This window comes from Cornus florida, unplaced genomic scaffold (assembly GCF_030987335.1).
Source record: "Cornus florida cultivar Cherokee Brave unplaced genomic scaffold, ASM3098733v1 CherokeeBrave_3.0.0_Hap2_Chr11, whole genome shotgun sequence".
NCBI lineage: Eukaryota > Viridiplantae > Streptophyta > Magnoliopsida > Cornales > Cornaceae > Cornus > Cornus florida.
Window position 1 is genome coordinate 77594815 of NW_026775581.1, and position 72089 is coordinate 77666903.

At 36.7% G+C, this 72089-nt stretch overlaps 2 protein-coding genes and 1 pseudogene across 5 annotated transcripts in view; 2 read left to right on the plus strand and 1 right to left on the minus strand.

The window, feature by feature from the left end:
- The first annotated feature begins 4161 nt into the window (after positions 1-4161).
- Positions 4162-8024, plus strand: LOC132284366 (small ribosomal subunit protein uS17-like; annotated as a pseudogene).
- A 2535-nt stretch (positions 8025-10559) lies between these two features.
- On the plus strand, positions 10560-60628 carry LOC132282660 (uncharacterized). 4 transcript variants are annotated; one of them, XM_059784398.1, is made up of 20 exons: positions 10560-10659; positions 10818-11091; positions 26726-27404; positions 27504-27592; positions 27733-27831; positions 35228-35930; positions 36098-37210; positions 37310-37430; positions 41807-43641; positions 46070-46211; positions 46374-46497; positions 46780-46863; positions 56447-56911; positions 57212-57307; positions 58067-58228; positions 58320-58496; positions 58739-58852; positions 58936-59118; positions 59542-59586; positions 60260-60628. In XM_059784398.1, the coding sequence occupies exons 2-20, from the start codon at positions 10990-10992 to the stop codon at positions 60392-60394; spliced, it is 6468 nt and encodes a 2155-aa protein (XP_059640381.1). In that variant the 5' UTR covers positions 10560-10659; positions 10818-10989; the 3' UTR covers positions 60395-60628. The 4 variants fall into 4 exon arrangements, with proteins under 4 accessions (XP_059640381.1, XP_059640383.1, XP_059640384.1 ...); XM_059784399.1 differs by lacking the exons at positions 10560-10659; positions 10818-11091 and adding an exon at positions 23455-26598; XM_059784400.1 differs by lacking the exon at positions 46780-46863 and having other exon boundaries at positions 10560-11091.
- A 10649-nt stretch (positions 60629-71277) lies between these two features.
- The window catches only part of LOC132283189 (hydroxyproline O-arabinosyltransferase 1), an 11408-nt gene continuing 10596 nt past the window's right edge, over positions 71278-72089 (minus strand). Inside the window, exon 8 of the mRNA XM_059785115.1 lies at positions 71278-71719. Coding sequence (XP_059641098.1) covers positions 71660-71719 — 60 coding nt within the window. The 3' untranslated portion in view covers positions 71278-71659. The remainder of the gene's footprint in view (positions 71720-72089) is intronic.

Here is a 72089-nt window from a genome sequence, read left to right on the forward strand (position 1 = left end):
CCTTTTTCGTTTTGGAGAGTTAAAATTTGTAGAGAAAATTGTATCCCATCATACCTGCTATTTTAAAGTTGAAGATAGATATGGTAACTCCTTCTAGGTAAGTTGATCTTTGTCCAATAAGGAATTGGATTTGAAGAATACTTGTCTAATAAGGAATTGGGTTTTGAAGACTTTTATAAATAGAGATGGGTATGAGGGGTTTACAGAGAGAGAGAGAAGAGAGAAAAGATGTAGGGGGTTTAAAGGTGAGCGTTATGAAGAGAGGGGAGAATATGTGTAATTCCCGAGTGTATACATATGGCCTCAAAAGAGATGATGAGTCAGTGAGTGGGGTTTTGACATGTGGTTGTATATTCTCTTCCTTGATTCATAATAGTAAAATTTCTCTCTCCCATTGACGTAATCCTAGAGTTGGGTAAATCATGTAAAATATTGTGTTGTGCGTGGATGTGTGTGATTGTTATATCTATATATGTTTGTGTTAATGTGATGTGATGATGCTTCCGTTGTGTGTGATGAAAGAGGGATTTAACTTTCAATAGCAGTCGACCGTTAAGTGGGTTGGAGGAAGTTAATTTTCCCCAACGGATAGCAGATCACCCCGGCGGAGGCCCCTATTTGGCTGATACATCCCTAATTCTCTCTATTAATGACAATAGAATAGGACATTGTACATATGCAATCCATTACCTTAACCCATTGCTCACAAAAACCTAATCTTAGCATCATAATACACAAAACTCCCATTCAACTCGATCGTACACTTTGGCCATGTCAAGCTTGAGAGCTAAAAACTTTGAGTTCTTTTTCTTTGCTGATTGAAGTGTGTGAATAAGTTATTGGCCCAAAATAATATTATCATGAATGAAACTATCAGAAACAAAGGTTGTTTGGCTCTCAGAGATGATCGTTGGAAGAAACTTATTTAGGCCATTGTCAAAGACTTAGGTAAAGTTCTGTGTATAACATTACGTAAAACAATGGAACGAAAGTGTGATACTTGTGTGTAGGGCTACAACTTGGGCGGGTTAACCCAGCCCAGCCCAACCCCAACCCAGAAATTTTAAAATCTGGATATACAATTCACAAATCGGGTTCAAAACCCAGACATATTCGGGTTGGGCTCGGGCTCAACCCGAACCTAACCCAAAACCCAAAACCCAAAATTAAATTTTTTTTTTTTTTTTTTCTCTTTCTCTCTCTGCCGCCGTCCCCAACATGAAAAATGGACTCATCCAGCGATGTTGCTTCTTTCCGGTGATGGCGCCTGCCTCCCCGCCGGAGATATGGGTTTCCTCTCCCTCGCTCCGGCGATTTCGCCTGAGGACGGCCGTCTCAGAGATGATATTATCTGTTGGTTTAATCACAGCCATTGGTTGAATCATGGCTTCATTGACTTCAGGTAGCTTGTTGTTGGTGGGTTTGATCTGTGTAGAGATGGGTGGTTTCGGAATGGGTGTCTCGGAGAGCACTTCTTTTACGGTTTCTTCTTCGGGTGGCAGCGGAGGAGGAACTCTGCAGTTGGCATCAGATTCCGGCGAGTGGTGGTGGTGATTTGGAGGAACCACATCTGGGTTTTTAAATAAATAAATAAAATTAACACTGAGATCTAAAAATATATGGGTTTTGAACTTCTGATTCTTGCAGACAGATCTGAAAATATATAGGATTTGAACTTCTGATTCTTGTAGATTTTGTAGTTTGCAGTTGCACAGAGAGAGAGAGAGAGTTGAGAATCAGACCTGCGATTGTGGAGGCTGAAATGATTTGCCCTAAAATTTTGTTGTTTTTTAATAATTATATAATCAAATATATATATCTATATAATATATAGAAATTTCCAAAAAAAAAAATTATTAATTTTAAAAACTCAACCCGTTAATCCGACTCGACCGGCCCAAAAATATTCGGGCTGGGTTTTACTATAACCCATGTTAAATATAATTTGGGCTGGCCCAACCCAACCCAATTCGGGTTGAGGTTGGATTGGGTCTGGGCTGAATTGGGCCTGCCCAACTTGTAGCTCTACTTGTGTGTGATTTTGGATTTTAGATTTTGGGAATAAGAGCAATATTGGTCTAGTTCAAAGGCTTCATAGTACGACCATCCCGGATAAAAGAATTGAGAACTAAGGTTAGATAATTTTTCTATTAGCAAAATTGAATCCTAGTTACAAAAAGTACGTGAATAACATAAAATAACTCTTGACTTGACTTGTAGTAACACTTTGTATAAAACTCACTTTTAATATAATATTGGACATTTGGACATGACTTATGCAAAACAAATATCAATCAAATATGCAATCTTAAAAAAGTGAGGTCCAGTGTGTTACTACCAAATGGAAGGCCCGTCCAATTTCTATTTTTATTTTTTACCAAATACTTCATGTTTTTCTTCTGATATTTTAAAAGCGTTTTGCTTTAAATTCCTAACAAATTTTGTTTTCAAACAAATTATTATTAGTGAAATAATAAATTGAAGATCCGGAAGAGAAATATTTTATTATAAAAAATTTAATTTGCAAAAAAGGAGTATTTCAATTTGGATGTACACTCCCTTTTGTAACAACTAACCAGCTTTTATTTAAATAAATTCAATTAAACGCTATGCTTTTATTTCCTTGTTTGATTATAAATCTCATAAATTGAGTTCAAACTTTAACCGACTTTCTTTAAATCAAGATAAATTACATTCATTTTTTCCAAGGTTTAATAAGTAAAGTACACATTTTTGCCCAATAACATGTCTAACCTTTTATTTTCGACAAATTTGTTGACCAAATTTTATAAAATAACATTTTTGCCCTTATTTTATATAAAACGCAATATAATATATTATTATAATACAAGGGCCTCAAAACTTTTCACACTTAAAAGTCACTCTTAAACCGTCAGCAATCGGGTTTAACCTTTAAGAAAAGTAAAAGTAATAATCGATTTATTCATGTATAATTTGTCCAAATTTAACAAAATATTAGTGTAATTTACCCTTAAATCAATCACACAAGATAAAAGAAAAAAATATGAAAAAAGAAAAGAAAACAAAAAAAACAACAAATCTTCATAATTAAGTTCGCAACCGCCCAGCAAAAAATTATTTTCTATCAAACTAACTCAGACAGTAAAGGCACCTTGCATTGGATAAGGAGACTGAATTAAAACTCTCATTTCTGAAGGGAAGATTGGGTGGTCTTCGAGCCTCAGAAACAAGGGCGGATCTGTCTATGTTTAGGTGGGCTCAAGCCCACTCCAATTTTTTTTTATTTTTATTTTTATTTTTTTTACTATAAGTTATTTTAGTCCAATTAAAAAAAAAATTTTATTATTAATATTAGCTCAATCCATTATCAATTTCTGAATCCACTCTTGCTCATATTTGCTTTAACTTAAAAAAAAAAAATAAAATAAATAAATAAATAAAAAACTATTTACTGAAAATAATAATAATAAAACAAAAAAACATGTTCCTTTTTACTCTGGCATTTTGGCTCACCTATAAATATAAAAGTAATTGCTTTATTTTTGGCTCACATATAAAACTAATTGCTTTTTTCAGACGACAATCATTAATGTGGTGTGACACAAAACGATCAAGTATTGCTTGTTGAGGATCACAGACGGAGCCAACTTGGGCCCGACGGGTCTCAAGCTTGCTCGTCAATATATATATATATATATATATATATATATATATATATATATATATTATTTTATATGTGTGTGTAATTTTTTAATAAAATGCAAAACCACCCCGCGAATAATGTATGAAGTGGGGGGTTTATTAAAAAATTATGGCATTTTATTAAAAAAATTACAAATATTAAAGTGAAAAAAAAATATGAAAAAACAATAGATGTAAGATGACAAAGAACTGTTGACGACAATATATATATATATATAAATTAGGGTTTTGTATATAACATACCCAATTAAATTACGATTCATGGATCTAAATATGATCCAAGGTTATATGATAAGGATTTCAAGTCCAAAATATAAAATTTTTTGTCATTATTGCATCAGTTGCATTTAAAAAAAAATAATAATAATAATAAAAGGGACATTTTGTAGAAAATAAAAGTTCAGAGGGGTTTTTCTACTAAAGGTGAAAGTTGTGAGGGTTTTGTTTAGTTTTCCCTTATTTTATATTTAAACTTCTCAGAGCGACCGTAGTAGCTGAAATTGGGGTTTTTGCCGAGTCTCCTTTGCATATTCTTCTTACAGAGCACAGCTATCAACAATGGCGGAACAGGTGTCCATAATCTCTCTCTATTTTTTACTTTCTCTCTCTACTTTCAATACTCCATTCTCATAGTTGTCTTTGTATTTTGCAGACCGAGAAGGCGTTCTTGAAGCAGCCCAAGGTGTTTCTCTGGTAGAAAATATACACCATTAACTTAGTAAATGCAATTGATTTATGAATTCTTGGGCCTGTTTATGATTCCATTAATAAACTTTTGCAGCTCGAAGAAATCAGGAAAGGGAAAGAGGCCAGGAAAGGGTGGGAATCGGTTCTGGAAGAGCGTTGGTTTGGGGTTCAAGACTCCCAGAGACGCCATTGAAGGTTTACTTCACTTATATTACTCGAGAAATGATTAATAAATGATTCATTTTGATCAATTCTCTCTAGTGATAGTACGTTGTCATTGTGTCTTATCATTAATTAATCATAATTGGGTTGATTTGATTATGTTTAGTTGGTCATTGTTTTTATTCATTTTCAATTACAATTATGCATATGATTTTTGTTTGGTTCTTCTTTATGATGATTCAATTATTTAAATGCATATAAGAGTTGACAAAGTAGTAATCGGTAATTCATTTGTTGGCTGGACTAACATTAGACGCCTATGATTTGAATTATTTTGTTCAAGAAAGATAAAACTTATTCGGATAGAGATTTATTGAGTTTTATGGTTAATGTGACAAATATTACAATTTTTTTCATTCAATTAATCTATATATATATATATTACTTATAAAAAAGAAATATCATTTTTTGGGGGAAAACCCTCAACAAAGCCTATCATAATTACTTTAGTTTTGATAAATTTCTTCATCTCTTGGAAACCACAAGCATGGAGATATTAGGACTCAAAATTCACTTATATGTTTTTTTTTTTGGGTAAATAATTTCACTTCCATGTTCTGTCTGTTATTTTTATGCAAGGTCTGTTTGATAGCAGGATTAAGTACTTAAAAATTAAACAAATTAATCGGTTTTCCATTTAAGAGTGTTTGATAACCCGTTCCAAGTCTCACTCAAAAAAGTAAGTGAATACAAAGATGCTTAGATGTTTTTTGGTAAACTGAAAATTAAGTTTTGAAAATTTTTAAGAACTAATTTAAGTATTGGAATTTTGAGTTCTAATTGTATATTTATATATATTTTTAAAAAATATTTTTATTGTCTGTTTGTATTTTTAATATTCAGTGTTCAATATAAGTGAAAATTTCATCACTTAAAAATTTTACCCCATTCTAAGTGGAATATAATTGTGTAAGTAATATCCAACTTGTGTTATCAAATGTACCTAATTGATAAATACTTAATTTATTCAGAATTAATTACCGAGTTGAGGTATCAAACAACAATTTAGTGATGTAGTGTTTAAATTATCTAACCGGACTATCTTGCCCTCAAATAAACTCTATGTCCCAAGTTATCTGATGCATTGCCCTCTTTTCAACATTCTCTTTCATAAACCTCTTGGCAACACCGCTCTCTCTCTCAAGAAATCTCTCATGCAACTCTTTTAATGCTCGCTATTCTTCTCCCCATGGTAACAATGTCACAGTGCTTTGTGATTCCATCAACTTCAGTTTGAAGGTAGTGTTTATACATTATCATTCTCTTTGATGGGGATTAAAAATCTATCAACCGTATTGCTAAAGTAAATGTCTGATGAGATATTTACATCATCTTATCCTACTGTCCCTGATTACCAAACCCTGCATTATACTCTCTCCAATCCATCAAAATCTCAATATGACCATTCTATGCATTTGAAGGATCCAACTTTGAAAAGGTATTTATTGCAGTCCAAGCAAAAAAGAAGTGGAGTGAAAATATCATTTCTCTATAATCAGGAGGATTTAAATAAGTAGGATTAAATTTGACTCTATGAAATGTAATTTGAGTAGAACTAGAAATACAAGTAGGTATGTGCGGAATATTGAGGGCCAAGAGATACCAAAATACGATTTGTTCGCAAATTGGCTTGATGATGGTGTTAATCATGGAAATAAAGCAGGATGGGTTAAATAAAAGGAGTGTTTTTGGCATATTGTTTTATTGTCTACCTCTACAACTATTGGACCAGCCAAATTTTACTAGACAGAATATTAGGTGTAGAAAAAATGTGAATGTTGAGATGGATGTTTGCAAGACAGAAAAGGATAAACTTAGGAACAAACACATTTGGGAGATGGTTCAAGTAACACTTACTGGACTGTAGATAAAAGAATTATCAAGAAGGTTTGGTTATGTGTACCAAAAGCCAATAATTGCATAAGTTAGGAAAGTGACATGATCCTTATCGAGGGCAAGGGCGAGAAAGACCAAAAGTACCATGTTTTGAGACATTAGATAGAGCGAAATAACGAAACAGGATTATGCAGTCGCCACCTTATTTGGGTAAATGTTTTGTTGATTTGAGAAATTCAAAATCTAATATACTCAGACAGTACCAAATATGTTTTTCAAACAGCCAAAAGGTGTTTAGGAAATACGGAAAGTTCTTGGATGATAATTTCTAACAGGAGTTTTATTCTCATGATAAGAATTGAAATAATCAAAACCGAGTGAAAGCATTCTACAATTTTGAATGGAGCTATGTATAGTTCCTACACTAAACAATTTGGTTACTAGGGATGTTATTTTTTAGGAGAATGAAATTGTAGAGGCTAAAATTCTAATAATATATAAAGTTATTAACAATGAATTAGATTATTGTTGTCAGCTAATTAGGAAAATTATCTATTTTTTTTTGCTTGTTAGTTGGATTTTTGGAAGTTCTTTGACTTTTAGGAGTCCCAGAGTTTCATGGTTCAACAAGCCTCATTGTGTGTATAAATAGTGTGGAAAAAAATTGGTTATAGACGAGTGACAACTGATGAGTAAATACCATTTAGTTATTCATTAGTCATTTTTTCTTGTATGGTGCTTTTTTTTTGGTCGATTGTATCCATGAATGTCCTAATTTATTGTAAATGATAGAGGTTTAGAACTCTAAAATAAGTTCCCACGTTGAGCATTGGTTGGTATTCTAGATTAAGGGCAACCTTCTAAGAAATATTGCATTTTTGTGATCTCCAGGCACTTACATTGATAAGAAATGCCCATTCACTGGCAATGTTTCAATCAGAGGTCGTATACTTGCTGGTACTTGCCACAGTGCCAAGATGATGAGAACTATCACTGTCTGACGCAACTATCTTCATTTCGTCAAGAAATACCAAAGGCAAGAACTTTTCACTTTCGTTAACAGCAGCTGTCTCATTTCCCTCTCTTAGATGAGTATTGATTTTTGTGATAATTTTAGGCATGAGAAGAGGCATTCAAACATTCCAGCTCATATATCCCCATGCTTCCGTGCGAAAGAGGGAGACCATATTATTATTGGCCAGTGCAGGTGAGACCCAAAGCTCGGTGGTCCTCCACGATTATCTTGTAACCTATACTGAAATTGTTTTTAACTGTGAGTAATTTTGTTCCACTTCATAGGCCATTGTCAAAGACAGTAAGGTTCAACGTGTTGAAAGTTGTTCCAGCTGGTTCTTCTGGTGGAGGAAAGAAGGCATTTACGGCAATTTGAGTTTAGTATCTCAATTTCCTTAGTGTCTACTTAGAACATGACATTAGATTATGGCCATGTGAGATTAGTTTCTCAATTTAGCGTCGCATCAGTTTGTGTTACTCCTCTTAGATGACAATTTCATTTTGATTTTGCTCCTAAAGGCTTAAGATTTTGTATGATCTATTTTTGATTTCCATCAAAATGACTGCTTGGATTTCCAATTCCCGTGAGTGATTTAGCTTTTGAGTATGGATGGTTGGAAATTGTTGTCATAGGATTGGTTATTCATCAACTGTAAAGTATGTCTCTTGCTTGTTTTTTGGCCACGCAAATCCAATCGCTCGGTGTTCAAACTAGTTAGTAATTGATAAAGATAGAGCAGTGTTTAAATAAGTCTCTCCTCTCTCAGAGTGTTTAAACAAGTCTCTGTTCTCTCTCTATCTCACACAGACACACACACACACACACAGAGTATCTTGAGTTCAGGGCAACTAGAGAATTCTTGTCTATGCCTATTTGGGATGAGGTTATTGGTTCTCTCTCTCTCTCTCACACACACACACACACACACACACCATCTTGGGGAAAATATTTTTTTGTGTTTTCTGGTGTTTGGTTGTGAAGAAAAAATAAATAAATAAAATTTAACAAAAATAATTTATTCATCAATTTTCGACAAGTTATTTTACATGATCCATCCAACGGACTCGTCCTTAACCTTGATTTAGACTTTTGGATAAAAGAAAATATTTTACCTTTATGTCGAGACAAAATAACATACCGGCATGAAATAGATAATGATCTAGACAATTGAAAATAATATAAAGTTATATTTGGGAGCATTTAATTTGGAAACTTAGTTGTTGCTTGATAAAACTGAAAATTAAGTAAGAAAAAATTTAAGAGTTGAATTTTAAGTGGCTAAAATTTTTAAATGGTAATTAAAAAATAAATAATTTTTTATATGTTTTTTTAATTCTCAGTGATGTTCATGTCACTTTAAATTTTACTCCATTTTAGGTGGGGATTATAATCTTGATATTTAAATTGCACTGTTAAACATACTTAATTAAAGTAAATATCTAATTCATTTAAAATTAAGTGTTGAATTGAGTTATCAAATAATACCTTAACTAAATTTTCTTCATTTTAATTTCAAAAATAAAAATGAAGTTTTATTTCACAAAGGAGTTAGTTTTTGCCAAAGAAACCGTTGTTGAAAGTTGAAACACTGTCGATATAGCAAGCTTGGATAACTTTGGATCAACCATACGTAAGAACTTCAACAATCTCGTACTTGGGACCAACTTGAACAATTCACTTTATTAATGTTGAGTCGATCTCCAAGTATCGTGTTTCATGATCGATTTTTGGTAAGTACAAGTAATTCCTTGAAGGGGATGTGTGATTACCAACTAGAAAGAAAAAAAAAATGTAGAGTCCATTCCGTATGAACCTAGCATTTCGAGAAGAAAACACAAATTATGTGGACATTATTTAGTAGCCTAGTTGGTTGAGCGTCTAGCTTCTCCAATGAGTATGTCCATGTTCGAATTCCTAAAAGAAAAAAAAAAGAAAAAAGAAAGAAAGAGAGAATGAAATCATATGCAACAAAGTAGGTCTTTAATACTTGACTATAATTCTGTGCCTTGCTGGTATCAGTCACCTGTAATAAAAAATAGTGAAAGGATGACACACTTTCACCTATTGACCAATTTTTATATGTTATCTTCAGGATATAAAGGCAAATGCGTTTTGGTACTGTTAACAGTGAAAAAAATACGTTTGATAAAAAAAAAAAAATTTATTTTTTACAGTGTCAAAACATTTCGTAAATAGTGATAAAAAATCAAAACAACAAAATTTAATATTTTTACATTTTTCAGCACTGTAACAATAGGTACTGTAGCAATAAACAGTAAAACCATTTTTATTTTTTTAAATTTCAAAAACATTTTTAAACTAATCATCATATTTTTCAAACTTGCTATATTTTTTTTACTAAATATGTTTTCATATTTATTCTTTCAAAAATTTTATACCAAATGGATGCTATCAAACATACTTTTTATTACTATTCAAAATATTATACAATAAAATACTTATTTTGTTTCGAATTAAAAGAAAAACGCAAAAGCAAAATACATACCAAACATATGTGATTCATTTGGAATTTGTTTCAACTAGTTGAGAACATGGGCCAAAATTCTTATCCTTGAATAGCTGCAATCAAGCATCACTATCCAAGACAAGGATTTTCTTATACTCAACTTGGAAACATGTCTCCCACTATCCAAACAAGGATCATTTGTGGGACCCACTTCCCTCTCCTCCATTCCTACCCATGCCAATATCAATAGCCAGGTGTTAATATGCACTTCAAGATACCAAATTGTCTCAAAGTTAGTTTTTTTCATCCAATAAATACAAACCACGTGCAAAATAATAAATTTCATTCGTCGATTCCAATCTCTACAGTGTTCTGAGAATCACTTGATCTCTAATCAACCTCTTTCTCACGTGCACAAAAGTGCCTTGTGAGTTGTGATGGTACATTGTCTGTGACTATACTGACTTTACCAAAGCACACCAGCTGTAAACACAATCAACGGCTGAAAACACTTCTTCAGATCAATATCGCCAATCAATACATCGAACGGTTCATATTTCTCTAATCCATTACACGCGTCAAGCGCTCAGTGTTTGGTCTGCTCGCCTCGAAGTACACCAACAGATTCTCCCTTTCATCATTGTCTCTCTCTGCAGCTCTCCGCTCTCTCTCAAAGTTTTCTGTGTCTTGTCTTGAAGTTTCGCTCTCACTATACAGTATCGATTAACCATCGACTTTCTCTCTTTAGGTTTCCTCAGCTCTCTATCTATAGTCTATAATACTTCTACTCTGCAACTCTCTCTCTCTCTCTCTATATATATTATATCTACATGTTTTCTGTTTTGCTCTCGTCTTAACTCATTTTTTTTTTCTGTCATTCTCTCTCGACTAATTTGGATAATCTAGGGTTTCTACCTAATCAGATTCGTTCTCGTTCATCTGATCTCTCGCGATTCTGAACTCTGTGAGATGCCCTCTCGATAATCATCAATTGCTTCGAATCGCTGATGAGACTCTGCTATTCGATGATTTCTGTGATTTTGTTCGAGAAAGGGTAGGGGTTTATTGCTTTTCGGATATGGACAACTCTTGGCAGCCAAAATGCAGCTCGGCATGGCAGTCCTCGGCGCCACCAATGGCTTCGTCATCACAGCTTCAGTCGCAGGAGTCTCGGAATCAGGTAATTTGATGATTGTATTTGCTGCTTTTTTTGTTCTTTGGAGCCGTTGATGATGGCATGCATGTATTGTTGTTTGCGGTGGAGCTTGTGAGTCCTTTGATGTTCTGGTGAAATAGCGACATTGTGATATTGGAATGTGGGTCTTGTTTGTTGTATTGTGATATCTGTTGTTTGACGTATCTGCAAGCTGAATTTCTTTATTTGGATTCTGCTAGAGTCTGAAGAACTCATTAAAAGAAAAATCAAAATTTGGGAGGAGGGTTGGCTCTGATCTCCAGAGATGCAATTTTTTTGCAATCCCTGTTATTTTTTGCTTTTCCTTTTCATACCTTCTGCATTGAGCTTGCTTCTTTACTTCAGGGCAGAGAGAATCAGCGATGGGTAAATTCCCAGCTCGAAAATTTTAGATGTTTGAGTCAGATTTAAACCCGCATTGTGGGTGGTAATTTTTAATGCATCTCAAGTGTGGGCAGTGATTGTTTTGGCTTTGTTCCTATGATCGTTTTGGAAAGACAAGTCATATATAAAACTAAACGATTTTGTTAAATTGAATCATAGTGGTTCAAATCATGCTATGAGGTTAGAGAGAAAATGCTATGCTGACAACATATATGCAGGTTCATAATCGTAAATGGATACAGTGTCTTTATTATTATTATTTATTTTTATAAGTATGTATTAGAAAGCGCTCAAAAGGGCAACACATCCCAAGGAACTACAAAATGACAAAAGAAAAAGGGCCTAAAGACTCACAGAGCTCCAAAAATCAACTATCTCATCTAAAGATTTACAATATCTCCCCATGACCCAACAAAAAAGAGAGCAAACTATGAAAAATTTAAAACCTTAAAAGGAGATTCCTCTCTGTCAAAGGATCTCCTATTCCGTTCCTTCCAAATGCACCACCAAACACAAGTGGGAGCCACTCTCTAAAAAAATCGGGCGTGAGGCCCACATGGCAACCTCTTGAAGCATCAATCAATCCTCTCGTAGACCTAGGCATAACACACTCAATGCCAAACAATCCAAGGATAAGACTCCAACAGTCGTGAGCCACACGACAATGCAATAAAAAGTGATCAATTGACTCCCCATTCCGTTTGCACATACCACACCAATTCATAGTAACCTCTCTTCTCTTTCTCAGAATATCTAGCGTCAAGATCTTACCCCAAACTACCGTCGAAACAAAAAAGGCCACTTTGAGAGGAACCTCCGAACGCCACACCGCCTTCCAGGGGAAGTCGGTCCCTGAAAAGTTCTAACATCAAATCTAACCTGGGAAGAGGAACTCAAATGAGATAATCACCATTCAGCTACTGCCTGTATAATAGTTTCAAAAAAGCAGAAGCATCATCCACTTCCCAATACTGAAAATGTCGCAGAATTCGCACATCCCAAGTAAACCTCCCATTATCAACACGGCAACAGTCAGCAACCACGATGTGTCTATTGGCAGCAATCCTGAAGAGCACGGGAAAGGAACAAGCCAAAGGACGGTCTCCACACCAAAAGTCCTCCCAAAAATTGATACTCCTACCGTCTCGAACTCTAAATCCGATGTGTTTAGAAAATTCATCCCAACCCTTCCGTATGAATTTTTAAACGCCAACAACTCCAGCACAAGTAACTGCTCGAGAGGACCACCTGCCTCTCTCCTCTCTAAAGTGGCACGAAATAACTCTTGTCCATAATTTTTGTTGCTCGCTACCAAATCTCCACAATCATTTACCAAGGAGAACCATGTTAAAGGGCAACAACCTCCTAACACCCAAACCTCCCAACTGAAGTGGTCTACACACCTGCTTCCAGAGAACAAGATGATACTTCTGTTCTTATTCCTACTAATCTAACTAATACCCAAAACCAAAATAAAATTATGTGGATGGAACAAAATTGTCAATATTATGAATGTGATGACAATCAATAGCAAATAAAGCTACAAAAAAAGACTAAAATGTGGTTATAGCATGTAATAGTAAACATTTAAACATGTATAAGAGAGATTTGGCAGTCTGATAGAATGAATTAGGTTGTACGACTCCACATATATGTCTATAGCCTTTGTTTTTTTTTTTCTTCTCCAATAAGGAGTATATCATTAAATGGCGCTCAATTGGGGAGCGATGATGTCCCGTGTCGTTAAGGCCTTTTTCTTGAAAAAGGCCGTTAGAGATAACGTCCTATGTCGTTAAGGTTATTGTGTTTGCTGATCTTAGAATCTTGTAGAAGTTAAACCATTGCTTTAGTAACACCTCTTTTAGTTGGTTGTAATGTACCATGGGCCTCCAATCCATTGCCCCATTTTCTACATTCAATTATGTTTAACGAAGCTTTTTCTTTATGAAAACACTGAAGTTTCCGGTATTTTGGCTTGATTCAGGTCAATTGAAAGGGCTTCTATTAGTATGCCATAATCAAGGTGGTTTGAGTTGGTGGACCATTTTTATTTATTTTTTAATTAGTGGTTTCTTAAAATTCAAGATAGTATCAAGTTGTCTTAGGTTTTTACATTGGAATAATCAAAATTTACTGAATATCTTGAGCATTGTTCTTAAATGCGTGCCTAGGCTCAAGGCGCAGGTCTAGCGCCTGTCGTCATCCCAGGCTCACTAATGTTTACTAGGCACGCACCTCTGTTGCGCCTCGTCCTGTTTGTGAGGCGTGCCTCACTAATTTTTTTTTAAAAACCATGATTATTTTATTCCTTAAGCCAAAAAGGATACTTTTGGCAACTTAATAAACAAATAAGAAAGCCCAAGCGTACAAGATAAGAAACTTTTGTTTAAAAGAATAAACAAATAAGAAAGTCCAAGAGTCAAAGTGTCAACCGAACTGAGAGAGAGTGAGACAGTGAGACAAACGACGAAACCACGTCAGTTCTTTCTTCTTCTTCTCTTTCTTCTCCTCTACTCCTCTCTTCTCCTCTACTCCTCTACATTTCTTTCTCTTCGTCTTTTTTTTTTTGGGCTCTGTTTTTGCTCTTCTTTTCTTGTTAAAAGTTTTTTTTTTTTTTTTTTTTTTGTTAACATATTTATTTCTTTTTGTGCTCTGTTTTGCCATTCAAAAAAACAAATTCTGCTTTGCCTTTCAAGAAAACAAATTTGTGCTCTATTTTATGATTGTTGGATGCTTGTTATTGATGGATTTTCTTTTTTATATTTGATATTTATTTTTATAGTATTGATATGACTTATGAGATATGAATGTTTTTATGGTAGTTTAAATTTTCAATTGTGCGCCTTGCGCCTAGGTTCCAAAGAACCTCTAGCGCCTTGGTGCGCCTTGGGCCTTTAATAACACTGATCTTGAGGTTGGAGTATTCAATTACACAAGTGAGTGGGATGTGCGTTTTATGTGTCACTTTCAGGGTTGGGAGTTGGATGATGTCTCTGGTTTGCTGGAGCTTTTATATAGGCAGGAGTTGGATTGTGGAGGGTTGGCTCTCTTGGTTGGATTCTCTCATTTGGGTGTCCTCTCCCCAGGGTAGATTTGATGTCTGCTCTCTGTTTTGCTGTCTTTCCAGTTTTTCAGGGGGTTGACTTCTCGTGGAAGGCGGTTTGGCGTTCGAAGGCTCCTCTCGAAGTGGCTTTCTTTCTTTGGACAATAGTTTGGGGCAAGATCATAACGCTTGATAACTTGAGAAGAAGCAGACATGTTACTGTTAATTGGTGCTGCATTTGCAAAAGGGTTGGGGAGTCAGTTGATCATCTTCTTTTGCATTGCCCCGTGGCTCATGACTGATGGCGCCTTATTTTTGGCTTGTTTGGTGTTTAGTGGATCATGCCTAGGTCTGCGAGAGGTTTGATTGATGCTTGGAGAGGATGCCTTGTGGGGCCCCTCGACCATGATTTTTGGAAGGCGGCACCCTTTTGCATTTGGTGGTGCATTTGGAAGGAGCGGAATAGTAGATCTTTTGATGGATTGGATTGGGCGCTAAGTTTCTTATTGTTAGCTCTCTTTTTTTGTTGGGTTAAGGGGAGAAATTGTAAACCTATCAAGGAGATAGTTGATTTTTTGGGCTCATTGAGCTCTTAGGTCCTTTTGGCTTCGGCCTTTGTGTAGCTCTTGGGATTCCCCTTTTGAACGCCTTCTAATACATTTTTACTAACGAAAAAAAAAAAAAAAATTACAAGTGAGTGAACTACGTGAGGAACAAAGGAGAAAAGTGCCTTCTAAATTTTAAGATATGAGGGAATGTAATGAAAGATGCAGAAATGAAAGCCCTAAAAGAAGCATTCAAGAAGACCATCTTCGTGAATTTGTTGGAACATAAAAGCCCTTTTCAAGAGGTGGTTTTCCTTTGCGTGCAAATGAAAGAGTATATTTATATTGGAACAATCAAGGTTTAGTGAATATCTTGAAGACGAAGTAGCTAGTTACAAATGAGTGAATGGATAAGGAACAAAGGAGGCAACCGCCTTCCTACTTGTAAGATGTAAGGGAATACCATGAAAGATGAGAAATCAAAGCCCTGAAAGAAACATGCTAGAAGACCGTAACCTTAAATCCAGATTTGGTTTTCCTTTGTGTGCAAATAAAAGATTAGATTTGTTTAGCCAATTTCCTTGTTGCCTCAAAAACTTGGAAAGAGGCGTACCCTAATGAAACAATCATGGAAATGCATTCTTAACAAAGGGCCAGCAAGACTAGGCGCTACTGATATGACTTGATCTATGGTATTCCTAACTATGGCCTCAACATTAGGGCATGCTTTCTTGTAAAACCCTACTTTCAAGCCAGCAACACAGAATCATAACCTGCACTATATCGTACTATATTATGATTTTAAAAAATAGCCATATAACTAAACCAATTCATACAATTCTTAAGGGCCTGAGTGGTGTAATGGTAAAAGCTTATGTTGACATGAAGACGCAAGTTCAAGTATGAGAGGAGCAACTTTGTACAGAATAATACTAAAAATTAGATATACAGCAACACGATTTCCTATATCCACTTATCTTTCAGGAGTATATTTATGCACTTGCTTATGATCATGGTTTAAATAGATCGATTTTGTTGGAAAATGCAGGTTACGACAATAAATCCAGCTTACTAATTGTAAAACGTTTAATTACTCAAATTATCAACAGAACCATTTGCTTATTTCTGCTAATGATTCAAAGGGAAGAAACAAGAGCAAGACATTCGTGCTACTCAAATGAGAATGAAGAGATGGACTATAGGCATAAATAGTAGACACATGTAATAATCAACATGTTAGAGAAAGTTCACAAGTGACATCTGTTAGTTATAAAATAAGAGAAATTATGTTTAAATGGTATGGATATATACAATGTAGACCATAAAATGTACCATAAATAGAACGATATTTGTCCAAATAACAGTTAAGAGGTAAAGAGAGAGATCAAAATTAACTTGAGATAAAGTAATTAAAGGACTTCCAATGGGCCAGTGGCCCTGCGGTACCAAACCCCTACTTCTCAAAGGGAGGTCAGGGGTTCAAGCCTCAGTGTAGGAATGAGTGTGTGAGTACCAACGAAAAAAAAAAAAAAAGTAATTAAAGGACCTTAAGAAATTAGACATAATTGGAGACAAAACTTATAATAGAAGAGAATGGAATATAATCATTTTTGTGGCTGACCTCATTTGAATGTGAACAAGGCTAGGGTGATGGTGATGGTGATTATGTGTGGCCCAACCGGTAAATAAAGATTTGAAAATTGTCTCCAAATTGATAAATTTTTTTTTGAAAAGTATTTCCAAATAGACAATTGAATTTCATAATGGAATAATGTGTGATCCATGGATTTACATGCCTTTTTGATATGTGATCTGTTGATTTACATGGCCTCAACCTAATTGTGCTTTAATGCGAATAGAAGTGAGAAAGAGACTATTTTACTCCTAGTCCTGGATGACATATGTCACAATAACGTGACAACACGAAACAAACGCACCCACCATATTGGTTCCTCTGTGGTATCCCATTATGCCACAGAGGAAGCTTCTCGCCTCAACGGCTTGTCCACCCCTATAGTCAAACCTGCCTATCCTATTAATAAACAACACTAACAGAGAAGTATTGGGAGAAATCTGATATATATTCAATGTGTTACAAGAGGGTATATATAGACTTTACAAGAGAGTATCTCTCAGTTAGGTCCTCTATCTAAGGAAACAAATAACAAGTTGAGATATTCATGGTCAATAACTAGTTGAGATATTCATGGTCAACTACTTGATTTGAGGAAGCAAGTAACAACAACTTTGAATAAAAGAAATCTACGTACAACTAGCAAGTGATGTGGTGGAACTGATATTCTGATACTCCCCCTCAAGATGGAGCATGGATGTCGAGAACGCCCATCTTGCGAATGAGTCTTAAGAAAGCATCCTTTCCACTTGGCTTGGTGAATATATCAGCAACTTGAGACGACGAGGGGATGTATCGAGGAGACAATGATTTGTTTTGAATCTTTTCACGCACGAAATGACAGTTGATTTTGATGTGCTTTGTGCGTTCATGAAACACTGGATTGTGAGAGATGTAAATAGCCGCTTGATTGTCACAAAACATGGTCATCGGAGATGTATGTGAAATGCCCAAATCTGCAAGAAGATACTTTAACCATTGAAGTTCACATGCAAGGGTTGCCATTGATCTGTATTCGGCTTCTGCAGAAGATTTAGATACAGTTGGTCGTTTCTTTGTTTTCCATGAGATAGGGCTAGAACCAAGGAAAGTGCAATAACCACTAGTAGATCGGCGAGTGGTGGAGCTGCCGCCCCAGTCAGAATCGCAAAAACCTGTGATGTGGAGAGAGCTAGAAGTTGATAATAGTATACCTTTGTTGAGAGAACCTTTGAGGTAACGAAGCATCCATGTGTGTAGTACGTGGGGATTGCATGAATTGGCTGAGTTGGTTGACGGCATAGGTGATATCCGGTCGTGTGACAGTAAGATAAAGAAGACGACCCACAAGGTGACAATAAATTGTAGGGTCTGGTAATAATGTGCCAGCCTCTGTAGCGAGATTGAGATGTTGTTCCATAGGGAACTCAGAAATCCGACCACCTGTGGTTCCTATATCTAATAAAATGTCGGTGGTATATTTGCGTTGGGTAAGGAAGAGGCCTTTCTTAGAGTGGGCTACTTCGATGCCAAGGAAATATTTTAATCTCCCCAAGTCTTTAATGTAGAACTTCTGTTCTAGAAATTGTTTCAATTTCTGAATAATGTGAGGGGATTATTTCCTGTGATAAGAATGTCATCGACATAAACGAGCATAAATGTGGAATTAGAACCATTAATCTGAGTAAATAAAGAATAGTCAGATTTAGATTGAGTGAACTCTGCATTGATTAATGTTGTAGAGAATTTGGCAAACCATTGCCGAGAAGCCTGTTTGAGTCCATACAAGGATTTATTGAGTCTACATACCAATTGCTCCCCTTGTTTGGTGAATCTTGGTGGTAAAGTTATGTAAACCGTCTCATCTAAGTCTCATCTAAATCCCCTTGTAGGAATGCATTATGGACGTCCAATTGATGAATGGACCACAATTTCATGGTAATCTTGGAAAGAAGCAAGCGAACAGTGACTAATTTAGCCACAGGAGCAAAGGTATCATCATAATCTTGGCCCTTAATCTGATTGTATCCTTTAGCGACCAAACGGGCCTTGTAACGTTCAATGGAACCATCTGAATGATACTTGATCTTAAAAACCCATTTACAGCTTATAGGCTTGTGATGTAAGGGTAAAGGAGCAAGATTCCAGGTATGATTTTTTTCTAATGCTGCAATTTCGGTAGACATTGCATCTCTCCATTGTGGAATTTTGACAGCTTGAGAGAATGATTTTGGTTCAACTGTAGAAGACACTGTAGATAAAAAAGCTCTGTGGGACAAAGAAAAATTAGTGTCGGAAACATAAAAAGTTATAGGATATCGAGTAGAACTTGTAGTTACCTGAGAGTCTGATTGAATGAGATTAGCCGAATGAGGGATAGTGGGGCCAATGAAAATCTTTGAGATGGGGTGGTGGGTGTCTCTCTCTGGATGGCTGAGATAAGTTAGGAACAATGGGTGGTGGTGTTGAAGTTGACTCTGGATTTTCATTGGGTAAGATTGTGGGTTGTGTGGAAGGATGACGACGATGATATACTTGTAATGGTGGAACCTGATAGGGTTGGTTTGCAATAGGGGACTTTGGTATGACTTGGGCAAATGAATTGGAATCTATATGATTAGTAGCTAAATCTGAAACTGCTAGTGGAGAAGGTGCATAATTGAATGTGCCATTGTCAAGAACAGGTAAAGGGTAAACTTGCAAGTTTAATGGAGAGGTCGAGATATCTTGATAAGGAAAAGTGGTCTCATGAAAGATCACATCACGAGATGTGTAAATTTGCTTAGAAACAATATCGAAAATGTGATACCCTTTTTGAGCATGGGGATATCCAACAAAAATACCCGGTTTGCCTCTTTGATCAAATTTATTTTTGATGTTGGTATTACGGCCAAAACATAAGCAACCGAAAATTCGAAGGTTGGTATAACTTGGCGATGTGTGGAACATTATTTCATGTGGTGACTTACCACCTAACAAAGGGGTGGGAATTTTGTTAATTATATAGGCTGCAGTTAAAACAAACTCACACCAAAAAGATAATGGAAGATGGGCCTGGAAACGGATGGCACGTGCAACATTGAGTATGTGACGGTGTTTTCTCTCCACTACACCATTTTGTTGTGGTGTAGCAACTCAAGTGCGTTGATGGATGACTCCGTGGGTGGTAAAAAATTGTTGCATGGTGTGTGATAAGAATTCAGTTCCATTATCAGATCGAAGAATTTGAATATCATTGAAGTGTTCATCTATATCACCAACTTTAGAAATGAGGGAATGAATTTTTGAACTAAATTGAGTACGAACCATGGCAAAAAATGATTGTAAGATTTTTGCAGTTTCAGATTTAACATGCATTAAATATATCCATGTAGCATGACTATAGTCATCAACTATAGTTAAAAAAAAATCTAGCATTAGAATGAGATGGTAGAGAAAATGGCCCCCAGATGTCACAATGAATTATTTGAAATGGTCTACTAGTCTTGATTAAGCTATTTGGAAAACATAAACGAGTTTGCTTAGCTTGCGGGCAGATAATGCAAGTGTTATTATTTGGACAACGAATAAAAGGGAATTGCTTACCTAGCATTTGCAAACGATCAGTAGACGCATGTCCTAATCGACGATGCCATAAATTATTGGTGGTAGAATTTTGAACAGAGCAAACAGAGGCTAATTGAAGGTAACAAAGTCCTTCATGTAGGCGTCTTGATCCAATCTTCCTCTTCGATAACCGGTCCTGAAAAATACAAGAATCGTTAGTGAATGAGATAGAGATGGGTTGGGACTGGACCAATTCACTAACAGAAATCAAATTAAATTGAAAGGTGGGTTCAAAGAGGACATTATCAAGACGCATCGATCGTGAGAGAATGACACTACCAATGTGGGTAATTAAATGATCCGTTCCATCTGGAAGCTTAAGAGTGGAATGCTTGGAACAAATAGTATAGGTTGGAAAAAATGTAATGAGGAACTGACATGATTAGCAGCGCTAGAATTGATGATCCATATAGAATTAGATGAGCATGAAAGAGATAAACCTGTCAAATTTGCTTGTGGTGTGGGGCTACTTGACTCAAGCATGCTCAAGATCTTGTTATATTGTTCGGTGGAGAAAATAGGGGGGTGTGGCTGAATAGTGAGATGTGTCTGCTGAAACTGCATTAGCTTGGATGTTTTTGTTGGGGTATCCATGAAGCTTGTAACATGTACCCCTATGATGTCCCAATCGGTCGCAATGATCGCAAAATGGGCATGGTTTCCCACCACGCTGTTCTTGGTGTGAATTGTTGTTGTGGTCCCTAGAGAATGTGCCATTGTTCTGTGGCTGAAAATTTTGTTGAGTTGTCTTTGCACCCGAAGCTCAGTTGTTAGTTCTATTCTCATTGAATCGAGCACTCAAGGCCGCGGCTTCAGGAACGGGATTGGACAATGCATGTATTTCATGCTACTTCTCTTCTTGCCTGACGAGAGGGTAAATTTTGGCAACACTAGGAAAAGGATCCATCAGTAAAATTTGACTACGGATGGTTGAAAAACAATCACGAAGACCTTGCAAAAATTCCATTGCACGGTCTTCTTGAAGCCGAGTTGCAGTGGCAGATCCATGGCCACAAGTGCAAACGGAAACAGTTGATAAGGAGTTTAATTCATGCCATAGGGATTTAAGTAAAGTAAAATAGACGGATACCGTAGTGTTGTCTTGCTTGAGCGAGGAGATTGATTGCTTGAGTTGGTAGATTTTTGGTGCATTAGTCTGTGAGAATCGATCTCGTAGGTCCTTCCAAATGTCACGAGCAGTATCCGCATAGAGAATACTCCCACGTATCTCCGGTGTAATTGAATTGAGAATCCATGAGGCAACAAGATCGTCAAATCTAGACCACTTGGATTTTTCATTTGGATTAGTAGGGATTTTGATTGAGCCATCTACAAAACCTATTTTATTTTTGGCTCAAAGGGTCCTCGAAATAGATCGTAACCAGATACTGTAGTTGTCACTGGACAACATTGGAGAAACAAGGATAGCTGTGGGGCTATCCGAGTGATGGACAATGAAAGGATCATTTGACCCTTGAAGTTCAGAATTTTGAATGTCTGTTGGATCAACCATTGTGAATGAATTGAAGAATTAAGAAAAGACAGATTGATAGAAAATTCAGAGTTGTGAGCAGAGGTGCTCTGATACCATAATAAACAACACTAACAGAGAAGTATTGGGAGAAATATGATATATATTCAATGTGTTACAAGAGGGTATATATAGACTTTACAAGAGAGTATCTCTCAGTTAGGTCCTCTATCTAAGGAAACAAATAGCAAGTTGAGATATTCATGGTCAACTACTTGATTTGAGGAAGCAAGTAACAGCAACTTTGAATGAAAGAAATCTATGTACAGCTAGCAAGTGATGTGGTGGAGCTGATATTCTGATACCTATAATGCAATTCCACCCCTACTTCATCCAAATTGTAGTCTTAGTGCATGTGGAAGCATCCCGTTGGCTCAATGTAGAGGTAGGCATGATAACTTGACAAGATCGTTGCATTGACATAAGCACTATCTTGTTTCTCCTCAACCTCAAATATTGTTCTGTTGCCAGGGAAAAAAAAATAATTCTCAAGCTTTAGTTCAAAGCAAAATCGACTTGAAAAATGGGGCTATAAATAGGCCGATTGCTGTTGCTATTGAGGCGAGCAGTATTGATTGTTCATCAATTCCAGTCCAATTCCATTGTGGGCCTGTTTCTCTCCTAATTCCACTAATGATCCCTAGATTCTCCTAAAAAATACATTTCTCCACTAGGAGTCTCATTCGAAAAGGTCCTAAAGTATACTCTTAAAGGCTAACACTTGCCTTGAGATGGAAAGTTGATTACTGAAGAGGATTTGTGTTGAGAAGGAAAGTGGATAAAATATGATAAATCCTTGCAAATTTGATATTCTTTCCCAAACAAGTTTGTTTTTTAGACTAATCTCAATGCTACGCTAAGGGTAAAGTGCTGTTCTTTCAGGGCTGAGATAGATTCAGAAAGTGGATATATTATGATAAATCCTTGCAAATTTGACTTTCTTTCCCAAATTAGTTTTTTTTTTCCCCTTTCTTTTTGATAAGTATCAATAGAAAGCCTTCAAAAGGGGAAGGCATCCCACAAAAAGCTACAAGAAGCCAAATGGGGTCCTCTAAACTCTCAATATGTCCAAAAAAATCAATTTCTCTCCCATGGATTTACAAATTTTCCAAAATTCCCAATGGTATTACATTTTCCTTTCGTCCTTGCTCAATGATGGAGTTGGGATTTTATTGTAGTGAGGGTTGATTTTGAATAATAATAAGATAAAAGAATTCCATAAAACTAGAGAGATGTGGAAATTTTGATAGGGAAATGATTTTTGCACTCCACAAAGAACTCTCGCACGACACATTTTCCCCCTCATAAATAAATGAACTGAAAAAAATGTCCTTCAAAAGCACTCTCACATATCATGGTTGTTTTTTGAAGTACTCTTAAATCCACTTTTTGAGAGGTAATTATGTCATATCCTTTTTTAATAAATAATGGAATTTGAATGTTTCATCCTTATTAAGGGGGACAAAGCAATATGGGGACAATTTTATAATTATTTCAATAAAAAATAAATTAAATTGGGTAGGTGCAACTGCCCCACCGATCATAAGGTGGCTAACTGTCATCGTCTTGATGATTTTGCCGTGATATGGGATGCTCAGTTTGGCAGACTCATTCATGATTGGGAATTGGAAGAGGTCTTAGCCTTCTTTGATTTGATTTATTAGTAGCCAATGGATAGGGCGGGCAATGATGCGTGGTGCTGGGTGCGGGCCAGGTGTGGTGTGGTGCCTTTTCGGTTAGATCTTATTACTTAGCTCTTTAGGGAGATCAGAAGGACGTTTTGCCATGGTAAGCGATGGGAAAAGCTAAAACCCCTTTAAGGTGGCATTTTATATGGGCGCAAAGTAGGTCTGGGAGGATCTTGATCATAATAGACAATTTGAAGAAGCTGTGCAATAATGCAATTCTTCAACTTGCACTGTCCAGTGGTGAGAGGTGTTTGGGCTATGTTCTTGGCAGTGTTTGGGATGCAGTGATTGTTGCCGGCTTCTGCTTCAGAAACTCTTGAGAGTTGAGTCTTAAAGGGGATGTACAGTGGGTAGACAAACTCAAGATACTTTGAGAGTTGGTCCACTATATATTTGGCGGGGTTTATGTTGGGAGAGAAATAGGAGATCTTTTGAAGTTGTAGTACCATCTATACTTATAAAAGAAAAAAGATGGTGTAGTAGCATCAATATGGGTACTGAAGCACTCTATTTTAAGTTCTTTATTTTTTTGGGGTTAAAGGGCATATATGTACATTTGTAGAGGAATTTGTTGATTTTTTTTAATAGCTTGAGGTTATAGTGATGTTTTCTTTTGTGTAGTTATTTTTTGGGTGTTCTCCGTTTTGACCCTTTTTTAATACTTAACCAAAAAAAAAAGAGATTTAATTATTAGGTTAGTCTAGTACTTCAATATGTAATCGTACCCGATACCAATACCTCGACACATGGTGACATAACCATCGCTTGAGAAGCCACATTAATCATCTAAACAAGGCCCTGACCTTAGGACTCCTTGGTAACCTCGAGTTCCACTCTTGATCTGTTTGTTGAACTTCCACCGTAGTTGATACACTTGGATCGTTGGATGTTTTCCTGATTACATGAAATACTTCCTTTATCTTAATTATTATAGAAATTTACATTTAGTGAACTCCATTGGGGAAGTTATTCTCCTATAATGAAAAAAACGAGGGAACTTGTGCTGTGGGCATGCTTGCCAAAGCACTATGATAGTATGGTGTATTGAAAGTAGACTGAGACGCTAGAACCATTATGTAATATTAGAAAGGATATTATAAAATCTTGCAATTACTGCTTACTGGTAAGAGAATAGGGTACTATTCTGATTTAAATGGAGAAGGGAAAAAAAAAAAAAAAAAAAAAAAATCAAATTCATGTCGCTTAGGGAAATTGTACCTGTGCTGGACCTGGTGATGATCACGGTTTTGATTTTGCATATGAAATTAAACCTTGGGACGGATGTAAAGCGAAGCAGTCATTCTAGATACAATTTTTAAATATTGGATTTTCCGTTTTTTAAATCGTGTATCTCCGTCACTTGTAGTGATTTGAGGAAGCGACCATTCGTTATTCAGACCTGCTTTGTGTAAGACTGGGGGGCAACTCTTTCTTGGGATAAATGACGTAATTTAGTACCCAATTGCCAATTCCAAAATAAGTAGAGAAAAGAAGAGTGCTATTTTTTTCATTGGTAATTCCTCCTTTTTTCCTAGCGTCCAATCAAAAAAAAAAAGTTCGCTAACGTTACACCACTTAGATGTTGAAATGGTAAAGATGTCATAGTTGTTATCGCAGCCACCGTTCTGATAATGCTGGATGGGGGTGTAAACAACATAACCTTTGGGAATTAGGATTCTGAAGTCATAATATCTTTTCTTTTTTCTTTTCCTCGTCTTTTTGGAGTTTTATTTTTGTCTCATGTCTCCTCAGACAACGGTGATACACATGTTTTAACTCTATAATGATATAATCTCATAATTTTTCTTTTTATTTAGTGATTTTTAGTGAGCATGTAGAGATGATTCTGTCTAGGTTTTTAAAATGGTTTTCTGTCACTGTTGGTGGGGAACACTGCTTTGTTTAGATTTTCAGTACTTCTACAAGCCTAAAATGCAGTAGGATGTACTGGTTATTATTATTATTTTAATGATACATTTACATTTATGATAATTGTTTGTTAATCCAAAAACTTTAAATTTAGGTCTTACCTAGAAAACTTGATTTCCAACCTTGATCTAAGTCGATTAAGGTTGGAAATGAAGACCTAAACCCAATTAAGAATAACGAGTGAAGAGAATTGATCTTAAGTTTCTCATCTTAACATCAATTAAATTGTCAAGGCTTTTTTGAACCTGTAGTTTTATCTTAGCAGCTCAAGTTTTAGTTGTTAAGTCGAACGGCATATCTAAGTTGGAAATCTTTTTAGAAATTTATATAATGAATAACATCTTAACTTTTAAAATTCCAATACTGATGCAATAACAGCACCACACATGAACACTCGTCCACTGTTGTCACAGCATGTAATGTGGTCAGGACCTCTGGCTGTCGCGCTTTGAATTTGCCTGACCTTTGAAACCATGGTAACCACGAGGATGACTAGTGGTGGTGGTGATATTGGCAATTTTGTATTGTTGTGGTTGTGAAGGTAAACTTTTCTGCTGTGAGCCTGTGACTGAGCTTTTCCCTAAATGAGCATCTGGGTATAAAGTTGGAGAAATATTAGTGAGAGAGGGAGAAGGTGTTATTTAAAGGGTAAAAAGGGACCCTCTGGGACCATTGTGTCACATGTTCTTATTATCAAGTATTCAAGTGACAAGATCGATGAATAAAAATAAGATAATAGGGCGTGAGAACAAAGTTGAATGGATTTGTGCATGGCAAAGCTGGAAAACAAATAATAGGGCTGTGGTGCTGATTTTCAATAACCATTTCATGAGTTTTTGTAGTGCAAATTTTAAACTCGTTCCTGGATATGATCAAATGGTTACTATCTGCCTTGAAGTCTATCCTGACATAGTATCTGGGATAATTTTGGAAAAGAGGACCTAGTAGCAAGCGAAAATTTGCAAAGAAAAAAGATTAAAATCATAGTTATTTTCAAATTTCTTCTTATTGTTACTTTTTCAAGACAAGATAGGAGATGCGAGTGAAAATGTGACTGCAATTTACGAGGAAGAGGAAAGGAACATTAGCATGGCAGAACTTGGGAATGGTTTCTTCTGTTCCTGGCCATGCTTGGAAGCAAAAAGTTACAGAGTGTGAGATGATATTTCCAGAAGTCCTCTCTTTCTTATTTTTTATTTTCATTCATTTATAGGATTGAGATCTATATCAGCTATATTTTTCTGGTCTTAATGTGTTTGGATCCTTTTCTTCTCCATATAGATTTTGAATGGAGGTTGCTACTTACATGTTGCACAAGAGCCAAGTTCAGCAGCCCGTGGAATGATACCAGAATTTATGTTTCCAAAGACTTCAACCTTAAGTTCATATAACTTAGGCAATGCTGAGCTGGGAAGTTCATTTTTATCTCTCCTTTCTGGTCCACCATCATTAGTGCAAGGCGATTTACAGCAATTGTCAATTCCGAAGCCATTCAATGCCTCCACAATTCCTGTTAAGAGCAACGGTGTCGTGGTCAGTGCTGCTGGAAGTAGTGTTTCATTTGCACCTCCTGGGCTATTATCAGAAAATCCTAGGAACCAAAATCCAAAAATGGGAGGAAATCTTTGTCCAATTGTTTCATCCAGGGCGAGGGCAAGTTCAAATCACTGCAGCGCTTCTGGGTTGCAGGATGTACATCAGGCTGCAAACTTAAATCTTCAGAGTTCGGAACTTGCTAAGGTGGTCATCCATGGCACACTTCCTGTCAATGAGAAAGTAAATGATATTTCTTCTGTGAGTGGGGGATGGCTTACTACTACAACCCTTCCTAATGTTGGGAAGTTTCATGGCACGAATATTCAGGCATCACAAAAAGTTCCATTACAAAGTCACTCTTCTGTTTCTCATCATTCATCTACTAATACAAGTGATTGCCCTCGTGTGTTTTGTTTGGGTGCAAGTGAGTGCTCAAGGTTTCCTCCCTGTTGTTGCTTTGGTGAACTCTTTTTGCATGATATGTACTGCAGTCTAATAGCTGATCTCTTATTAATCTGAAAAGGTGGCGATCTGCTTCTCAGCAATACAGGACTTCTGGGCATTGTTTGCTCTTGTCATGGTTGGCACATGTCGATTTCCAAGTTTTGTGAGGTAATTTCTGGTGATTTGCTTTATTTTGATACTATGATTATTTCATCAAATAATTATATATCTTGTGGCACTTAAGCACAGCTGCACTGCTGTAAATGTATGTTTGTGTTTAAACAGTTCTAATTGCAATTATTTTGCAGCATTCAGGATTATGTAATGTTAACCCTGGGGATGCTGTTCGTTTGGACAGTGGCGAGACCATAGCTTATTGGCGGAAGCTTTACTTCCACAAATTTGGGGTATGTTATCTTTATTTTCTGTTTCATGGAATACTTCTGCATCTCATGCTTTATTAGGATTCTGATATAGTCATTTGTGCATAGGCACAGAAAATATTATCCCTATAGACTCACGCTAGTGTCATTTAAAGAGGCATGGCGTTTTTTCTTCTTCTTTCACCCCTTCCTCTCCTGAAAAGAACTCATGTACACTTCCTATTGATTGCTGTTACCTGCATGTGCCTATACATGCATGCATATATATTACTCTCTACGTGCGTGTGCACACACCCCCATATTACTTTCTACCCAACGACCTAACTATTATAATTTTTATTTTATTTTTAATATTTCTTTGTTGATCCCACAAGACTGACATGTCTGCATAACATGTATCATCTCAAATAGGAGTACTTCAATGTCGTCACAAGAAAGCATGTTCAGATATCATCTGATAGCTATGAATATATTCCGATCTTTTCAGCAAAAACATGCCTATTTGTAGTGCAAATAGGCATGAGAAGGCTAGTTTGAGTATAAAGAGCAATTGTGGAATGTTAGGTCAGTATTCAGTCCACCCACCTGTTTATCCCAAACAACTTTTGCGGCCACTTTCCAATAGGACTGATAGACTATGTGATTGTTACCAAAGAAGGTTCTGATTAGGTCACAGTGTGAGCAGTAAACTATACGCCGGGGGGGCAGATATTGATTTTAAATTTTAGTTAGTTGCTCAATTTTCTCTGATTGAATTGGGAGTAGAGACATGGATTTTTACTTGGAAAATTCTAAACAGGGAAAAACTATGGGACCTAGTCCAATCATGAACAATCCACTATGAGAAAAGGGTCACAAGTAGGTTCAAGTTTGATTTTTCCCACGCTGAAGAACCTAGTTACCTCTTGGTACAAGCCGTAACCAAACTCATACTCCGAGTGTTCAGGCCCCTGATCTCTCCATTAACGGTCTTTGCTTCACGTAATCTGCTTCTTCATGGCTCAAATCTTCTACTCGGTATTCTGATTACTTGAATTGCTTTTTCTTGGTAATCTAATGTGGTTCTCCTTGTCGAATACTGAATCACATATGATGAATTGTAAAAGGAAATCCTAGATTGAGTAAAACGGAATTTCTCTCTCTCTAGGATATTTGCTCTTTAGATGATTAGAGGCATATCTCTACCCTAGACCGACTATAATTTGTATCTGTAGCCAATGTAGGTAGTTCATATGTTTTAGTTAGCTGAATGCTTGTAGAATTTGATTTTGAGATATTTTCCAAAAATAAAACTTTCGTAGGGTTTGATCGACACCTAAAATGTCAAAGAAAAATTCCTAACTATATTCTGATCGATCTACTAATTATTCAAAGCTTACTGGAAGACCTTCAATGCATTGTCCTATTGTTTGATGTTCACTCTGTTTCATTAAAAAGTTAGTAATGAGTTCTTTTCAAAAATCATAATTTAAAGAACCAATTTAGCAAAAAAAAAATTTATTTTTGAGCCTCGCCAAGATTAAAATTAGGTCATCTAAGGTTTTTATAATGTCATTTACATGTGCCCTAGATATGTGATAGAGATTGTGATAGGAAAAAAAATGTTTATTTTGTTCCACGTTCTTCGCTAATCTTTTTCAACATTGTCTTTCACAGTTGTACTGTTCATGACTCTTGACACTAACGCATTAAACCAAAATTTTTACAACAGTTCGCTTGACAAGACGGCAGATGGCTAAAGCAGTCTTAGAAAATGAAAGTACTCAAGGGCAAGTCCAAAGATACAAGAAAGAAAGAGAGTAAGAAAGTGTCAAACACATTACTCATTTACCTAACAGTCTCTTCCTTTAGCAATTTCGAAACAAAACTCATACAATACAAACATTAAAATGATTGACTTAACTGAAAAATCCAATCACTCTTATATGTACATAAAAAGAAATAAAGAAAGACCCAGTAACGGTCACGAACAACTTGATCTTGATCAACTTCAGATTATGCTTTTCTATGATCTTTGGGACACAAAACATTCCCAAGCAAAATACGGTCTAATAAAAATGTAAACTCCACTATATCCCAACTTTGCTATATAAAACACTCACCTCTACCCCCAATATGCCATCTCATTTATTCACACTTTATCCTCCCTTTTGTTCTACCCCCAATATGCCATCTCATTTATTCACACTTTATCCTCCTTTTTGTTATGGAGTAGACGAAAATATTAAGTGAAACTTTTGGGGGAGAGATTAAAAACAAAGGAATCAAAAAATTTAAACAATTTAATTTAATTTAATTTTTTTTTTTAATTTTTAATTTTTTACTCCATCCTCATCATTGAATAACATAATGACACTGCTAACAACACATTACTCCACAAAGTATTATAGATCAAAGTGTCTAGCTACACTATATCGATGAAGAAAGTCTCAATAAGTTTAACTTTTTAACCATTAGTAAGATGTCTAACTTTGTTGCCTTATGTGTGAAAGTGATGAACTAAATCATTAAGTATATTGATTTGAGTATCGACAATGTTCATGTTATTTAGTAATCAGTCATGAAGATTTCTAGACAAAAAAAATAAAAAAATAAAAAAAATAAAAATAACATGGGCCTTTGAATTTATTTCATATATCATTCAGTATATATATTTTACTTATCCAAACCTTGAAGGCTTCCACACTACTCACCAGCTCTTTCCAAAGACAATATTAGTCATTTATATATATATATAATTTTACTTTTGTCTTGGAGCTTCAAACAAATCCCATAGGTAGCCTTTCCAGAGTTTCTTATGCATCGACACTTTTCTTTTGTATATTTATTTTCTTGTGATATTATTATTATGATTATTATTTTCTTTTTCTTTTTTTTTTTGGTCTTTTGTCATGTAGGTAGTCATCTCAAATTCCCCAATTATCAAGATAACATTCACATGTTTCAGATCAAATCTAAATAGTGAGTACTCTTTGGTGTTCTCATGTGTACACAAATGAACTCCATTGAGTCAAGAACTAATGGAAGAGAAGTAAATCAACTAAATATCAGCTTATCTCCAATGACAATTTCAACACTTGTTTTCATATTATTAAATAATAAATGTCTCTTGTATGTTGCAATCTTAGGCTGCGTTTACTAACGAGAAACATTTCTTGTTTTCTGTTGTCAACCTCTAAAAAGGCAAAACGAAAACAAAAATCGCGTTCAATAAAATGTTTTTATTTTTTTATAACAGAAAACGTTTTCAATTTTTGTGAAGAAAAGAGAAAACATCAAAATGATGTTTCTTATGTTTTCGACACTGTAGTAGAGAAACGTTTTCACTAATGTTAGTGCACAGGCACTATTCATTTCAAGTAAAATTCATAATATTTGTGTTATATACTATGTTGCATATTAAATGTTAACAAAAATATATATTTTTAATATAGAATAAATTAAATAGTATATATTACTTTTTATTTGATAAAAATATATTTTAATATATAATATATTAAATAATAATGTAAATGATTTTTTGTGACAAAATAAATTTTGATATAGAATATAATGTTATTAAACTATTAAGCAGTAGATATTTTCTATTATTATATATCATATCTATATTATATTATATGTAAATACTAAATTATAATTAATTTACAATATTATAACACAATATATATTTTATTACATATAAGATATATTATTTAATATTTTTTATTCATAATAAATTATCATATGCTAAATATATTATATATCACATGATAAATGTATACATCATGCATACACATGTATTTATATACATAATTGGTGGGAATGTTTTTGTCATGGTATATCTAATTTTGTACTTATGATGTATTGAGTATTTTTAAGATTTATAATTTTAAATTAGATTTTCTAGATTTATGGCTTTTTGATATTAATGGAAGCAAGTGTCGTGCCTGAGTGGTTGGGTTGTTCCCTGTGTCCGAGAGTTCGTGTCTTTTTGATATTAATGGAAGCAAGTGTCGTGCCTGAGTGGTTGGGTTGTTCCCTGTGTCCGAGAGTTCGTGTTCAAATCATCTACCCTTCCCTCTAATCACTAACTCCTTAAATTCTTGCCATGAAAAAAATAAAAAATTTAAAGAATATTATGTACATTTTGTAACAAATATGTTGTATTACTAAACACAATTATTGTTTTATGTTTTCAAATTTGTGGCAACAACAAGTGTTAATAAACAACATTTCTGTTTTCTATTTTCACTTAAGAAAACAAAATCATGTTTCTGCTTTCTTAAGATGCAAAAACAAAAACGAAAACGTTACTAAACGTGCCCTTAGTTTCATCATGTTTTGTTTTGTTTTTCCCCAGGAAATTTCTTAGTTTCATCAGTTTACACAACTTGAAAGAATCACATATGCATGGAACTAAAAAGTAAAAATGAACACATACTAAATATTATAATGTATGCTACCATATATAGGGAGGTTATTCACCCTGTTCTTTTTGATAAATGAACTTCTTTCTTTGTCTTGTTCTTAATATAAATGTCAAAAATATTCCTAATACTTGATCTTCAAATATTTTTTATTTATGAGTTAGGGACACTAATGTCATTTCAATTTAAAAGTTGAGTGCATTTATCAAAAAGGGCAGTGCAATATTGCCTTCCCTATATATATATATATATATATAAATAAAATTAAATTCAATTATCACAAGAAAAAACACCAATAGCCTTCCTAAGGTATTCAAACGTAGTTGGGTATAATGGTTTTGTCATGATATCTGCTAATTTATTATCAATGTTAAGGTTTTCAAGACTCATTATGTCTTCTTCAACTTGTTCATGAATAAAATGATGTCTTGTGTCTATATTCTTAGTTCTGCAGTCCACTAGCATATAATTCATCCATAGAAGTTGTGTACAACAACTCCCCGCTGCTCTGTTGTGTACTTCGCTTCTGCAAGGACATGGAAACAAAATCTTGTTTCTTACTAGACCAAGCTACCAAGTTTTGCCTTGATAGAAACAACCATCAGATGTGCTTATTCAATCATCTACACTACCTGCCAAACCTTGCTTATTTCTAAAGTTTTCTTCTGTTCAGCATATTCATAAGCTCTTTATCAGATTTGGAGCCAAAAATAATATCTACATATGTTTGGGCAACTAAGGGATTGTCTTCAAATTTCTTAATAAATACTGTCTTATCAGCTCCTCTCTCTTAGAATTTTGTTATAAGAATTTTTTTTTTTTGATAAATAAAATTTTATTAAAAAACGCTCAAAAAGGGGAGCGGATCCCAATAAAAATACAAAAGACCACAAAGGCCTCAAGCCTTTAAGGAGGCCAAAAAGTCAACAATCTCCTCCAACGATCTATGATCTCTCCCTGAAACCCAACAAGAAAGAGTGGAAAGAATCGAGAATTTAAGCACCAGAATCAACATCGTCTTTCCTTCAAAATATCTCCTATTCCTTTCAAGCCAAATACACAACCACACACAAAGCGGCGTAGCCCTCCACACATCCTGACTATGAACCCCCACAGAGCAACCTCTCCACGCCTCAATCAACCCTCTAGCGGATCCTGGCATAACCCAAGAAAACCTAACTAAGCCAAGCATCAAATCCCAACACTCTCTAGCCAAAGAGCAATGAATGAGAAGGTGATCCACTGATTCCTCATCACGATGATACATATAACAACGATTGACCACCACCTGGCTTCTCCTTTTCAAATTATCCTGGGTTAAGATCATAACCAGAACCGAAGTCCACACAAAGAAAGCCACCTTGAGAGGAGCCTTAGAACGCCAAACAGACTTCCAAGGAAAACGAACTCTAGGATCAAACGAGAGACACTAGAAGAAAGACCTCACCTCAAAACACCCTTGGGAGTTTGCAACCCAAGACCAACAATCCGAATTCTCCTCCACAATCCTCTGGCGATACAACAGCTCCAAGAAACGAATGGCCTCCTTGATCTCCCAATCCTGAAAGAGACGCCTAAATTGAACATCCCAAACCAGTCTCCCATTATCAAGATGATAACAGTTAACCACCAAGGCCTGTCTATCCGAAGCAATCCTGTAGAGCTGAGGAAAAGCGAGAGCGAGAGGAACATCTCCACACCACACATCATCCCAAAAACAAATCCTCCTCCCATCTCTAAGACGAAACCGAATGTGTTTGGAAAATTCATCCCAACCCTTTCGAATAAATTTCCAGACCCCCACCCCCCAAGGATCCCTTACTTCCAGAGAACTCCACCCTCCTCTGATCTCCCCAAAACGACAAGCCACAACCCTCCTCCAAAGCCAATGTCTCTCCACAACCATTTCCCAAGGAGGGCCTTATTAAAAGGCACCAATCTACGGAGACCCAACCCACCATTCTGAATTGGCCTGCAAACCTGTTCCCATCGCACCAAATGAAACTTAAACTCTTCACCTCTACCCCCCCACAGAAAATTACGCTGCAACCTCTCAATCCTCTCCGCAATTAAATAGTGAGTTTCTTATACCAAGCTCTAGGAGCTTGTTTCAAGCCATATAGTACTCTCTTAAGCCTATACACATAATTAGGATATTCAGGGCCTACAAAATCTTTGGGTTGTTCCACAAAAACCTTTAATGTAGTATACTGTTTAGAAATATGGTCTGAACATCCATTTGGTATAACCTGAACTTTCCGTGACAAGTTATGACTGTAGTATTCTAATTGACTCTAGTCTTCCTACAACTTCGAACGTATCATTAAAATCTATATCTTCTATTTATGTGTATCCTGAGCAACTAGTCTAGTTTTGTTCTTGCCACTACACCACATTCATCTAACTTGTTCTTGAATAGCCACTTGATTTGTATGACATTTATGTCTTTAAGCCTAGGAACTATTGTCCAAGCATCATTCCTAGTGAATGTTGATGTTCCTCTCGCAGTGCATTAATTCAATCACTATATTTTTCCCTAGTTAATTATACCACTATTTCCCAAGGCTTCTTCAACATTTTTAGGTTCTGTTCAACATTTTTTTTTTCCAGTATCAATTTCACCAATTACTGTCAGTTGGGTGATCTCTATACTTTGTTAGAGGCATTTGGTCTCTTTTTAGGTTCCTTAGATGGAGTAATTTGAATGTCATCATCTATACCTTGATTTTGTCTCATCCATTATTTTTTTATTTCTTAAATTATATACATGACAAGCCCTACTTTCTGAAGCATAGTCTAGAAGATGTCCTTCCTCATCTTCTTCTCGTGTGTTTTTTTTTTTTTTTTTTTTTGGTGGTTGTTGTTGTTCTTTTAAATGTGTATGGTGGGTGACAGTGGCTGGTTTGTTCAGTAATTACGCATTCTTTCTCTTTGGAATTAAAAATTGTATTTCTTATTGGCATGTGTTTGAAGCACCGACGACTCTGGATGGTGATGTTTTTATGGTGCTTTAGATTAGGGTTCCAGACGATCATAGCGGATGGGATTGGCCTGAAGGATTCTCAGCAACTGCTGGTTTGGTGAAAACCAGAACAACTTTGCCCAACATGTCCAGAAATTCAGACCTGTCTAATCTGATTGGTTCATCCGGAGCATCGGTTAGGTCTGGATGGTCTTGGAATGATGCATGTCCAAAGAACCCTTATACTGGTCAGAAATTGGTTAATGAGGTTTCCCAAAATGAAAAGCTGAAAAATGCTCAGGATGGTTTCAATTTTCTCCACAAGGGCTTTATTGGCACTTCAAAGAGCAATTTGCACCCAATGGCTGATAACCAGAATATGGAGTGCCCTGTGTCTAGGTATTCGACGGCGTCAAAGTTAGTTGGTTTAACAGGACCAGATAATGGTTCTCAGTCCATTTCCGCTTACATTGATTCAATCTCTAAAAGTAAAAGTTTATTCGTTTCCAGCACAAATTTGCTGAACTTAACAACCCTTGGTGTAGATTCTTCTAACAGCAGATTTAACTATTCAAAGGAGGGTGATATTGTGGACAGAGAGGCAGTTCCCTCAAACTTTGAGTTGAGACTTGGGCAACCTTCTCAGCCGATTCAGACTCGGGGAAATCCAGTTTTACCTGCCTTTGGATCTCACCTGTTTTGCACAGTTGGTGATCCCCAGAAATCACTCTTAGCGGAGCAGCTGATGCATAATAGTGCGTGAATAATGTGCTCTTAGCTCTTTTTATTTTTATTTTTTATTTTGTCATATACGGTCTCTCATCGTAGATCTGTTCCTTTTACACTCTCTTTCTCTCTCCATCTTTATAATATAATGCAATCCACTGTTTAAATTATTACTCTTGGACTTTTTTTAATGCAGCTAGCAATTCAGTGGTAATGGAGAGACGCAGACAGTTTATTCGATGTGCTGCTGACACTTCTAATTCCAGTGCGAGAAGAGAACAAAGCCTATTGAACACTGTGAACAATGCATCTGGTGTGAGTAATGCAGTAGATGCTGCTAAAATAGAACATCTCAAAGGTGATACGGCTAAGGTTTCAGGAATTTCTATGTTGCTTCCGCACTTGAATACTCCTCTTGAAGGAAAGTTGCACTTCAAAAACACTAACAATGTGGTCAATAGTAGTGAGGATGTTATGCCTATGACACATTGTGAGTCTCGTACTCTTAACTGTGATCCAATTAAATTTCCTTGGAATAGAGGGGGTGAAATAGAAAGGAAGTTGATCATTAATGAACTTGGCCTTCACAAACGTATGGACAAGGGAAAAGCAGTGGGAGATATAGCCGATGACTGTCATGTTGCAACTGAATCAAGCTTTGGATTTCCAAGTAAGCATATTGAAAGTTCAAGCTCTTTTGGTGCAGTTGGCAACGGAACCGGTAATCATACTTGTTCAGTGGTACATGACAAGGGATCTCACCAGTACCAGTTCCCTGGCATGCTTCCTTATGCATGTGATGCCAGAAACGCCTTAAACTATTCTGGGAAAAAATCTTGCCTCGGAAATAATGGCCACGTTGATCGTGTTTTTCTTAGATCCATCAGCTCATCCATGGATTCTGGACTAATTGTGCCTTCACAAGAAGTTCCAATGGGGGTTTCCACAACAACATCGATATCTGTACCTCGTCCTACGTCAGCACTACTGAATAAGGAGGGCAGTGGTATAAGCCCCTATTTATTGGATGATAACTTGAGAAATCTTGCATTTAGGCATATACTGGAGTCATCTAACCAAAACCATTCCTTTGCCCCTTTTGGAACCAACCAAGAAAAAGGGAGATTCATCAACTCCTGTGGTGTGAAGATACAAGGTTCTATTGTCCATCCGACAATGTCAAATGAACAAAGGCATGGACCTGATACCACTAGTAAACAGGATGCTTGTGAACTTGCTATGAAATCACTCCAATCTGGTGTTACTTGTTGGATGAGTCATGATAGTGAAAATTTTGCTCCCGTGGCAGGTACATACACTGCTTGTGTCATGAAATATATTATTTATTCTCTGCTGCTGAAGGCTTGAATTACTGTAATAGTGTTTGTAATTAATTTTACCCATGAAGGTCTGAATAAATGGTGCGATTTCTCAACATTCTCGCAAGCAAATTCTGTGCATCCTAAAGGACTGGAAACACAATATGAAATCTCTCGCAGTCCTCATCCAAACAATCAGTCTTCATCGAGGTGAATTTAGATGACTTAACATTTTCAAATGGAAAACGTAATTTTTAAAGATTTTTTCATTTTATTTGTTAATGGTTGATCCCATGGTTGTCGGTTTTGTTTTGTGGTACATCATTTGATGTTTGATATACTCATTTCTATATAGCCTGAAGTGATTTTGTTTGTAGAGTGTAGAAAAGTTTTAATAGCAGTACTACCGTGAATTTTAATGTTGGTTGTTTTATTTCTTGGGACAACTCATTTGGAGAAACATGTTACTATAAATTTGGGAGTTATGTTTATATGTCACTTAGGGGCCATCTCTTGGTGCTTGAAAGAAGTGTGACGTTACAGGTTCGATTTGGAGGGCAACCACTTTGTGCTACAAAGATTTAGTTCGCCTCCTGTCTTCCTCTCCCAACACCCGGCACAATTAGTTCAATTTATTCATCATAACAATTTGACTGTGAAATAGAGCAGAAATGTGTTTTTCAGAAAATAATTTCTTTAATTCAGTAGCAAAGACGTTGATTACCTCAACTTGAGACATATTTTCATCGTGGTATTGATCTTTCACCTTCAAATTTCCCAATTTTTCAATAGAATTAACGAAAAAATTGTTCTAATTTTTCAACCACCCTCTCTCTCTCTGTGTCTGTGACCTTATCGAGCTCCATATTTTTGTTGGTCTAAGTTTATTTGTTTTGTACTTCGGTGCGATTGATTTGATTTGATTTTTTCTTGTTGGGTTAATGACCATTTGATTTGATGATTTATTAGTGAGGACTGCTGGTGCAACGCACTCAGCATGGGACCCTAGGGAGTATTGGTTTGACGGGTGAGGTTCTTGGGTGTCACTGCCAGGGACGTAGGGAGTTCATGCCCAAGAGGCAGGACCTGCACCCGCCCCCCCCCCCCCCCCCCCCGGGGCCGGATTTTCTCCCTCACTAATGTTGTATATACATTTCCTTATAATCTTCTTCTTCTTCTTTATTTTTTTGTTTTTGTTTTTTTATCATTGGCAAGAAACACCCTCCCACCCACTCACACACCCACTTTGCCCCTTTGGGGACTCGAAACCCTCACCATCCCCTTTGGGAGGTTGGGGATATACCACTAGGCCACGAGGCTCTTGGTTCCTTATAATGGATATATGTTTTTTTGGAAATGTGTAAAATACCCCCCCTGAATTTTCTCCCTCCCTTATATTCTATATATGTTTCCTTTTTTTTTTTTTTCCCTAAATGGTTTCCTTATATTTTATATATGTAATTTATTAATTTACCTCATCCCAAAAATTTCTCTCTCTCTCTCTCTCTCTCTATATATATATATATATCCACCTCTCTCTCTATCTCTCGTGGTCACTATGGCTTGAGGAAGCCATGGTGGCACTCTTTGGCCTATCATGGAGAAAGGAAGAGGTCTCCCTGGAGTGAAGCAAGCCCTGGAAGCCTCACGTTTTATGCAAGACTTACCATATCACAATTGCATTGAATGCTTTGTCCTCTCCTTTGATTTAATTAGGTAGGCATTTTGCATTGAGCCCTCCAAGTAGTCTCATCCCCATCTCACTAGGGACCAACGAATAGTCAGACGGTCTTTACCGCAGATTAGCCTAGTGCAAACGGAGTTAATGGTTCATTTACAACACACAACCACCCTAGTAACAAAGCATTAAAGCTCCAATCAACCTCATCTTCACTCCAAGGGAAAGTACAAGAGTTGTTGCCATTCTCTTCATCGTGGCCCCCTCAGTGGGCCCCCCATGGGATAGTTTGGACTTCCACTTAGGCTTTTACTCACTGCTGCTCCATATTGTTAAAGTGATTCCTCATTCTCTAGAAACTCACATCAACACCTAATTTCTTTCTTCTCCCCTTATTGCTGCCCATATAAATCCCTTAGTCTATCTAGCTTCACCCTTTTCACCTGTCTTCTCTTCCCCTTCTTCTAGCTTCATCCCTTCTTCTGTCTTTTCGTTCCTTGCTTTCTTTCTGATTGTAATTTCAAAGCATTTTCGGTGCTTCATCAAGTGGTATCAGAGCAATCTTTATTTTTAGAAATTCATCTAGACATGCTCAAGTTTGTTAGACCTTTCCACATCATTCATAAATCAGGATTAGTTGATTTCCCAACAAATATTAGTCCAATTTTCCATGTGGGGTATATGTTTCCCTACCGAGGAATCTTTGAGCCTCCTATTCTGTTAGCCTGTTTTCATTCCTACTGGTGGAGCTGCTTTTTTTTTTAGCATCAACTCTAGTTCTTCCAGTATAGAGGTTTGATCTATTATTTTCTTCCCCATTAGAGTGGTTTTTCATTACCAAAAATATTCAGTGTATCTTTTATTCGATGGGGTCCAACCTCATATTTTTTGTGAAGTACTGATGATGACTTTTGCCATTTTGACCTAGGCTTCTGAAAGCATTTCTGCGTTTTACTCTTCGGAAGAGAGTTTCTTCCACTTGGGGAGAATTCATGGAGATCGAGATATGACTCACATGCATGAGCCACACGTGATTCGCTCTACTTTTGAAGAAGGGACAGGGTTATATAAAATTAGGGATTTGGTAATAATTAGGGTTGAATTTTTATTATTTTGGTAAGTTAATATATATATATATATATATATATATATATATATATATTTAGTGTTTGCTTATGATTTTTCCTATAAATAAGGCTCCTGTAGTTGGGTTTCAAAACGTTTCATCGAATTGATTATTTAATATTGAGAGTTTTGAGTTTTTTCTCCTATTTATTATTATTTTTTTTCTACCTTTGTCCCCAGTTTATCTGACCTCTCTCCCTTCCTCTGTTTATTTGTCTTTTATTGGAAGTGATAAAACACAACTCAAACCCGACACGAATTTAGTGGGTTTCTGTTGGCCATAATCATGGTTTTGTAATAATCATGTAAACCCAATAGCCCGTTTTGTTAATCATGCTATGTGTTCTGATTTGGAGTCTCAACCTGTTTAACCCTGTTTGATTTGTTTGTTTAATCGTGTCATAAATGTGCCGGGTCAACCCGAATCAACATTTGACATATTAGTTGTGAAGCATCTGAACTTGTTCTTTGCATTGTAGGGTTTCAGATTTTCTTAACAATTATAATTTTTCTTCTGCTTTAACTTTTTTTTTGTTACAAATGTATAGGCTCCCAACTATGTCATTCCAAAAGGTAAGGATGATGATGATGATATCTCATAAATTGTATCTTAAGATGCACTTTATTTTTAATAAAATTCAAAAAATAGGAAAAATGTGCCAAATAAAATTTTACAATTTTTAGAATGAAAAGCATTGATAAGATGGTAGATAGGAAAGATCTATATATATCATATGTATATATATATTAATATATTAAAGTGCCAAATATTTATCTACTTTGGGAGGAAAATGCTCGATAATGTTCAGTATGTTCAATTTTGACAAAGACTTGAGTATGGATAAGATTTATTCGTCAAAAGCATATCATATCTTTTCCATATTACTTGTTAATAGAATGGATGATACAATATGATAGAACTTATGAATGCTTTCATTGCTTGGCTGAAAAAATTGAAGTTTAACTGTTTTTTGCTTTAGTATTTCGCATTTGTATTACTAAATTTAAATTATGCACCGTGTAATGTGTTTCTAGTTTAAGGATCCTTTTCATGATTCATCTCCTTTAATTTTGCCTCCAATGGAGAAATTGATCCCTAATTTTCTCATGCATGGATGGATAAATGTATGGGACTTTTGCAAAATGTCTCCTTCGCATGCTATGTGGTTGTATTTTGTTATAGTTTAGGCCCTAAGTTTTTTGGTTTGTACTTCTTTTGTGAGCAGCTTGTCTGCTTTCATAATTTTCTTGCTTTTCTTACGAAGTTCTCTTATGTTATATTAGTGAAAAAATAAAACCTTGTGTGTCAGGCATCTGTGTCATTTCAATGTTTTACAGGCAGTTATTAAGTCGAGAAAGGTGTCCTAAATATCATTTGTACATATTTACACAAGCAAAATATGAACTGAAGCTAATGTTATACATACATATATTCAAACATAGTTCTCGCATAGACGGCTAGACGCAATTGGCGATTTTGGGAGAAATATAGTAAGAATTGAAGGGGGGAGAGGGTGGGAGTTTTTTTTAGTGGTCGGGGAAGGGGGGACTGGGCTAGGGTACGACCAACTATGTTCCCCATGTCTCTGCCATAGCTCTCTTACTTTTTCGTTAAAATTTAGCATGATAAATGCTTACAGTTGGCCCCCCATTTGTACTTTTTATGTGCATGTGCATGGTGACTGCAACCTTCTGCTTTATGATTTGGCTTCAATCTGAGAACTGCCCCCTAATTTTTTATATATTTATTCTAAATATTTTCTCAATATGTGGGATTTGGCAGAAGTGAAAACACCATTTCTCCATCAAGCGAGCTTGTAAAATGCTGTCAGAGAGTACCATGTACATATTTTCCAAGCAAGTGCATCTGTGCTTTCCACGCAAATCATGTAGTCAGTTGTGACTCTAAAGGAAAAACTTCCCTTGATGCTGTTGAAGAACATGCAGGAAGTATTTGTGGCAAAGCCTCCCTTTTATTTGCTTCAAGGTTTGATGAAGAATATAATTTCCCAAAGAAAAAAGTTGTTTCCTTAGGTCAGAATGAGAAGTTAGAGGGGCAAATTCCTAAGAAAGCTGGTACTCATGGTTTCCAGTGGAGAGATGTGCCAAGGAAGGCAACAGAGATTTGCAGTGTTGCATGTATGGATCAACCAGCTGATTTATTGGATGGGAGCCTAAACGTTGAGGATCAAATTAGTGTTGCTGCTACTGAATGCTTCAACAGATCTGCTCAAGATGCGGAGTGCTTGAAAGAGCAACAAATGTCTAATGTTTCTTCTGGATGTTCTGCCCCTGCTGTTACTCAGGCATCAATTGAGGTTAATAACATGGATTCTTGTACTGTTGATGCTGGGGATACTAGATATACAAAAGATCTTGTAGTGGATGAAGGATCAGGCATTGACAAATGCTGGTCATCTGATGACGCACTTGACAGCGAAAGAAGTGCTGAATGTTTTCAGTCTTGTAAGATCAAGTCGATAAATGAAAGTTCTTCTAAAGCATTACCTAATCAATTCTCTCGTACTCTGATTGACGACCTTAGGTTCAGAGACTCATTCTGGCTAAAGAAGGTACAAAATAAAATTCATACTGGGAACACCATACATGAAAAGACCAATCATGCACAAAAATCTGAGAGTGGCTTCAAAACTGGAAAGAGAAAACAAGCAAGCAAGTGGAAGATGCGAGATGCATCATTTTCTTCCTCTGGCTTTTCTTCATCCCAAAATGAATCTCCAAAATGTATTGGTAATGCTGAATGGCATTCCAGTTCATCCAGTGATATGCAAATGCCACTTAGATCTGACCAAGGGATATCTCATAATTGTGCGTGTTCAGCTGGTCCTAGTTTTAAAAGGAGGAGGTCTGGCTTTTCTTCTTCCAAGACTATGTCTCGTAAAAGAGATCTACACAGACTTTACATTGAAAGGGAGGGAGAAAATGATTATCAAACACAATTGAAGGTTAATGGTAAATGTGTTGAAATTCCAGAAGCCTCTGGCGGGAAAAAGTTAAGATCAGGTCGGACTGCTCTGAAAACTAAGCAGTTCCGGATGCAAGAACAAAATTGTGCTGAAGTTGTGAATTTTGATTCCGCAGTTCGTATGATATCCACTTATGATCAGCCACTGGGTGTTTGTAATGGTAGGGAAAGGCCAGTAGTAGCTGGGAAGTATGGTGTTATTTCTAATGGAAATTCATCGAAACCGGTAAAAATCGTTCTTCTTAGTAAGATTTTTAAAGTTTCTACAAGATGTGAACTTACTGAAAATGACGAGTTTAGGTTAAATTCCGTGAAGAAGTTGAGGAAGAGAAGTGTTAAAGGAGGCAATGGATGCTTTGCTAAATTGTCTAGTTTTAGGAAAAAGGGAGAGGGTGAAGGTCACGATGCTATGGTTTGTAGTGAATTAGATCCTGACTATTTTATGGAAGATGCAGAGACGGCTTGCTTTGGGGGAGGTAAAAAATGTGATGATGAATCATACATGTTGGAGAAAGAAAGATATGATGGCAGTGTGAAGAATCGTAATATTCCAAGCAGTTTTTTAAGCACTCGATTGAAGACAAAGAGTAAGGAAATTCGCAAGCGCAGCCTTTATGAGCTAACAGCTGAAGGTAAATGTAGAAAGCATTAGCTTCTCTTTCACATTAATGGAGATATATCTATATATAGAGAGATATATTTTCTCCTCAAAATGTAGGTGACTTTATATGACCATTCAATTATTCCAGCTTTGGTGATTTCAGGGTGATTTGACCCTTCTAAGTGGGGGCTTTCTGTGTCTTCATGGCTATCACACCTGAATAAAAAATAAAAATAGTCTTTTGAAAGAAGAATTTGCTGAATTTTTTTTAGGGTTAGGGTGCAAGGACCCCCTTGAACATAAGTACTGTGCATATGACCCTCCTAAACAACTAAATTGTAGATAATCACCCTAAAGTTTTCAAAAATGTTGCAAATTACCACCTTCCGTGTACTAGCCATGAATAATAAATTGACGGAATGCGCCTATTAGATATGTCCTTTTTTATGTCTTTTCTTATATTTTTATTTTTTTACGGTTTAAGTGAAAAAAAAAAAAAAAAACCCTCTTGATATGAATATTGTGCATATAACTCCCTGTAGTTTGGAAATCCTCCCTGATATAATTAAAAATGCAAACAAGGACTTGCCAAATTACCGTTAATGAAATAAAAGAACTCGAGTAGTTTTTATAACTAGAATAGAAAGGATTTAAAAAAAAAAAAAAACAAATTCAAAACCGGTAAAAATCGTTATTTTCCATCCTTTTATTCCCCTTTCTGTCTCACAAGACCGGCCACGATAAACCAGCTTAGGAAAATAGGCACTGGCAAAAAGATTTTCTTGTAAAAAAGACCTAGATGACAAGGGAGGATAAGAGGTTTATTAAGTCCCTTGATAAATATAAAACAACTTGATAACCCCCCACAACACACCCACACACACACACACATTTGTTTTGCTGATGAATCAGTTACATGATTAACGCATGATACACAATCAATTTATTAATGGCCAGTGGACAGGTGGTTACTTGCAATTTTGTTGTGTATCTTAAGGAAGTTATCTGCAACACTTGCAGTATATCTAGGGGGTATATAAGCTCCATATTATATTACATGTGGTTTTTTTTTTTCTCTCTTCTTGGGGGGTTGCATTTAAGCCTTATTCTTTTCTTTGTTCTATTCATATAACGGTATTTGAGTGTTTTCATTTAACTTTTAACAGAAAAATGAAGGTAGGTCATTATTTGCACCTTTTTAATACCTCAGGGCGGATTTCCAAACATCATGGGTTTATATTCATTATAGGGTTTTTTTTTTTGGCACTTAACTCTTGTTTTTATTTGTTAGAATTGTCCTGCACATATTTGTCTGTAATGTTAATAACTGTAAAGTTGGCTAATGGAGGCTATTGACTATCCCTAAAGGCTTTTCATCTCTCGTTTTTGCCAATGATTAAACCATTTTAATTGTGTTACTCCCGTCCCACAAAAAGTGTCCACCTTTCCTTTTTTGGCTGTCCCAAAATAATTGTCCCAATTCAAAATCCAATGTACTATTTTTTAATATTCCTAATTTACCCTTCATAGAAGGGTATATTTGGAAATTCAAAATCATGTGGTCCCACCATAAAAGGGTATATTTGGAAATTCATTTTCTACCACTATAATAAAAAAACATTAAAAACTACTCTTAAAAAGTTAAGTTCCCAAAAAGTGTCACTTTTTATGGGATGGAGGTAGTAGTATCAATAGATATTCTTTTTGGTTTTTGTTTTATATTTATATTTTGTGTTTTGTTTTATATTTATCTTTTGTTTCTTTTCATCTCCTTTTATATCCTCCAATAAAAATGGAGTGTGTAAAAAGTTTGATCCACTATGGTTTGTGGGCAAAGATGCCAGTAGCGTGTGTTGGAATTAGCTTGTACGGAAACTGGCAACTCCCTATATCTCTATACAAGACAAGACATAGTCTCAGCACATAATTTTCTTGTAAAATTTCTAAGTTTATATAGTGGAGTTTTAAAAATGCTCAACTTAGTGTCCGACATTTGTAACAGCTGTTTTTAATTTTTAGCCAAAAAAAAAAAAAAAATGACCTTCATGTTATAATTTGTTAAATTAACTAGTCTCATACATAGTCAACTTGACAGCTTGTTAACATCCTAGTCTTGGGCATTGTTTAGAATCCCCTAGCCTTCCTATGTAATTGCTCCGCTACTTTTGTCCTCCTGGTCCTCTTGCAGGTCTTTTAGGCTCACTTAATGAAGTGCACACCTGGGCAGAATATTTTCCACTCACTGGCATCTTTAGTTTGCCCTTAAGTTGGTTCTTCGATGAGGTCATTCGAAAATACAGATGTGTGGCAGAACAGCTATTGCTGATTTTAGATTATTTCCCCGCCTTGTCGCTGCTATTGTCCTTGCATTTTTTTGTTTACATTATTTTCTTAAGCCTGTTGCAATATGCACTATTTTTCACATGATTTGTATTTATTTTTTTTTTTTTTCTGATCAGGAAATGGTTCATGTAATTCAAACTTTTCTCCTGTGAAGATTTCAAAATGTGAACCACAAACAAAGGGCCAATATCTGGGGAAGTTACTAAAGAATACTGAAAATGGTAAATGTCTTGCGGAAGAACTATATGGTGATAACAAGTAAGCTATCTAATAATGCTCTTGATTGAAATTTTGTCATCTTATTCACTTATCAAAAAAAAAAAAAAAAAAAAAAAATAGTCATCTTATTCTGTACAATGCTCTTAGAATTTTTATCTTAGCTACCTTATAAAACTATTAATTATTATGGCTTATGTTTAGATCCACTAAAGAGCATCAGTGCCAGTCCTCTACTTTGGGGTTGGGTGCATTTTGCTGTGTTTGTGGAAGTTCAAATAAGGATGAAATTAACTGTTTAGTGGAGTGCAGTCGATGCTTAATCAGGGTATGTGGTTACTAAGTTCATTTTTTGCTTGAGTTTGAACCTATTTATTTATTTATTGTAATGGAGGGTGTCCCCACAGGGGTTGGGACTAATCCCTTCGGGTACCCGCAATCACCCCCAAACCATGGGTACTGGTGAGCCTAGAGCGGAGGCTTGACACTACCAGGAGTTGAACACAAGACCTCTAGGTCAGAGGCCTTGTGCCAACTCAGCTAACCCGTGGGGGTATCTACTTAATTTCTCCTCCTATGATTTTATAAACTCTAGCATCCTGATAAGCAGGTGCACCAGGCTTGCTACGGTGTTTCCAGAGTACCCAAAGCTCAATGGTATTGCAGACCATGCAGGACTAGTTCCAAAAATATTGTACGTAAAATGATTATGAGTTTGTTCTTACTCTCTTCAAAAGTTGCTTCTTTCCTATTCTACCTTTTTTCTTGTGTTTTGTTAATCTTCTATGAGAGTTGAGCTATGTTTGATTTTGTATCATCTTATAAGTCTGAACGAAGGGATACTGATTTCCATCTGAGGAATCTTTCTTCCCTGCCATTTTGACACTTATTTAGCTGGTCCAACATAGATCTGTTTGAGGCTATTAACGTACTACCTGTCATGTTTCTGTGAGATATGGCGTTGTACTGTACTAGATTGTTAGTTTTGGTAGGCGGTGTGTAGAAGGCTTATCATTTTGATAGTACTGACATCGTCATTTAGTTTGGCTATATTCTTCAGTAGTTATTCCCGATTCCTGTTTGTTCCTGAAGTATTTGTGCTAACTACAAAGGGTTGTGTAGCTTTCGCACTTGAATATGCACGAGTTTTGGATCATTTATTTTAGAATCATTGGATCCACTTTTCCACTAAATCACTCAAAATTGTCTTTCAAATGGATTCAACTCTTAATTTTTTAAATTTTTTTGAGTATTTTTAGATAGGGAAATTTTTTTTTCAATATTTGAGTACTTGACAAGCATGTTCTAAAAGTGACTTGAGACCACATAATTGAGTTCATAGCCTCATTCAATATGTTTGATGACCAAACTGTTACTGCTACTTGTCCACAAGATCAATATGTGGCCGATAGATACAATATATTAATCAAGACATTGGTTGTACTGGACCATTTGGTTTTTGTTACCTGTCTAATTAGTGCTGGCAAGTTCTACGATTTATAGGATTTGATGATGAAAAATCATATGCAATACCAACAGGCTAGTGGCCTAACGGTATCAGGCCCCTACTTCCCAAAGGGAGGCCAGGGGTTCGAGCTTTAGTGGAGGCATCTGAGTGTGAGTACCAACTAAAAAAGAAAAAAAGTAAAAAAAAAAAAAAAAAAAAAAAAATCATCTGCAATGTTGATGCCTGGCCTTCAAAATTTATATCTAATATAGACAATCTTGTTTTGGGTTTGGTCCACTTCATTTTGAACTGCATATCCAGATCCTCACCAGTGCTCCAGTCACTTCAGTAATTAAGCTTCCTGAGATGTAATGGTCACATCCTCTGCTCATCACTGCTTGTAAATGACCAAAGATTTTTGCTGTTGCTGGTTTTTATAGGTCTCGTAATGCCTTGAATATTATTATTTAAAATTTTATTACTTTCTTTGACAGGTTAATAATCTCAGTTAGGTTCAACATTTGAATTTCATTTAGTTTTCAACGTTGTGTTGGGTTTCTAGTCTGTCTATATCATGCATGTGAAGATATAAGAGAGAGGATGCCTTGCTGCTCAAAGTGAATAAAAGGATTCCACAATTAAAATATCGTGAGGTGGAAAACTAGCTGGGTAGGGTGAAGTGGTTGGTGGCGGCCATAACCTAACTGCCTCTAGATCAAGTTTGTGGTGGGTGCCTAATTATCAATCAAATTGCTTCTCCATCCCTTCCCATGACTTCCCATAAATTGAATAATATCACGTCCCTATCGCAATCATATTTCCATACTATTGCTTCAGAGCTTGGTTCACAACCAGCTGTCTAGCTAGTATGCTCGTTGATTTTTTAAACAAAAATTATATATTAGTTACTCACTATTTATTTATTATATTATATTTCTACTTTATTTTATTTTTATAAAACCATTTCAAAAGTAAAGTTAAAATTACCACAATATTTACACTATATGACTTGAGGTCTACATCTCACTATGCCGTGAGCATCTCTACATTTGGCTATTGCTGTCACCTTAAGCAGACCTGCCTTTCTGTCATCACTCATCAGAATTAATAAAAATTTATATATTGTTTATATAAAAATTCAATTTCGATGGGTGATGCAGCAGCGGGTAGGGGTGATTCGAGAACAGAATTCAAGTAAATAAGAAAGAGGTTAAGATAGAGATTGAGAGAGAAATAGAATAAGAATAATAGGGGAAGAAATCAGAATGAGAGAGAAGAGAAGAATAACAGAGGGAGAAATCAGAATTGAGAGAGAAGAAACCACAATAATTTCTGAATAATAATCAATAATCAATATCAAAAGTTGTTTTTCACAATGTCTAAACCAACATATAAATAGGCATCGAAGAAAAACCCTAAAATTCCTATTACCATAAATAAAACCCTAAAATTCAATTATAATTTTTTTTTTTGTTTTTTTTTATAAGTAAAATGTATTAGAAGGCGTTCAAAAGAGGAACGCGTCCCAAGCTATACAAAAAATTGAAACTATGATCTCAAGGAGCCCAAAAAGTCCACAATATCCTCAATGGAGGAAAAATCTCTCCCCCAACCTTAACAAAAAAAGAGTACAAATAATAGAGAATTTCAACACCCCAATAGAGGACTCCTTCCCATCAAAAGATCTTCTATTCCGCTCTTTCCAAATACTCCACCAAACACAAAAGGGGGTTACCCTCCAGAAGACTCTCGCCTGAGCCCCCATTATAATTATATAAGCAAGCCCTAATTCTATCTTCTTTCCCACATCTCCAATAGTAGGTGTGGGCCATATGGACTTCAAGCTCTCGGGCCAGGCCCGGTTCTCCATCGATAGGCCTATGCATTAGTACCTTACTTGACAGAATAAAATGCCTCACCTTATAATTTTGCTATTAAAAACTGTTAGCATTTATGATACCACGATTTATGGTATAACTTACCATAATAGCCGAGATATGATAGGCCCAAATTATGGGATGTGATTTACCATATTATCTGTGAGATATGATAGCCACTAATCATGTATTTGACTTTATTTACGCATATGTCTAGGCATAGAATATGCAATGATTTGATTTTGTTTCCTTTCTTGTAATATGAGCATGTGCTCATTTTATCTATAACTAGTAGAGCTGTGAATGGGTAATTCATCTAATTCAAGCCTTTACGCAATTCTCTCTTTTCTCTTCTTTCTATTTCTACTTGGTATCAGAGCCAACACCTTTCCACACCTTTTAGCAGCCTTGCTACTTGTGCGACAGCTACCTTAGGTTGTTTGTGACATCGTGTGACGTTGCCTGCAAATGTTTTTCTGTGTTGCTATTTTGTGATCGAAAACAGGTATTTTTAAGTTTTACAATTTCTTTTTCACTCTTCTAGGGTTGGGTAAATTGGGATAGTTGGTTTCCAATACCTAGAAGGGCTTGGGTAAAAAAAATTAGTTTACAAAGAGGTTCCGAATATTAAGAAGGAGGCTGTCTGGCTATATGTAAGCGGGCAGCGCTCCTTAAAAAAGGTATGTATTTGGATTTTTTGGGAATGGTCTGAGGAGACATTGTTTATGGTCTGAGGAGACCCTTTGATTTATTAACAGAATTTGTAGTGTTTTTGGAGTTCTTTTTATTGTCGTGTGACAGATTATGGCAGATTCAGGGTCCTCGACTGCTAATTCTCTTGGCTCACGTTCTGTGGGTGGTGGTGCCATTTTTCCCACCAACTCATCAAAAAATCCAGGACTTCAAATCACCACAGTGAAGTTGGATGGTTCCAACTATTTGATTTGGGCACAGTCTGCCAAGATGTTCATTGGTGGCAAAGGCAAGATTGGCTATATTACTGGTTCTGAGAAAGAGCCAGTTGAGTTAGAGAAGGCATATCCACAGTGGTTTGCAGATAACGCTATGGTTATGTCTTGGCTAGTCAATTCGATGCAACCAAACATAGCTGTTGGCTATATGTTTATGAAGACTGCTAAGCAGATTTGGGATTCAGTTCAACGCACTTATTCTCAGAGGCAGAATAATGCACGAATTTTCCAGCTGGGGCGAGATATCACCAGGATTTCTCAGGGTGACTTGACTATTTCAGGTTACATCGCCAAGCTTCGTGCTATTTGGGAGGAGATGTCATATTATGATTCCTTCCACTCTTGGAAGGATCCAGATGATGCAGTTTTATATGCAGGAATTGTGGAGAAGAATCGAGTGTTTCAGTTTCTTGCCGGGTTGAACGACGAGTTTGAGTATGCTCGTGTTCATTTATTGGGCTTATCTTCATTCCCTACTCTTGAGGATGCATATTCCTATGTGTTGTCAGATGAGAGTTGCCGGACTCATCCATTAGGTGTTGCTTTTGTTGATCGTTCTGCTATGGCAGTTCGGATTCCCAACCTTTCAAGAACTTCATTATCCCAATCAGTTTAGAGCATTACCACCGGTCCTCCTCTGGGACGACAACGTGGATGATGTAACCATTGCGGAAAAATTGGTCACATCAAATCTCGTTGTTATGCCCTACATGGACGTCCACCGCAACAGAAACAACAGCCTCGATCCTCTGCACATTCTGTTACACAACCAGTCTCGTTATCAACTCCTGACAACTCTGCCTCTACATCTTCTGACACAGTTACCTTGACTCAAGCTGATTTGGACAAGTTCAAGCAATTCTTCAACCAAATAGAGGCATCATCTCAGCCAACCTCCACTTATGCCCACTCAGGTACTATTGCGTCTGCACATAGCGTATCTACATCTTCAACACCATGGATCATTGATTCTGGTGCTTCAGACAATATGACTGGTATGTCCTCACTCTTCCAATCTTATAGTATCTGCTCTGGTCAACGCAAGGTCCGCCTTGCGGATGGCTCTCCATCTTCCATTGCTGGGAAGGGTCACATATCAGTTACTCCTTCATTAACTTTGTCAAATACACTTCATGTTCCAAAGTTGATTACAAATCTTATTTCTGTTAGTAGCGTTACCAAACAATTAAATTTTAGTGTAACGTCTTTCCCTCTCATTGTATTTTTCAGGATCTGGTGTCGAAACGGACGATTGGCAGTGGGCGTGAAGTGGACGGTTTATACCTGTTGGATGCTCCTTTGTCACTGCAAGCACATTCAGCTTCATTTTCTAATATTGTTTCATCTAATAAAGCCCAGCTTATGCGTTGGCACATGCGTTTAGGACATATTTCTTTTGGTTATTTGAAACATTTATTTCCTTCCTTATTTTGTAACGTGGCAGTGTCAGATTTATCCTGTGAAACATGTCATATGGCTAAACATGTTCGTTCCAATTATCTTGCTAGTAGTAATAAATCTGCTTTAACACCTTTTGATCTTGTTCATTCAGATGTGTGGGGTCCTTGCCCAGTTACTTCTAGTCTTGGATTTCGATATTTCGTGTTGTTCATTGATGATCATAGTCGTGTTACTTGGGTTTATCTTATGAAAACCAAAAATGAGGTATACACCATTTTTAAAAAATTTATGACAATGGTTCAGACTCAATTTGGTCATACCATTAAAAAATTCTGATCTGACCAGGGTACAGAGTACACTTATGGGGAGGTACAACGGTTATGTACAGAATTTGGGATTGCGCATCAGCTGGCTAATGTTAAAACTCCTCAACAGAATGGTCGTTCTAAGAGAAAGAATCGCCACATCCTTGACTTAGCCAGAGCAATCTGCATTGGCATGAATGTTCCCCAGTCATTTTGGGGAGATGCAGTTCTTACCGTTGTTTACATCATTAATAGGACTCCTTCTAGGATTCTCAACTTTGCAGCCCCACTCTCAATCTTACATCCCAATTCATCTCTATTTTTGATTCCTCCACGAGTCTTCGGGTGTGTGTGCTTTGTTCAGCAGTTGGGGCAAACTCGTACAAAGCTTGACCCCAAGGCTTTAAAGTGTGTGTTTTTGGGCTATTCTCACTCTCAAAAAGGTTATAGGTGTTACCATCCTCCCAGTCGTCTGCGGTTTATATCCATGGATGTTTCTTTCTTTGAGCATACACCATACTATAGTGGTTCAGTTGGTTCTCAGAGTGAATGTTCCCATTGAATATAATGGATGATCACCTTCTTCCGTCTTCAACTCCTCTACCATTACCTGTTTCTTCTTCTATAATTCCTCCTCGTGATACCCCTTCAGCAGGGGGAATTGTTCCTTTTTCACAGGTTTATAATCGGAGACAACAGGTACAAGCTTCTACTCCCACGATCGACTGCCCTGTTCCTTCGGCACCAGCTCCGCCTTCTCAAGCTATTGTTTCGCTTGATGATAGCCCCATTGCTCTTCGAAATGATAAACGTTCTTGTACTTACCCTATTTCTAATTTTGTTTCTGATTATGCTCTCTCACCCTCCTATCGGAGTTTTCTTGTTTCTGTTGCCTCGGTTCTTGTTCCTTCCAGTGTTGCAGATGCGCTAGCACAACCTCAATGGCGTGATGCTATGACAGAAGAACTACAAGCACTTGAGAAAAATCAGACTTGGGACATGGTTCTGCTTCCTATTGGACGAAAGGCTATGGGTTGTCGTTGGGTGTTTACAGTCAAGCATAATCCAGATGGGTCAGTTGCTCGTTACAAGGCCCGATTGGTTGCCAAGGGTTATGCTCAGACTTATGGCATAGATTATCAAGAGACTTTTGCCCCTGTTGCCAAGATGAATACCATTCGTGTATTATTTTCCATTGCTGTAATTCGATCTTGGCCTCTATTTCAGTTAGATGTCAAGAATGTCTTTCTTAATGGTGATTTGCAGGAGGAGGTGTACATGGTTCCTCCTCCGGGCTGTCGTTCTCCTGCTCATTCTGGTATGGTATGTCGTCTTCGTCGTTCTCTATATGGCCTCAAGCAATCTCCTCGAGCTTGGTCTGATCGCTTTGGCACTGCTATGCTCAAGTTTGGTTTCCATCAAAGTGCAGCTGATCATACCTTGTTTTTACGTCATTCAGGCAGTAAGACAGTTGCTCTCATTGTGTATGTCGATGATATTATTCTTACCGGCGATGATACTACCGGAATTAATGAGGTTAAGAGCTATCTTGACCGTCAGTTTGAGATTAAGGATCTTGGTCCCCTACGATACTTCTTGGGCATTGAGGTGGCTCGCTCCAAGACTGGCATTTTCATCTCTCAACGCAAGTATGTTCTTGACTTGCTTTCTACTTCTGGTCAGCTTGACGCTCGTCCTACTGATACTCCAATTGAGCAGAATCATCGGTTAGCTGATTCTGAGGGGGAGGAGTTGTCAGATATTGGTCAATATCAACGACTTGTGGGGAAGCTCATCTATTTATCCATGACTCGACCTGACATTGCTTATGCCGTGAGTGTCGTGAGTCAATTCATGCACTCTCCTCGTGCCCCACACCTTGATGCAGCTATTCGGATTCTTCGCTACTTAAAAGGGTGTCCAGGCCGTGGTATTTTGTTTGCTAATCATGGTCACTTACGCGTTGAGGCTTGGACAGAAGCTGATTATGCAGGATCAATTTCAGATAGGAGGTCTACTTCAGGTTATTGTACCACTATTGATGGTAACTTGGTTACTTGGCGTAGTAAGAAGCAGGATGTTGTCTCTTGATCTAGTGCAGAGGCAGAGTATAAGGCTATGGCTCTTGGGGTAGGTGAGTTGCTTTGGCTGAAAACCTTGATGACAGACTTGTGCCTTCCAGTGTCGCTTCCATTCTCACTCTACTGCGACAACAAGTCTGCCATTAGCATAGCAGCAAATCCCGTTTAGCATGACAGGACTAAGCATATAAAGGTCGACCGTCACTTCATTCGAGAGAAGATCATCTCTGGTCAAATTTGCACTCCATTTGTCACAAGCTCTCAGTAGCTTGCAGAAATTCTTACAAAGGGCGTCAGCAAGATTGTGTTTGAGAATGCATTGTCCAAGTTGGGCGTTTCAGATATTCACGCACCAACTTGAGGGGGAGTGTTAGCATTTATGATACCACGATTTATGGTATAACTTACCATAATAGCCGAGATATGATAGGCCCAAATCATGGGATGTGATTTACCATATTATCTGTGAGATATGATAGCCACTAATCCTGTATTTGACTTTATTTACACATATGTCTAGGCATAGAATATGCAATGATTTGATTTTGTTTCCTTTCTTGTAATATGAGCATGTGCTCATTTTATCTATAAAGACTAGAGCTGTGAATGGGTAATTCATCTAATTCAAGCCTTTATGCAATTCTCTCTTTTCTCTTCTTTTTATATTTCTATTAAAACCATGACATGTTGAAATGGAGGAATGGGTTGGTGAACCAAATCCTCTTCTCCTCCTCAAGACATCCTCTTAAGAGAAGAGAAAAGATCCCCATTGTCCCATTCCCCCTCTTTAAATGGCCAATTCAGTTGTTCTAAGATCTACGAGGCTTAACATTTTTGTGTTACTTGAATTGTACACTTGTATGCATTTTGGCTGAAGTTGCTTCGCATCGAGTCCATTGAGGCTTTATTAGAAGTTTCAAGCCACTTGATACTATTTGGAAGCATATGTTTCTGGTTGTTTGTGTGTGCTAAAGCATGGGGAGGAGTTGCAGATCTTACTTGTACGTTATTAACACCAATGTGTTCCTCATAAGGATGATTTATTACTTGTGTAAATTTTGTTTGTTTCTGCTAGAGTAGGGTTTAATTCTCTAGATTTTTTAAAATTTTTATTTTTATTTTATGCTAGACTATGGAACACCATATTTTGTTAATTTAGTAAATTGGAAGCGGAAATGTGTGTCTACTGAAAGTTGATGTCCAAAAGATTCTCAAAAGTGTCTGTTCTTGCTATTGAATGCACTTCTCCATATTATTCATATTCTTAATTCTTAGAGAATGGGGGATCGAGGAATACAGTGTCCATAAAATTAGTGTCATATGGGCAAATTACCTCCGAACTGTTGTAAATCTGACATCTTGTTGGAAATGCTAAAATACGGCTATAACAAAGTCTGTTTTTATAGCATCGATGTTGAGAATCAATAAACATGTTCATATACTGTTATCGAAAGATTAAACAAGTTCCTCAAGTAAATGTAGCTGCAATTATGAGTAAGGTGGACGAGTGGCAGTGCAAGCTAAAATTGGGAAGGGGGAGTATGTGTTTAGAGGATGTTATAAATTGCCCCTGGTTGAAAAGATGGGAGAAGTTAGGTGATGCTAGTTCAGCTTGTGTAAGAAGACCAGTTAATGTGCTGGCGCATAAATGATAAATACATCAAAAGTACAAGTGGAGGGCCAAAGGTGACATGAATTGGTGCTGTAAGAAGGGCATAATTACTGTTGATTAAAAGAAAATATGGCATATATAGTGTGTTTACCGATGAGGATTTATGAAACCGACCCTTAGTATTTGGTTACAAGGAGGAAGGCACCAAAAGTGCAAGTAGAGGGCCAAAGTAACGTGAGTTGGTTCTTTAAGAAGGGCATAAATATCATGAATTTAAAAGAGGATATGGCATACTGTATCCATAAAGCTTACTGATGAGGATTTATGAAGCTTACCCTAGTATTTGGTTACAAGGCATTATTGGCTGTAGTGTGTACATTTTTATGTATGTGGCTAAATTTTCTAGGACATGCATATAGAATTAGATCTTTCTCTTCAAATATTGTGCTCTCGGATCATATGATGGTCACATTCTATTTTTTGTGCTGGCTATGGTATAAAATCCGCTTGCATTTCCTCTCTTCCTCAGATGTAGTATGTTAATAGTTTAGTGATTTTGTCATTGCAATTTGATGGCATCTAGGTCTGTGTTCTCTGTGGTTATGGAGGTGGGGCCATGACTCGGGCACTGCGGAGTCACAATATTGTGAAAAGCCTTTTGAAAGCTTGGAATGTTGTGACTGAATCCGGGCCTGAGAATTCAATTTCTCCTTCTGAAGCTTTGGAGGATCAGTTGAGCAAATTGTCTTCAAGTTCTATACATGATAGTGATTCATTTCATTTTATCCGACCTGTACGCATTGAGTCATCTTCTACAGCAGCATGGAAAATAGATCCACAGAAACGGTTGGAATCTGTAAAGGATTCATCTCGTTCTTCTGGTAAATTGAAGGTGGACAACAACATAACAGCAGGAGTTCTTGACTCAACTGTTCAGCAGTGGGTTCATATGGTTTGTGGACTCTGGACACCAGGAACGCGCTGCCCAAATGTTGACACAATGAGTGCTTTCGATGTATCTGGTGCTGCTTGTCCTAAAGTAAATGTGGTAAGCAGTGAACTATTAATAATATCTGAGAGGCAATAACAGGGAAAAAAAAAACGATACTTCTATATAATATACTGTAGTATTTAACAGCTGAAATGACCAAAAAATGTCCACATTTTGAAAACTTTCATCATTGCAATTTCTTCATTTTTGAAAATGAAAACCGGGAATTTGTCTTTGAAAGTGAAAGGAAAAAAAAAAAAGGATGTGGAAAACGATAACAAATTGACCCTCTTTGTTTCTTACGCTTTCATGGACAATGTATAACCAATGGTCCACATGTGCTTTTCTTCTTTCCAGGTTTGCTCAATGTGTAACCGACCAGGTGGTTCCTGTATAAAGTGCAGAGTTATGGATTGCTCTGTTCAGTTTCATCCCTGGTGTGCTCACCAAAAGGTTTTTACTTCTTTTAGAATCTAAAATTAAATATTTTTTTATGTAAAAAGAGATGCAAAGTTCTAAGAAATCGGGTATTAGACCAATTTGAATGACGTTGATCTCCTCTACTAAAACTTTTATTTGGGGAGTCATTTTTTCAGTACCTTAGATATTTGTTTAAGCTCACTTTTTCATAATTTAAATACCTAATTTTGTTTGGTAAATAATAATGGTTTATTTTTAGAACAAAAGCATCATTCTTTTCATTATGTTTGTGAGTGATATGAATGCTTACCCTAATGGGAGGTATGCCTCCCTTCATCTTTGTGCTGTCAGTTTTCTTTCTTTTTTTGTTTTTGTTTTGTTTTGTTCTTTTTGTGGTTTTGTTTTTGTTTTTGAGGGGTTTGGCTTTGAAGAGCTTCTGTTATCATTTTGTGACATAGTTGGGCGGATAGTTTGTTGAGTTGGGCCAAGTTATATTTGTACTTATTGGCAACCAAATGCTGCTAGAATTAGCTTTATTATGATAATGTTCTTCTCTATTTTTGCATTGTACATTCAAATGTCCCTGAAGAAAAAGTTAATTAATAATTTAAGTATTATTTTAGAAGGAATTATGTGACATGTTATGGACTACCAAGACACATATCACAAGCAAGGCCTGATGGCCATCGTTGAACCTTATCTAGGTCTTTCGGCAAAGATCACTTGGTTCTCGAACTTCAATATCATTGGCGGTTTTCTGTGTGCCTCACATCTTAGTTGTTTTGGTTGCAGGGTTTGCTGCAAAGTGAGGTTGAAGGTGTTGATGATGAGAATGTTGGTTTTTATGGAAGATGCGTGCTTCATGCAACATATCACCAGTGTGATTCAGATGGTGATCCTGTTGATACCGAAATTGGTCATCCTGGAAAAAAGGACACATGTGCTCGGACAGTGGTATTTCATCTGTTGATTTAATGTGTAAGGTGCATTGATATGCAATAGAACAGAGTATTATTCTTAATAATTTTTTGGCCTTCTCAACTAGGGCTTCAAGGGTCGGAAACAGGAAGGCTTCCAGCATCGTCTTAATTGTCAATCTAGTGGCAGTGGTGGGTGCCTTGTTCCACAAGAGCAGTTAGATGCATGGATTCACATTAATGGGCAAAAGTGCGCAAAAGGGCTTCCAAAGCTTCCAATTTCAGATATTGAGTACGATTGTCGGGTATATTAACGTCACTAGATTTTCTTTTTGTGTTCTTAATAATTCAATTAATCTTAAGGAATTATGTTGCTGTAAGGTTACCTTGAACATTCAATGTATAGGTATTGCAACCTGTGATTGATTGTTAAATTTTTAGTTAAATGAATATTTGATGGTATAGCATACTACTGCTTGAACAACTTTTGCGTTTTTCAGCAGAAAGCTCCAGTAGCTGATATTGTATTTTTTGCGTCCTCTTGCAGAAAGAATACACACGTTACAAACAGTCAAAAGGTTGGAAGCATTTGGTAGTATACAAGTCGGGCATACATGCCCTTGGTCTTTACACATCTCAGTTCATTTCCCGTGGTGCAATGGTTAGATTCTCTCTCCCCTTTAAGAATCCAAAACCTATTTTTCTTATGGCTGGCAAATCTAATTTTTTTTGCATTTTCTGTAGGTTGTTGAGTATGTAGGTGAGATAGTGGGGCTCCGTGTGGCAGACAAAAGAGAGAGGGATTATCAGTTTGGAAGAAAACTTCAGTACAAGAGTGCTTGTTATTTCTTTAGGATAGATAAAGAGCATATAATTGATGCGACCCGTAAAGGTGGTATTGCTCGGTTTGTCAACCATTCGTGCCTGGTAATTTCTCTCTTCCAAATATCTATTTCAGTCTGTTCTGTAAATATGCTAGCGAATTTGAGGAATTTTTATCTTTATGCCACTTATTCAAGATAGAATAAACTGAATGCACCTGTAAGACTTGTTTAAATGCCAAATTTGAGTTTCTAAAAAACTTTTTTCTTCTTTTTAATTAACTAATAGCTTGTCAAAGTCGGTTCCTCGGGTAGCCATTACATTATCTTTGTAGCATCCTCATGGTCTTATAATGTTGTTGGAGAAGTTCAGGGAAGTTTGACATCAAATTTCTATAAAAACCTTAGTTATTGGCAGCAATGAAGATTAAATAGTTTAATTATTTCTGTTGTATTTCCACTGGACTTTGTCTGCTTTAATATGGTTGGACTCACCTTTTTTCTTTTCTTTTTTAATTCATGTGACCAGCCAAACTGCGTTGCCAAGGTGATTTCTGTGAGGAATGAAAAGAAGGTAATTTATGGGTTTATATTACTTGATAACTTTCTGTGCAGTAGGAAAAGTAATCAACCCATAAACTAAGTAGTTTGGTTCAAGGGTTGGAAGTATTTCGGTGCAGTTTGCCCATTGACTGTGATTTGTGAGACCTATGTCAGGACTCCCGTATATCTTGCTTGGATGCCACAGGAAGTGATTCCTGGAATATGATACTTTGGCACCGCTTTTTAAACAATTGTTTTCGCTGGGCTACATGATTTAGCAGCAAAAATCTGGGCTATATGTTCTCTTTTTGAGATCACAGGCACCATGTTTCCGTAATTCCATGTTAGGCACAAAAATTAACTACATGCTGTGCAGTTGTTTGAATAGTAGCCCTGGTTCTTGTGGCTGCAAGAAAGATACTTCAAAAAATAGCAATTTTGGGCACTTAGCTTGAGCTGGACCTTTTGTTCTTTATTTGTTTTTAGAAATAAGAATTATGGAAGAATTTCTCATGTCCTGTTGTTGTTTTTATTCGCATTCTTTGATTTTTTGTTCAAATATTGTTTCATTTTTGCGTCCGGTATTTCTTAGTAGTAGATGAATTGAGAATATTTGTTAAAAAAAAAAAAAAAAATTGAGAATATTTGTTTAGTAATAACAAGTTCAAGAACACTGGATTATTAATTGGTTTCTGGGCATGCAGGTGGTGTTTTTCGCTGAGAGAGACATATACCCCGGAGAAGAGATTACTTATGACTACCATTTTAACCACGAGGATGAAGGTAAAAAAATACCTTGCTTTTGCAATTCAAAAAATTGCAGGCGTTATTTAAACTAGGCAAGCTTGGTGAAAATATATTTTCCTGTAAAGCACTCATTTTTTTCGAAGATATCAATCCTGTATGGCTGTCAATATTTGGCTTATATTACATTAAATATGGTCAAGACAATTTAATGAAATATATTCCTGTCGTTGTATATGAAAGTTCCATGAAGGCAGAATATCACTGGGAATGGATGTCTCCCAATTGATCTTTAGTTTATTTTATTCATTATTAGTGTTGGGACTGTTTGGGTTGGTTGTTACGTTCCAGTTTTGTAATATGTCTGCGTTTAATGGTGCATATGACCCTCCAAGAAATAAATATTAGCTTGCATGGCCAAAAAAGATGGAATAAAAATTGCTTGCAAGGCTAACAATTGTATCATTGTCATAATTGAGTGATATATATATCATAGAACAAATTTGTGAAACATTATAATATGTTGATTTTAACTTCTTTATCAGATGACTTGCACTTATTCCCTCTGTGAAACTGCTGTTTGATTTTGACAGCATGCTCAACTAGAAGGCACACTTGAAGTAGGTTCTTGTCTGAACTCATGCTTAGAATGACTTGTTATGTTGAAATGGCAGGGAATTTTTTATACTGACAGGAGATCTGTCGAGACTTTGTTTTGTTCTATACTCTCAGTGAAAGAAAGGAAAGGAAAGGAAAGGAAATGTGAATGAAAAGAAAGGGAAAGGGAAAACGAAAAGAAAAATGATCCAGATTTTCTTCCTGTTTCCCCAAGAAATATAATTTCCTTTCAATTTTCCTTTTTTAATTTTCCCGCTAAACGGTATATAAAGCAGATGAGGGTGGTAATTGATGGGCTTTGCAGATTTTTGTTCCCAAGTGCGAAGGTTATGTTTTCCGAGTTTATTTGTTCTCTGAAAATTCAGTACTTGTTAAAATATCACAAAGCTTGGACTCACTGTTGCAGAAGTTATGGTAAAAGGTGAAAGAATGTTTGCTTTAAGCATATCCATAGCTCTGTCATTGTTGTAGAAGTCGAAAGCTTTAGTTGCTGGACTCTTCTGTCATTAGTATTATTATTATTATTTTGTTCTTGATCTTATAAGCTATTTGTAAGCACAGTTTTGAAAGGTGTACGATAATCACCACCAGGCTTTTCTCAATTAGTTGGGATCAGCTACATGGATTTTATTTTTTCATTCAGCTTTAAGGCCGTACCATCAATCAAACCACATGTACCGTATCACTCTTCTCAACTAACGAATGCACTTTAAAGTCTTCTTTTCTTTGCACATGTCCAACCATTCTAACCTATTTTCTCTCATTTCATCTCCAACTGTTTCTCTCAAAATTATACAAAAATGGAGTTTAAAATATATATATATATATATATATATATATTGCTATTAAAGGGGACATACTGACGGCTCTCTTTGTATAGCAACGTAGACTCCTCTCCGCGTCTCTTGTTCTCGCTTTTTTTTCAGTCTTCTGATTGGTATTATATTACTACCTTAGTAATCCATTCATTAGGTGAGACATCGCATCAGATTCGAACGTGTGATGTCTGTGTGGATATTGTTAACTTACGGTTGGTATTCATTATTTTATTTATTATTATTATTATTAATTGTTCAATACAATGAGTTGGAACATGAAGCAAATATTGTTAGTAATAAGGTACTAAACCTGCACCTGGGAGCAAAATTATTGTCACAGCTTGCCTCGGAAATGTTGCAGCATCCACCATGAGCCTGTTGAATGATGAATGCGTGTCTTTATTTGATCATGATGCACTCGGGAGCCGAAACTAAGAGTCGACAGAGTGAGTGGTTGGATGTATTGAACAGTGAGATATGGGATTTACCGGTACAAAACAGTGATATTTTTCCACATAAATTGAGCTATCGTCATCTCCCATCTCATTTGAAGCAATGCTTTGCTTACGGTGCAATATTTCCAAAGGACTATGAGTTTGACACAAAGACGAGTTAGTTTTGTTGTGGATGGTGATAGGTCTTTTGCAGCTATCAACTGAAAAGGAGAATAAGAAGCGGATGCAAGATTTTGGCAATGAATGTTTTGATGATCGGTCATTTTTCCAACAACAAAGTGGTGGTAAATAACAGTTTGTGATGCATGACCTTCTAAATGATCCAACTCTACATGTTGCTGGTGATAAATTGGAAGGTGACAAGCAATCTAAAATTCCTAAAAGAAGCTGGCACCTTTCATTTATTCATGAAGATTTTGAAGTCTTTCAAAAGTTCAGGCCTCTCTATAAAGTGCAATGTTTGCAAACTTTTCTACCGATGTTGTTGCAGCTACTTTTTACCTCCCGAAAGTGGCTTCTTAGCAAACAAGGATTTGCTTGAAATATTTCCAAAAGTTACAATGTTTAAGGGCGCCATAACTGAGATACCGGATTCTAATGGTGATTTGAAACATCTCAGTTTTCTTGATTTATTTGGGACTTCAATTAAATGGTTACCTGAATTATTGAGTACTCTCTACAATCTACAAACACTATTATTGCACAAATGCCAAGAACTTTCTATGCTGCCATCAAACAGTGGAAATTTAATCAACCTATGCCATCTTGCCATTACTGGTTGTGTGCAATTAAGAGAGGTGCTCAGGGATTGGTAGGTTGACAAATTTGCAAGAAGTGTCAGAGTTCATTGTAGGCAAAATAATGGGCCAAGACTAAAAAAGTTAAGGAATCTGAGTCTTTTACGGGGAAGTATTTCTGTTAGAGAATTGCAAAATGTATCAGATGTTCAAGATGCAAATGAAGCGAATTTAAGGGCTAAGCAGAATCTTGAAGAATTAGAGTTGGCATGGTGTAGCGAGTTCACCAATTTTAAAAATGAAAATCTTGAAATAAATGTAGTTGACATGCTACAACCTCACGGAGACTTGAAAAAGTTCAGAATTGAGTTCTATGGGGGGGCACAAAGTTTCCAAGTTGGTTAGGCGATCCGTCATTCTGTAAAATGGTGAGTCTGACTCTTAAAGGTTGTAGAGAATGCAGTCTTTACCACCACTAGGGATACTACCCATGCTAAAAAAGCTACACATTCAAGGCAGGGCTGAAGTACAATATTTAGGGGTTGAGTTCTGCGGGATCATTTGTCCTTTATATTTGAGGATATACGTGGTTGTCCCAAGTTGATTAGGGTTTCAGTTTTAAAACTTCCCTCTCTTCGGGCATTATACTTGGAAGAGTGTGATGATGTGGTGGTGAAAAGTATCGTTGATGTGATCTCACTAACCAGCTTGAAAGTTGAAAATATTGTAGGACTATCTCAGCTCGATGAAGCATTGGTGCAGTCCTTGGGAGCATTTGAAAGTCTTGTGATCAGAAATGCAACAGCTGGTGACTTTGTGGCAAAATGGCAGGGGCATTACACACAAAAATAGTCTTGTTTGCTTACAGAGCCAGTATGTTTTGTCCAATCGGTTTTCTACCCCTTTCACCTGTCCCCTCATTTCACTCTAATTAATTAGGGTGAAATTAATGAACGTGTTGATCAGAATTTAGTGCAGTGCTGCTGATCTTTGTAACGTCATGTTGTTCATATAGCTATTATTACTTACCGATGATGTTCCTTTGTCCCAGAGAGCAAGGGTCTCTAGCTCGACAGGTCCCGCCGCTCGGACTGGTACACCTGCTCTGGCGGGTGCGACCGGTTGGGCAGAGGGGACTTCATCCGTTCCTCCCACTGTGGCCCCGTGGGTTTGTAAGCTGATAAGGTCGGACGGTTCTCTAGTTACTGCGAATGATACCATGTTCAAGCACGGGCCGACCGTTTTGGCCTACTATTCGCACATGTGGTCCCCTTGTGATATCCAAGTGCAAAGAGAGATGTCACAAACAGAGATATTTACACGGTTTCCTCTTTCGGCTATGGAGGTAACTTTGCTCTTGATGTCTTCATTCTCTCTCTTTAATCGCTTCAATTTTACTTTGTTTACACTGAGTGTGATAAATGTCCCTTTATCTCCATACAGACTCTGTTCGAGATGGTCACTATGCAGAGGGCTCTTGAGATAGCCGATCAGAAGGTGATCACTCTCTCTCTCTTCAGGCTATAAGAAGTTGCCTGCTGACCTGAAGAAAGCCAAGGCAGAATTGAAAGAATCAGAGCTCAAGCGTTCTGGCCTCGAGAAAGAAAGAGAGTATCCAAGGCGCTTTGGAAGATGAGCGGGTCGCTCGGTCTGGTCTGGACAAGAAGGCTTCTGACAACCGTACTGTCCTCGGTGTAATGACCAGGATTGAGGGTGATGTCAAAGCTCTTCCCACTAGATTCTCTCAAAAATTATATAAAAATTGACGTGAATATATGTATGTATATAGAGCAATATTTATTAGAGAAGTTTTCTCTCACACACACAGTGAACACGAAAAAAAGAGAGAGAATGATGAAAAACTTTATTCAAGTCTCTACCAAGCAAGTGATACATATAGCCTATTTATAGGCTCCAGATAAAACGTCCCAAGCAAGCTTATACTAAAGGTTTCATTGTAAGCTAAAAGTTGGTCTTCCTGCCCACGCCAAAGATGAGATATATGGATGACTTACACTATTGTGGGCCCCATAAACATAGATATATATAACACTCCCCCTTGGGGTCCACAATACTACACTAAGAATATGCCTCGTTAAAACCTTACTAAGGAAAACCCAGTGGGACAAAACCCTAGTGAAGGAAAAAGAGTACAATATTCTTGTGTATCTGAAAATGGTATTGCATAGATTAAAACTGCCTCATTAAAACCTTGCAAGGAAAATCCAGTGGGATAAAACTTGGACGAAGGAAAAAGAGTACAGTATGCTAATACCTCTTTGATCAATTGTTCCCCCTCATTAGTTCAACCCTGAAGATCCTTTAGTTGACGCATTCCAATGTTGTCCACTAACTTCTTGAATGTTGTAGTTGGAAGCGCTTTAGTGAATAAATCTGCTAGATTATCACTAGAGCGTATTTGCCGACCATCGATATCATGGCTCTTCTGGAGCTCGTGTGTGGAAAAGAATTTTGGTAAAATTTGCTTAGTTCTGTCACTTTTTATGCATCCTCCTCTTACCTGTGCAATACATGTTGTATTATCTTCATATAATATTGTTGGACTATCTTTGATTGGGGAGAGTCCACATGATTCTCGAATATGTTGTATAACAGATCTCAACCAAACACACTCTCTACCTGCTTCATGAATTGCGAGTATCTCAGAGTGATTTGAGGAAGTTGCAGTCGTGGTCTGTTTCATAGATCGCCATGATATAGCAGTTCCACCACAAGTAAACAAGTACCCTGTTTGTGACCGGGCTGTGTGAGGGTCAGAAAGATAACCTGCATCTGCATATCCGATCAACTGGGGCTTTGATTGTCTTGAATAAAACAACCCCATATCAGTCGTTCCACGAAGGTAACGCATAATGTGCTTGACCCCATTCCAATGTCTTCGAGTTGGTGCAGAACTATACCGTACTAGTAAGTTGACTGCAAATGCTACATCAGGTCTAGTACAATTTGCAAGGTACATTAGAGCACCGATTGCACTAAGATATGGTACTTCAGGACCAAGAACTTCTTCGCCTTCTTCCAGAGGACGAAAAGGATCTTTCTTAACATCAAGTGATCAGACAATCATTGGAGAACTCAAGGGGTGAGCTTTATCCATATAAAAACGCTTCAGGACTTTTTCGGTGTATGTTGATTGATAGATAAGAATTCCACTTGGTAAATGTTCGATCTGCAGGCTGAGACAAAATTTTGTTTTACCAAGATCTTTCATTTCGAATTCTTTCTTTAAATAATTAGCAGTCGTGGTGAGCTCTTCAGGAGTTCCCACAAGATTTAGATCGTCAACATATACAGCTATAATGGCAAATCCAGATTTTGATTTCTTGATGAAAATGCATGGACAAACTTGATTATTCACATATCCTTCTTTGAGTAAATACTCGCTGAGTCGATTGTACCACATGCGTCCGGATTGTTTCAATCCGTACAAGGATCGTTGTAACTTGATTGAATACATGGTACGTGGTTTCAAGCTATTTGCTTCAGGCATTTTAAATCCTTCAGGGATTTTCATATATATGTCACTATCTAGTGATCCATATAAATAAGCTGTAACCACGTCCATCAGACGCATATCCAGTCCTTCTGAGACTGTCAAACTGATCAAGAAGCGAAATGTGATTGCATCCATCACAGGAGAGTATGTCTCTTCATAATCAATACCAGGTCTCTGCGAGAAACCTTGGGCTACAAGTCGGGCTTTATATCTTACAATTTCATTTTTCTCATTATATTTCCTTACAAACACCCATTTGTATCCTACATGCATGACATCTTCAGGTGTCTGGACTACAGGTCCAAATACTTCACGTTTTGCTAATGAGTTTAGCTCTGCCTGTATTGCTTCTTTCCATTTTGGCCAATCATTTTTACATCGACACTCTTCGATGTTTTAAGGGTCAGGATCCTCATCATCACCTGCAATATCAAGAGCAATTGCAAAGGAGAATATATCGTTAATAATAACTATATTTCTATCCCACAATTCTCTATAGTTTATTGAGATCTCATTATTTTCAGGTACCAGTGCCTCTTCAGGGGCTTGTGCCACTTCCGGGGCATGTGCCACTTCCGGGGCATGTGCCACTTCCAGGGCATGCATATCTTCTGGGGCTACTTACTTATAAAATTTAGATTGATCAATCATTTTCGTTGTTGCTTTTGCAAGTGTAACCTCTTCAGGAGCGCCAATTTCTTTTGCAAGTGTGACCTCTTCAGGAGCGCCAATTTCTTTATTTGATTTCTCTTGCACTTTCCTCTTCTGGGGAACAGTATCTTTTGCACCGACTGGTCTACCACGCTTCTGGCGTGTCTTAGATGCATTTGCAACAGTACTGACAGACTGTCCTACAGGGACATCAATTCTTGCTGGAATGTTTGCAGCTGGTATATGTGATTTCGTCACTTTCTTTGCGTCAGTAAATGCATCGGGTAATTGATTTGCAATACTTTGCAACTGAATGATCCTTTAAACTTCTAGTTCACATTGATTTGTGCGAGAATCTAAATGAGATAAAGTCGAGACATTCCAAGTAATAACTCGTTGCTCTTCTGGCTTTTTCTTTTCTCCCCCTAATGTAGGGAAAACAGTCTCATCGAACTGACAGTCAGCAAACCGCACCTTAAAAACATCACCTGTCATAGGTTCAAGATATCTAATAATAGATGGAGAATCAAAACCTACATAAATACCAAGTCGTCGTTGAGGACCCATTTTGGTGCGTTGTGGGGGTGCAATAGGAGCATGTACAGCGCAACCAAAAACTCGTAAGTGAGAGATACTTGGTTGTTGACCCATCACAAGTTGTGGTGGTGAAAAACTATGATATGCAGTTGGTCTAATGCGAACTAGTGATGCTGCATGTAATATCGCATGTCCCCAAGCAGAAACAGGTAGTTTAGTTCTCATGAGTAATGGTCTAACTATTAACTGAAGACGTTTGATAAAAGATTCTGCAAGACCATTTTGGGTGTGAGTGTGTGCAACAGGATGTTCAATAAGAATGCCAATTGACATGCAATAGTCATCAAATGATTGAGATGTAAATTCCCCAGCATTATCAAGACGGATAGTCTGGATTGGATAATCCGGAAATTGTGCTCGTAATCGAATTATTTGAGTAAGGAGTCGAGCAAATACAACATTACGAGTAAAAAGTAAACTTACGTGTGACCACCGTGTTGATGCATCAATTAAGACCATAAAATACCGAAATGGTCCACACGCTGGATGAATTGGTCCACATATATCCCCTTGAATTCGTTGTAAAAATGGTGGGCATTCAACGACGACCTTGGAATGTGATGGTCTGATTATTAATTTACCCTGTGAACAAGCAGTACAAGGATAATCATTTGCTAAAAGAATCTTCTGGTTCTTTAGTAGATGACCATGTGAATTTTCAATGATTCGGTGCATCATTGTTGACCCAGGATGACCAAGGCGATTATGCCAAAGTACAAAAATATTTGGGTCGGAGCACTTCTGGTGTGTCACTGCATGTGACTCAATTACTCTTATATTTGTATAATATAACCCAGAAGATAAAGCAGGGAGTTTTTCTAATACATGCTTCTGGCATGTAATGCAGAGATATTCAACGCCCCCTTCATTTATAGTCTCAATATGATAACCATTGAGACGTATATCTTTAAAACTTAATAAATTTCTTTTGGTTTTAGTAGAGTATAGAGCATTATCAATATTCAATTGTGTTCCACATGGTAACATAATGATAGCTCTTCCGGAGCCTTCAATTAGGTCTGCTGGACCTGATATTGTATTGACACGAGCTTCAACTAATGTTATACTCGAAAAATATTTTCTATTTCGGAGTATAGTGTGCGTTGTTGCACTGTCTACCAGACATATATCTTCACCATTTTTCTTGGGTACACTCAATGCCTTAGTCAGATCCATGCTTCTTCATATACACAAAATATATATTTCATTACTTCAAACTTGAAATACAAACTAGATTTACATACAAGATAGCCAAAATAAAAACATACTAGTACAACCTGGATAGAGACATATTGATACAGATAAGATAAAACACACAGGGGATAACATGCTAGAGAATGACACATTAATTGGTATGAACATTTCCATCACCAATCAAATGATCAATACTACTACTAGTATAAGCAAAGAAGTCAGAAACATCAAAGTGAGTAATATCAGTTGTTAAGTCATCATCCACAAAATTCATTTTAATTTCTTTTCCTTTTCCCTTATCATTCATTGAGGCACGGTAAAGATCAACTAGATGTTTGGGCGTACGACAGGTACACGACCAATGACCTTTCATTCCACATCAATAGCAAGGCTTGCCATCATATATCTCAGGAGCTTTGTTCTGCAAAGCTTTTTTTTTTGCTTGCTTGGTCGCATTTGAATTCCACTTCTGGTGGGACGGTGTGGAGTTCCTTCTGGGAACCAATGAGGAATTATGACCACCACGATTATTATAATTATTTCTATTGAGACCATATCCACAACCACCACGACGTCCGCGTCCACGTCCATGTCCACGTCCATGGCCGTGAAGTGATGACACATTCGCTTCTGGGAATGGTACAGATCCAGTGGGACGAGACTAGTGGTTTTGCATCAAAAGCTCATTATTACTTGTAAAATCCTACAATCGCAGGTGGATCCAGTCATAGCGAGCTTTTGGAAGGATCACAGTTTTCTAATGATCATATCGTTCTTTCAGATTTTTCCACAGTGTAAGTGGATCCTTAACCGTGAGGTACTCTGTTTTAATTCCTCATGGAGGTAATGGCGAAAAAAGATCATGGTTTTCGCACGGTCCTGTAGGGACGCATTATTTTCTTCCTTAATTGTTTCACCGAGAGTCATGGCATCCAAGTGGATCTCGGCATCAAGGATCCATGACAAGTAGTTTTTGCCCGAGATATCAAGTTCCACAAATTCAAGTTTGGTAAGATTTAACATTATGAACTATAAATGATAAAATAACATAGTTAGAATTATTTCACAAAAAGAATAATCAATTTGAGATTATAAAAATACTGCAGTCACTATAATGTGATTTGTCAGTAAATATATAATGTCAAAAGTTAGTCATGTGCTTTCAGTAAACAAAACAATAACAAAAAGACAAAATATGTTTACACTAAAAGGCACATATATTTTATATTTCTACGTTTTACAAAACTTCGGGTTTGTAAGGGTACTCAGTGTAAATGACTTCAGGTCAAAGAATTTCAGATTCATTTGGACTTCAGGCCAACAAATTTTGCGGAACTTCGGGTTCGCAAAGAGTACCAAATATTTGTGAAGCTTTAGGCCCACAAATTTTGCGGAACTTCAGGTTCGCAAAGACTATTTGTGAAACTTCAAGCTCACAAATAGTAGATTAATATATGCAAAACTTCAAGTTTGCAACTTAAATATTTTAGACAAAATATTTGCGAGACTTCGGGCTCAGCAATTTAATTTTCTATAAGGAATAGACAAAAATACTCTAACATAAATAAATAAATAAATAATTGCGAGACTGCAGGCTCGCAATGTTAATTATATGTGAAACTTGAATAATAACAGTTTAATATAAATAATTATTTTTCTTACCCTTTGAAGTGAGAAAGAAAAATAGAATTTTCTTCTCAGTTGATAGAGCTTCGTGCTGATAACGTGACAGTGAATATATGTATGTATATAGAGCAATATTTATTAGAGAAACTTTCTCTCACACACACATTGAACACGAAAAAGAGAGAGAAGGATGAAAAACTTTATTCAAAGTCTCTACCAAGCAAGTGATACATAGAGCCTATTTATACGCTCCAGATAAAGCGTCCCAAGCAAGCTTATACTAAAGGTTTCATTGTAAGCTAAAAGTTGGTCTTCCTGCCCACGCCAAAGATGAGACATATGGATACTTACACTATTGTGGGCCCCATAAACATAGATATATATAACAAAAATAGAGTTTTAAAAAAATGAGTAGATTTTGAAAACTATTTTCTAAATTCAGTATTCCTGAATGTGTCCTTAGAAAAATAAACCATACAGTCCCTTTTTTCTTGTGGCTTCTCTATTTTTATTTTTTGTAGGTAAAAGAAGAGAGAGAGAGAGAGAGAGAGAGAGAGAGAGAGAGAGAGAGAGAGAGTTTTTTGGTAGATAACCAATAAAAGAAGAAGAAAAAAGAAAACACACACACAAAAGAGTCATTTTCCAAAGAGTATCAGTTCATTAGCCATTTAGATGAAAGATGTGCTCGGTTTTCCAAGAATATCCAGTGCATTATTCATTCAGATAAAAGAAGTGTTGGGTTCATAAAATCCATGAAAACAACAATTGGCAAAAGTCATTTCAACATTAGCATCAAAATCAATCATCATAGGAAGTGAAACTCAAGTTCGGGATATGAACAACATGACGTTACAAAGATCAGCAGCAGTGCACTAAATTCTGTCTAAGAAGTGAATATTTGAGAGCCAGTCATCATGCTCATGGAAGCCCCTCTATGTATATAATGGCTAAAAAGACTTCGCAGATGGGTACAAAACCCATTTTCATTAGCAAATTATACGGTTCTAAACGATTGATAGGGGTTTATGTGTATCGAAGTGCACCACATGCAAAGCTTTCGTATGACTATAAATAATGGCTGTATAGCTCCACCATCTGCCGAAAACTGTACCTTGTCACTGCAGAGCTTTCTACACGGACTTCTTATTTAAGAACCCCAATTAGGAATGTTTTCTGTGGCTTCATTTACCATTCTCACCAGAGTAACCTGCCATTTCAAAGATTTTCTTATGAATTCAATTGGACAAGAATCAAAGAATGGAGGATCATCATTGGTTTTCAGTGGTCATGACCAGAGAGGTAGCAATAACGCCAAATCACATGAACATGAAAAAAAAACTATGGGCCTACTTGGTTCAGTTTTTTGAGAACAATTTTATGTATTTTGAGAACAAAAAATATGCTTGGTTAATAGTTTCTGAAAACCATTTTCCGAAAACTCGGTTAAAAAGCAAACCCTACATTTTCTTGTTTCCTCTTTGAAGCATTTTCAAATTTTCTTTTTGGTTCTCTCCCAGGCAAAAAAAAAAAGGTTCATACATTAGCCAAAAAAAGTTGGTTAAAAATTATATAAGGAC

Coding starts and splice junctions, on each gene's coding strand:
- LOC132282660 (XM_059784398.1), top strand. CDS start 10,990: ATGGACAACTCTTGGCAGCCAAAATGCAGCTCGGCATGGCAGTCCTCG. Junction 35,931..36,097: donor GGAGCAGCTGATGCATAATA/GTGCGTGAATAA, acceptor TTTTTAATGCAG/CTAGCAATTCAGTGGTAATG. Junction 58,497..58,738: donor ATATTGAGTACGATTGTCGG/GTATATTAACGT, acceptor GTCCTCTTGCAG/AAAGAATACACACGTTACAA.